Here is a 70,488-nt window from a genome sequence, read left to right as displayed (position 1 = left end):
GGAGGTTCCATCTCAGTGGCTTAAGCACAAACACAAACTTCCTCTTAGACAGGAAGGCAGTCAGACAGACAGAACAACAGTTGGACAGACAAGCAGGCAGACAACTAAAAGCCAAACCCACAAAAAAAATAATATATATATATATATATATATATATATAGATCTAATTTATTAATTAAAAAAACATGTTGCCGAGAACTGTTGGAAATTAACCAGCTGTTAACGGTGGACACAGTGGAGTTTCAAGACACACACAAACACACCTGAGCGAGTTGAACAAGATCGGCGAGGTGTGCATCTGTGTGTGCGTAAATACAGTGTGTGTGTGTGTGTGTGTGTGTGTGTGTGTGTGTGTGTGTGTGTGTGTGTGTGTGTGTGTGTGTGTGTGTGTGTGTGTGCACGCGTGTGGGGGGGCTTTCTAAGATGCTAGAGAAAGTCAGTCCAGATGGCCAGAGAAGATTAAATACCATCTGCCAGCGAGTGCTGCGTACCAAGCCAGTACCTATCCCCGTTGCTGTCTCTCACACATGCCTATTGTGTGTTGCAGTCTGTCTGATTGGGCAAAAGAGGGCGCCCAAGGGAATATAATATCTGAACAGATAGCGCACACGCACACACACACAGAACTGAAGGATGAATCATGGGAAGCTAAAAAAAATGTTTAAATGCACAAGCAACAACTAAATATAATTATGTTAATCTATAAATCATCAATTTCATTGATTTGTCTACATATTAACAGGTAGGTCATGAGCTTTGTCTAAAAGTATACGTGTGGGTATTTGCAGTTAAGGCTTCTTTTTGAATGTGTATGTGTTTTGAAATGGGATCGACTGCTTTCTATGGCACCCGTCCAGAGATAAAGAACGCTAAAGACGCAAAACTTGTTATGCGAGTGTGTACGCGCATCGTGTGCACATACACATCTCATTCTAACAGCCAGTAGACTCCAAACAGGAAGCTCGGAAGTGGATAAATGTTGAATGTTTGTGTCTGAATGTGTCAATGATTGTGAGTGTTTGTGAGTGTGTGTCCGTTTGCTCGTTTTCCTGTGTAATTGTCCATTTCTGTAAAGGTGTCTATGAAGTGTGCTTTTTAATTTTTTTGTGTGTGTTTGTATCTAAGTGCATTTATCTGAGCGCGTGCGTCTAAGTGCACCGAGTCAAGGATGAGGAAGAATCTCCAAGTGCCGGTGACCTCATCTCCAATTCAAATCTCACTCTCGACATGTTTGGGTTTAGGTCCGGAGACACACTCCAGATGGACGCAGATGTTGCTCGGTTTCCCTGGAGAGTTGTGATGCTTATAACGCTGTTTGGGAAACCATTTTCTACCCCAACGGAGATCAGTTTTGTGTGCACCAGAAGGTTCAGATTATAGCAGTGTCACTTGAAGCAAGTGCTGCCTAAAGCGCACATCATCATACACAAGCATACAGCTCCGCTCACAAACAGGCATTCAAACATATTTTTGCTCAAATATTAACACATGTGTGCCTGTAGTTTGCACTAGGGATGTGTAACTGTTTTTCTCTTTACATAAAAAAATAAAAATAGAAAATACCCATGTTTTTTTTGCATTATAACCTATGCCTATTTTCAGTTTAAATATAAAATCTGAGCAGTTTGTTTTTAATCATTTCAGCATTAACTATTTTTACATGTTATTTCCCCATGCTGCCAATTTGTCGTTCAGACCAACCACAAAAAAGTCTATTAGACCATTTTCCTTTTACTGATATTACAATTAGACAAATACACAGTTAGTTTAGAGACAGTGGAACAGGCCAACTCATCAATTAAAGCTAATGCGCGCGCACGCACACACACACGATTGCCGTGTCTTTGGGACATCGTCTACCTGACAATTAGGAGTGTGTATTTATATGAGTGGGATGTGTGCGTTATTTTTCTCTGTGCAAAGACATCTGTGTTGTGTGTATGTTTGTTGTTGGTACAGAGAGTGAGAGAGACTCTCCTGGGTAAGTGGTAATGAGTGCTCAGCTCTTCTCAGACAGCCAATCCATAAGCCATCTCCTCTGCATTTAAAAATCAATTCCTGCAGCTGCCAGACACACGTGCGTGCACACACACACACACACACACACACACACACACACACACACACACACACACACACACATCTTGCTAAGACCAAAGTGGTCCTCTATATTTTTATCCTCAAGCTATTTACTCTGCACTAGCCCATTCAATCGGTTGCCAGATAATATTCACATCCATCCTTTTCGGGGTTGCCAGGTTGCAGAGCATCTGACTGCCAGGAAACGTGATTCATGAAGATCATATAATATGGGCGGAGGATTCTTTTGTCTCTGCTGCCACATAGGCACAAAGATAATCCCGCTGAACTAATAAAATAGGGTTAGTAGCAATTTCACAGTGAGATAAGTGCGCTGCAAGGTGACCTATAATGCAAAACTCACTTTTTCAGTGCTTGTACACATACATTTGGGTCTCTGATGGGCCTACTAACACAGAAACTGTGAAAAAACACAATTCAGTCCGTTTTTTTATGAGCTGTCTGTTTCAGAAAACGTGTCCTAAAACAGCTTTGCTGCCCTAATGTACAGTACGTCATCGCAGTAATATGTCTCTTCAGTAGAATTAGAACCGCCCACCTTGTGAGTAACTCCACCCACGCCTGGTCCACGAGCGGACCCGCTAGCGTTGAAGCTAAGAGTTAATCATGGTAATGCTCTGTTGGCTGCAGAGACTATCACAAATATTTTATAGAAAGGGGAATTAATGCCAACTGTCTGTGACACAACTGCAGATGAGGGTTGTGCAAGTATTTAGCAATTAATTTTGCGGTGTTTTTTTCTGTGTGTGTGTGTGTGTGTGTGTGTGTGTGTGTGTGTGTGTCTATGTTAGGTGGACTGTACTGTAGGCTGCGATTCGTTGTTTCTCTTACAAAAAATAATTGAAAAAAAGTAGATGTCTTTTTATATTATTTTCTGACATTTCCGTAATTGAATGAAAGAAAAAAGCCCCAAGCCCCGCTGTAGCCTGCGGTGACACTGCGATGAAAGTTGGAACTAACTTTTAAATTAGGCCCTGTAGATCTAATATGAGTGAAGATGCAGCAACTGGGTTGCCTCAGATTTGTTCAGAAACAGATTTTGGTGGACTGATGAAATCAGTGAAAGGTTACAGAGAAATACAACGGAATCCGGAGCAAAGTTCAAGTGCCATTGACTCATAGAACCCAGAACTTGTGCTCAAACCCCATTGGCTTACAGAAATAGGGGCCCCGGGAGGGTGGCTCCTCCCACTTAAACACCCTGTTTTCAGACAGGGACGCATGTTAGAATGGGTAGAATGCATAAACTGATTGGTATTTTCAGCAAGATACTTTTAAACATATTTTTGGGACTTCCGAGGCCATATATTAAATTGGTGAAAAGGAGCAGAATAGGTAGGTCTGCTTGAAGTTTGAGAGAGTGCGTGTTTGACGTCATCGTTCAGAGCCTTGGATCTGTTCCAAACTCAAGTTTGACAAGAACGCCCAACGACAAGAATGCGTAAATTGCCTGGATTTGTTCCAACACCACACATACAGTGGGGCAAAAAAGTATTTAGTCAGCCACCAATGGTGCAAGTTCTCCCACTTAAAAAGATGAGAGAGGCCTGTAATTTTCATCATAGGTACACCTCAACTATGAGAGACAAAATGAGAAAAAAAATCCAGAAAATCACATTGTCTGATTTTTAAAGAATTTATTTGCAAATTATGGTGGAAAATAAGTATTTGGTCAATAACAAAAGTTAATCTCAATACTTTGTTATATACCCTTGTTTGCAATGACAGAGGTCAAACATTTTCTGTAAGTATTCACAAGGTTTTCACACACTGTTGCTGGTATTTTGGCCCATTCCTCCATGCAGATCTCCTCTGGAGCAGTGATGTTTTGGGGCTGTTGCTGAGCAACAGGGACTTTCAACTCCCTCCAAAGATTTTCTATGGGGTTGAGATCTGGAGACTGGCTAGGCCACTCCAGGACCTTGAAATGCTTCTTACGAACCCACTCCTTCATTGCCCGGGCGGTGTGTTTGGGATCATTGTCATGCTGAAAGACCCAGCCACGTTTCATCTTCAATGCTCTTGCTGATGGAAGGAGGTTTTCACTCAAAATCTCACGATACATGGCCCCATTCATTCTTTCCTTTACACGGATCAGTCGTCCTGGTCCCTTTGCAGAAAAACAGCCCCAAAGCATGATGTTTCCACCCCCATGCTTCACAGTAGGTATGGTGTTTTTTGGATGCAACTCAGCTTTCTTTCTCCTCCAAGCACGACAAGCTGAGTTTTTACCAAAACGTTCTATTTTAGTTTCATCTGACCATATGACATTCTCCCAATCCTCTTCTGGATCATCCAAATGCTCTCTAGCAAACTTCAGATGGGTCTGGACATGTACTGGCTTAAGCAGGGGGACACGTCTGGCACTGCAGGATTTGAGTCCCTGGCGGCGTAGTGTGTTACTGATGGTAGCCTTTGTTACTTTGCTCCCAGCTCTCTGCAGGTCATTCACTAGGTCCCCCCGTGTGGTTCTGGGATGTTTGCTCACCCTTCTTGTGATCATTTTGACCCCACGCGGTGAGATCTTGCGTGGAGCCCCAGGTCGAGGGAGATTATCAGTGGTCTTGTATGTCTTCCATTTTCTAATAATTGCTCCCACAGTTGATTTCTTCACAACAAGCTGCTTAGCTATTGCAGATTTAGTCTTCCCAGCCTGGTGCAGGTCTACAATTTTGTTTCTGGTGTCCTTTGACAGCTATTTGGTCTTGGCCATAGTGGAGTTTGGAGTGTGACTGTTTGAGGTTGTGGACAGGTGTCTTTTATACTGATAACGAGTTCAAACAGGTGCCATTAATACAGGTAACGAGTGGAGGACAGAGGAAAGAAAAAGTTACCAAGAAATTTACCAATTAATTCATTAAAAATCCTACAATGTGATTTCCTGGATTATTTCCCCCCATTCTGTCTCTCATAGTCGAAGTGTACCTATGATGAAAATTACAGGCCACTCTCATCTTTTTAAGTGGGCGAACTTGCACAATTGGTGGCTGACTAAATACTTTTTTGCCCCACTGTAATATCGAGGATGCTCGTGCTGCTTGTGACTTGACCAACTGGATTCACCCAGATGTCCCAGCATTAAATGAGTGAACAGGTAGGTAAGGTTAGTGAACAGGTAAAAAGTCTATTAAAATATTTTCCTTTTACTGATATTACAATTAGACAAATATACAGACACACACACACACTTCTGGCTAAACATTTACTGTCTACTTGCCTGTGAGCAAGGCATCAATGATTGTACTGGGACGCTTCCATGTACAAATGGTGGGACCTGAATCATTGCAAACCGGGTTTTTGACAGTTAGCGCAGTTGTTTTTTTTAACATTGTGTTCAAAAAAAAACGATTTTGTTGTTTTGCTCACAGAAGTAAGATAATTGGTCTCATACTAGATGAGTTATATTCTGTTAAAGAAATGAACACGGGAGAAATACAAATGGAATACATGAAACAGGACCACTACAATGGCTACCACTGCACACAGCTCCAAAGGACGACTGATGTAGGATAAATACCAAACCTAGCTGTGATGTTATTGACATTAGTAGGAATCTTTCATGTATTTCACACACTCTGCGCATTTTCTTGTTACGCTCATAGCATTTTTTACATTCTAAAACAAGTTGCTACCTGTAATCTACACTCAGGAAGACAGACAGTTTGATCGGATAACATTATTTTTGAAGAGGAACTGTGGAACTCCAGATGACTCAGAACATTTAATAGCTACCCTGAATGCCATTTACCAACACAACCCCTGTCAATTTATTCAAGCGTAGGCACCGTTTTTTTTCCAGCCCGTGGAGCTGGTCAACTTGTATGCATACACGAGGGAAACACCAGAGAGAAAAGTACGGCCCAAACGCATGCCCGGGCTGCATCCGCACGGACACACGTGCCTACACACATCAACGCCCTGGGGGCTTCGCTCGTCAATAACATCTGATCAAACTCGTGTTTGCATCTCAGACTCTCTCACACCGCAAACAGCAAAAGAAACATGTGCAAATACTGTCTGTTCCACATGCAGGCACGGGTGCCACCTGCTGAGAGAGGAGATTTAAAATGTTACTCCGTCTCCGGCACAAACAGGGGGCCATGTTTACAACTGAGCTCACTAAATGTCAGACAAGATTAATATAGTTTAGAATACGGCATAAAAGTGCTGAGACAGAGAGAGAATGGGAGAGAACGACAAACAGAGAGTGAGACGAAAAGAGGAAAGAGAGCAAAGGAGAAGGGTAGTGAAATACTTATCTGGACTTACCGCACAGGAAGACATAGAATCCTCATCACCCACGGAATCTTCCAGAATGTGATGGGCGTCCTGCACACACACACACACACACACACACACACACACACACACACACACACACACACACACACACACACACACACACACACACACACACACACACACACACACACACACACACAGTCATGAACATGCACTTAAAACAGACAACCAGGAACACCCTTATGGGTCTCAGTGGCCTGTGTGTTCTTGCTCAGGAGCTCATGCAGTCATCCGTCAGGTTGGTACATGCTATTTATTCATGCCATGGCTTATAAACAAGAAATGTACTTCCAACTACATTTTGAAAACACTTTGTGCAAATATACATAGATGCAATATTCGAAAAAAATGTAATAAAAGAAGGAAATATACATTTATGGTGAAATTCCCATTGACCTTGACCCACTACTCGAAACAGCCAACCAACTTCAAGGGGCACTGTTCTGAATTTGACTTTGACCTCTGACCTCAGAGTTATGGAGGGTAAACAGAAGGGGAAGGTTCCCCACAATGATTAATCCAGAGTAGATGTCATATGAAAGGAAAAATAAAAATTGCATAATTCTGTGCACTTTGCTACACACCCACGCCTCTCCGCCCAAGTTGTGACCTCTTCCACCCGACTAAATGGAAACCCACACTCGAGATGAATTAGCATTGCATAATGTACGATTAGCGACCTGCCTTCCTGGTTGTCGGGACAACAGCTGTTGTTTAGCCACCGATAGCCCCAGGACTCGCAGGAGAATGATAATCCTAATCACAGCGATTAGGATGATTATTTGTTCTGCAAGGTAGTGCAGAAGCCATAGGCCTGAATCTGCACGGTGGGACAGCCAGAGACCGGGCAGTCGACAGGAGCCGAGAGAGAGAGAGAGAGAGAGAGAGGTAGTAAAGGTGAACGGTGAAAGTGGATGAGAGGATAGTGCCGGCGATGACAGGGAAGGAGGGGGCACCCCTTTCCCCATCGCTCTCTCCACATCCGTCCGTCCTCCCTTTCACCCGAATAGCAGGATCGGAGCCCGTCCATCAGGGCGAGTGAGCCTCTCTATCCTTCATCCGCACAGATGAACATTTGGCTCAGGGCTCCTATAGAGCACTTCAACGCTGCCTCCCATCTAGACTGCCGGCTCGCTTTGTTCGCCGCGTTTCTCTTTCATACTTCCCTGGCCTAGAAAAAAAAAAAAACAACAACAACAAAAAACACGTTCTCGCAGCAACCCCAACTCCATCCCTCCCGCCGTCTCCAACAGAGCCTGGGGTGTGTACAAATCAAGGCGCGCAGCACCACACCGGTTTGATTTGGGTATATTTTAGTCAGTGCTTCCAGAATCATTTGTCAAGGCGGGGAGGATATATCGAGAGTGGGCAAGTTCCAAGAAGTTTATAAAGTTGTTTCGCTGTGTGTGTGTGTGTGTGTGTGTGTGTGTGTGTGTGAGACAGCGAGAGTGAGACTCACTGTATAATTTACTGGCTGCTTATCTGAACCAGATCGGATTCAGAAGTTGCTGAAACACACACACACAACTGGTCTATTGAGCTCGACTGACAGCACATACAGGAAGTACACGCACGTTAACGAACGTGGGAGGCGCGCACACACACACACACACACGCACACGCGCACACACACACACACACACACGCACGCACACGCACACACACGCACACACTCTTCCGGCGTTGTGCGGTCACTGGCCCTGCCCACTCTTTCTGTATCACAGTTCCGAAAACTTGTGGGAAGGAAGAGGTTACACGGAAAGCCAAGACGCCGACTTTCAAGCCGAGGAACCGCCAAAGTTTAGGGCCGCGCGTTGTCCTCGCACCCACGGGACACTTTCAGACATCACACCGACACGTTATCCCCCGGGTTACGGGGACCGCGGCTGACGTTTGGCTCTCCCCACCACCCCACCCCTCCCGAGCCCTTACCTCTCTCTCCGCCCTCCCCAGTGCCATCTTCTGCCAGGGGTCCGCCAGCTGTGCCAGAGGCATCTTGGCCGCTCCCGGTCGTCACCGCGTCGCTGGTTCGCACGTCCCCGGCTTTCCCGCTCCCGCTCTCGGGTCGCTTCACCGCAGCGACGAGCGCCACACAATTCCGGATCCCTCGGGGGGAAACAGACGTGAGAATGCGCCGCGAACTGCCTTTTTCGGAAACTGACACCCTGCGCTCTCTCTCTCTCTCTCTCTCCCCCTCTCGCTCTCTCTCCGTCTCTCGCCCTCCCCCTTCTCGAGCTTCCGCTATTTCCCAATATGGCGTCCGGTGTCGGTTTACCTGTCTGTCAGACCGCAGCGTCACCGTGACGTCACCCCGAGGAGGAGGCGGGGCCACGTCCGCGCAGACAGGTGAGGGCGAAGAGCCGCGCCGAGGGTCCGCGTGTCGGCGGTCACTTAGCCCACGCGAATTAAAAAAAAAAAAAAAAACAACAAAAAAAACAAGACACACCGTGATTTCAAGGACACGGGCCCAAAAAACATTATGTACATCCTATATATTTCGTTTTTATGTACTTAAGCTTTTTTTTTTTTTTTTTTTTTAAATACCGATTTGTCTGTACAATAATGCAGCGGCCCTCACCCAGACACATTCCCTGTGTGACCGAATGTTAATTATTCAGATTAGTTTTTCCTCTCTTTTTTTGGTTTCCCATTTTCCCTGTTCACAGAAGCTCCCCCCCCCCCCTCAAAGTGATTAGATCCATGAACAAGTGGCACCCGGCCCCCCCGTGAATACACAGCTTATCAGACTGTCATATCAGTGACGACATGGACCAACTGGATTCAGGTCAAGTGTCCTCGGTGACTTCTAGTTTGGTGGTTTTGTGTTTTACGTTTTACGACTTGTATGATGAGGAAACGTTTTCCTGCTTTTCTCCCATAGGCCATTTACTGTAATGCGATTCATTTGATTCCATGTATTAAACCACATTTTATCTGAAAATATTGGTTTTGTCCATTTCTTCACCATATCGACTGCCCAGTAACGAACGAGCGATATTTTCAAAACATGCATTCATAATTCACATAGTTGGAGAAACTTTTAGTTGAGCCTGATAAAATTCGGTCAAATTTGACGCTCAAAGCAAATGTAGGCACAAACTTCCCTTATTTGATCTGAAACACTGATCAGAGTTGAGCACAGACACTCAACCAGAATTTACACATTCATACAAATATTAACACATTACGATGGCTTCATTTCAACGTGCGTCTATAATACCTCAATGCAGCAGATAAATGCATTTGTTGTACAATTCTGAGGTCACGGTCGCTTGTTTATTCTGTCGTTCAGGAGTCAGATAATGCCCCCTAGTGGTAACGAGACGAACTGAACACTTTTCTTGACGCCATTATTCGATCGTTAATTGATCTTCTGCTGTAGAATGTTTTCAGGCTAAACATCGTTCTTGCCTACTCCCCATATTTTAATACGCTATGAAAGTGATTCGTTTACATCCTCATGTTAAACTCTAGGCAGCATCTGTCAAAAGTAAATTACCATTCAGCAGCCAATTCTCTCACCCAAAACCAATTTTATTTTCACTCCCACTTAAATTATACATAAATAGTTCCATAAAACTTTAAATCTGTACATTGACAATAATGGTGACAGAAACCCAGGACAAAGAGGTTAGAGAAACACCCCATTGCTGCTACAACTTGTTCCTCACTGCAACAAAGTGCCTTACAGTGTCAAATGACTGGCTTGCAATTCACAATCCTAGAAAATAAAGTCTCTCAAAACAACCTGAAGTGCTGGATCTACAGATGGGCTAGTCCAATAGGAATTGTTTATACTGTAAAGTGGTTTGCCTATAATGTGGGAGAGTTGTCACAAAAACATAATTTGGAATAAATGCTGAAAATTCTATATCGCCGCATGATTCCAAAGCGTAATACCAGCTTTAAACTGAATTACTACTACTGAATTAACATCTGGCTCACATTAAGCAAACCTGAAGAGTAAACTGTAAAAATCAGGAGTCATTAATTTCAGCTAGCATGGGCAGATTAGATTTAAGGGAAAAATAAACTAAAATTTACTGGGCCGACTCGGCCGGTATTTTTAATCCTGCAAAAGCGTACACATTTGTAGAGGTTACATTTCTGCATATTCTTATACATTGAGGTAAGATACTACCAAGGGAATATGATATTCAAACTGCACTACAAGCACATGTTGACTCCAGAAATAAATGTTGCAAATTTTAACAATTGCAGTTTTGTTATTGCAAACACCGCCCTTCAGAAGGCTTCCGAAAAGTAATTGGGCACAGTTTGAAATTCGTTTTACATATAAAATTTCCTGCAAAATAGAAGCACAGACAAAGCAACGTGTACTGTCATGCTCCAATGACTAAACTTAGTACAGAGCAGAATGGTGCAACTTCCTGCATCCAGCAATCACATTGTTTGACAAGCTCTCCAAATATCTGCCCTAACCATGGCAACTTAAACAACGCACAAATACAGTTAACATTCAAAGTGTAGATTGACTTTAGAGACCTGGTAAACTGCTTTCAACATCTCAAGAACTGCCCTTGTAAATCATCAGGAGAAAGTCTAACACAGTGCAATACATTAAGTTATAAATATTCAACACATCTATACATATTGTAAATAAATAATACTGGCAGCTCTGGGTCAGGGCTAGGAACGACAAGGTGCGGAATGATGCAGAGACCCATGTTTGATTGGATGGACGTGAAGAGTTTCATTTACAAAACGTGACACGAGACTCCAACCCAGCGACTGCAATAAAAAGAGTATATACTGGTTCCCCTTCACATCAGTTAGAGACCCGACTACACCGTGCACCCTTTGAGGAAGTGGTCGGGTGAAGATGTCAGAAGTCACAGCGTTGCCCTCCTACTGGTGAATATCTGTAATATGTAGTCATTGAAGTGCCAAAATAACCACCAAGCCCTGCCCGGAATTATTCCAGCCATTCACCTGGCAGCAACTACAAGTAGCCACCTCCCTCCAGAGAAGCAAGTGTCACGACTTGGAGCGAAACTCTTCCGCTTGACCTTTGAGGACAGCGTCTAACTGATTGACTTCAGCTTGCTCCAGGGGTTGGTTCCGCGGACCTCCAGGGGAGGCTCGTTGTGGAAGATGTGGTTGCAGAGCTCGTCTAGGGGGGGCTCTGGATCCAAGGTCGCAAACTGTGCAGCTTCTTCAATCTCCTTTCGGATTGCCACGTCTATTTCCTGAACGGACAAAAATTGATACGTAGCACTAGGATTCAAGATTCAAGATTTTTATTTGTCACATACATATACATACTTCCATACATATATGCAGTGAAATGTAATGCAACGCACCCGGTGATAGCACACAAGAAGTCCTAGGAAAAAGTACTAAAATAAAATAAAAAGTAGAAAATTACTTTCTAATAGACCGACTAACTGACTCCTAAAACGTAATACAGTAAGTGGAATACTTATAGAATAAGATAAAAAATATATAGAATAAAATACAATAAAAAATAAATTGAAATAAAATGGAATAGGTTGAAGGAATATGGCTATGTATATAGGAATATGGCTATGTATATAGAACCGGAGCGCCGGCGCAGGCGACCGCTAGGGGTGGCGCCACTATCGCCTATCACTATCGGTTGGTAGTACAAAAGGCTAAAGGACAATACATAATCCAAATTACAGCTGCAAGGATACGTGCCAATGACACAACCGCGCCGACTTTGGGTTTTAAAAAAAAAACCCTCATTATCCAACCAGGAAAGGTGACATTTAAAATAACCTTTCCACCAGACCAGACTGAGGGAGGAGTCAGAGTTTCACTTATTCCATTCTCTCCCCGTCTCAGCTATGCTTGATATATTGGTGATATTTAGAACTTCCAGCTTTCCATGCTGTATTCCTGAGCCAGACAACGTTTTGAAGCCATCGACTCGACTGTCTCTACCAATGGTTTCCCTCCTGATTAGGACATAACTGATTTACAGCCGTCTCCCAGAGAACTACCCAAACCAAATCATACTGACGAACCGTTTAAAGCCACTCTAATCGATTCAGCACTATGTGGCTCTGTGCGTTTAAAGACTGTAGACGTACCTTAAATTCCTCAGCGGCAGCCATGTTGTTGCTGAGCATGCGATCCTTCAGCATGGCGATGGGGTCGCTCTTGGTACGAACCTCCTGAATCTCATCACGCGTGCGATAGCTACAAGAAGTGACGGTTATACACTCGCAAACACTCCCAGCTTAACAAGCAAAAGTAGCTTGTTTACTCAAGGAGTGTGACAGCAAGTTTCAAATGAAAACTGGTACAGTCAATACACACCATGACTATGCACACTACTATTTCAACTAATGGCGGAAGTAATTAGTCGGTTGTGTTCATTATATCGCAAAGTAAATTACCAAATTTATAGGAGACAAGTGTGACTTTCATGAGAAAGCAATTTAAGGTAATCAATTTGCAAACTGATTTTAGCTTTTGACGGTTGGCAGACACCCTGAAGCCTTGATAGTCTGGTTGTAAATGACCAGGCTAGTCTCCTAGACCGAACAAGAAGGCAACAAAGACGCGATGGTTGAACGTTGGAAAATATTCAGCGAGAGGGGACTGCAGCAGTAAAACAGAAGAGTGGAAAAGACAAGTTTAACATTGAAGGTGTGGAAGTTTTAATAAGGTCAATGACTGCAGCTGCACTCACCTGACCCCAGGGTCACTCATGCTGTGTCCATGGTAACGGTATGTCTGCAGCTCCATGAGAATGGGGCCCTGAAGCACAAGACCACCACAAAATAAATGTCCTTTCCAGAGAATACCCAAGTGTTTGGGCAGCACCATGGGAGAGTGGGGGATAAAGGCCACCTCCAGCATCTGACATTTGAAGGGTTTCTGTGGAATTCCCTGCAGCAATACATTGATTCCATGGTCACCACCTTACTTTAGACAACCAACTGACTTGAACAATAAGAGTTTAAAAGGTCTTGAAGATTTTACGTCACAAAATGTGACATTATACAAGACTGCACACCCACTCACCATGGAATCAAACCATTTCACTCTTTAGCCAACTTATGGAAAAATAGTCAACTTTTGTTTGCGTGGCCTGCTTTGTTCACTTTCGTGCTCCCTTGTTGACAGCAACATTAAGCTCGTAGTGTTAAAGTGTCAGGAGTAGTATTGCTCAAACATGACTGAACTAGGGATGCACTAGTCTTTATCAATAGTTGTTAACCCTAAACAATTGTCAATTGATAACATCAAAGCTAATGACGTCACCAGGGGTCGTGCTATGTGAGTGGGGACAGACATCACGCATCTCTGGGTTTCCACATTTCAAAATGGAGAACTTCGAGGCAAGACTCGCTCGGGTTAAAAATGTACACTTTGCCTTCCTGCGCAGTGGAAGGAGCCGGATGTTACATAGCGGATCAAGTCTGGCACAGATATGGAAAATGAGATGCTAATTAAAGTATTCATTACTAAAAATGAAATTATATATAAAGAGACAAGTGTAGTTTAATATATTTTATTGGAGTCAACTCATCTCTCCCTCACGCCGGGTCTTCCGTGCTGTTATGCCGTTCCCATGTTCCATCTGAACACAGCATTAGTTGTTGAGGAACAATAAACAGTTTCCTCCTCAGGCACAGCCAATGTTTGTTGTTCTTCCAGAAGCCTCCATCTACTTCTAGCTGCTCCACTGGGCATCTCTCCCCCCCCCCCTCCCCTCGACTGCCCCTTGTCGTTCCAGTGACTACTTCCTGGCTGCATATTTTTATTCTCGAAAAGGCCATGTGCCGCAGAGACTCCCGTTGATACAACAACAAGACTGCAAATTGTTCAGTTCTTGACAAATCTATTAATTCTTATTAGCAATTGAGTGTGAACATCCCTAGACTACACCAATGTTCAATTGGGAAAGAAATTGAGGACCGCAGCACATGGATTTGGCCTTTAAGTGTCTTTCTCAAAAGGAACAAGAGGACATTAAAAATTGATTGTTTTGAGTGAAAGATGATCCTGGAAAGTTCCTCAACTACAGATTAAAGGAGCACTGTGGGCTTGGACAGAGTTTGCAGTAAATAGATGCTTGTAATGGGGGGGAGGTGCTCTTGGCATTGGGAATATCCTGCGATGCTTACCTATTTCAGCCTTTGGCCCGTTCTGTAGAGAGGTGGTGGAATTTCCCTTTAAAGTCACTACATACCATTTTGTCAATGTCAAAGCACAGACAAGTCCCGACAGAAGAACTTACCTTGCCGGCTCTGCAGTGGTCGGCTGCGAACTTGGTCGCTTCCCTTACACACAGGACATCCATACCGTCGACCTAGATGATCAGGACAGAGTGCAGACAAATGTTAACTACAGCCGAACTACAGCCGAACAGACAGTCATGTATGCATCAAAAAAAAGCCATTTCTCTGAACACTTAATGAACCACTTTACAATCAGATAAAAAACACATTTCAGAGGCAAAGACCTTCATTGCCAATGAGCGCAGTTCCCCAGCAATTAGATTGTCTGCAGTATTATACATGAGCATCAGAAGGCTGGGTGCATGCTCACACCTGAAACTGCCAGGACAGACTGTGTCTTCTCCTGTTGTAGTCTAGGTCTTAACAGGCCAGCTGCAGCATACAGTGACACTGCAGCTACCGCCCGAGACCAGAACATGGTGCCACAATATTCAGCCTTCAGTTTAGGTGAAGAGATAAAAACACACCAAAAATATTTTAATTGGATGAGTGTTGTAAATGCATGCGCGTCTCACTCTGAGTCCCGGTATGTAATCTCCCCTCCGATAGTAGTCTGTGCTGGCAGAGGCTCTCTCCACGGATGTGCCCATGCCATATTTGTTGTTCTCGCAGATGAAGATGCACGGCAACTTCCAAAGGGCCGCCATGTTGAACGACTCAAATATCTGGCCCTGATTGGACCAGCAAGGAGAGGAAAATAAACTGTCATTTGAAATAAATGACAATCTAAAGGCAAGGAAATGTGTTATTCAAGTAACTGCAGCAAACATCAAAATCTTATGACATCTTTGTTGCTGCACACTACCTCCTTGAGCTGGAAAAAAGTTTACTAAATAAATATTTATGACATTGCCAAACATAAAGGTAAAATTCTCCATAGATTTCTACAGAACTTCAATAAACACTGATATTGGAAGTTTGTCAGAAACAATGAAAATCACTTCACAAGTCTGGTTTAAATCAGAATTACAGTGGAGAAGACTTACAAGTACAGGGTGAAATGAGTTTCCTGATGTTGGGGGAATCTTACCTGATTGGCCGCACCATCTCCATAGAGACTGACACACACCTGATTGTTGCCTTTGTACTGGCATGCCAGGGCAATACCCGCACCTAGCGGCACCTGGAACATTTTCACAGCAAATCAAAGCATTCAAGACAAAATGCCAAAAATAAATACAGTGCTGAATGCTCTACAAAACGGCATGTATGAAATTTATACAAGACCTATTTTGTATGCGGTAATTACCTGTGCTCCCACAATGCCATTGCCTCCATAGAATTGTGGGGCATACATGTGCATAGAACCACCCTTTCCTTTGGCCACACCTCCTTTACGACCTGCGATGAGAGCGAACAATGGCGGAAGTAAGAATGGGGAAGGGGTGGGCAATAACAAGTGTAAATCATCACTGGTAAAGAGAAAGTTATCATTCTCACCTGTGAGTTCGGCCAGAATATGTTTGACAGAAACTCCCCGTGTGTAAGTGTAGCCATGGGCTCTGTACGCTGTAATGAGGTGGTCCGTGGAATTGATGGCCGCCTCAATGCCCATTGCACACGCTTCCTGTGGGGACGCAAACGTCAAAGTCAAGACCGCGAGGCTGTCTAGAATAGAGGCAACACCAGACACTTTTAGAGTGTACTGAAATTTGAAAATGTCTAACACTTCTCATGGGCCAAAAAGGCAACTTGAGACTGTCCTATTTTTTTTACTAGTTGCCTTTAGTTTGTTGGTCACACAAACAAGAAACCACAGATAAGTGTATATTGGAATTTACAATACACTTTTAAACCTGAGAATAACTAGAGTAAAATTCAATATCTTCATGTGAAAAGAAACGGCACCATACATTTTAGGCCACATGGCCAAGCTATGCCATGTGTATTGGCATAAGTCATTTCACCTGGCCGTCGTAGAGATGACAGAATCCTCGGATGATCTTCTGCTTGTAGAGCTGGTCAGCCTTCAGCTCCATGCGCCTGACTGTCTGCATGGTGCGGTAGTACTGCAGGCCCTGTTCCCGGGTCAGCTCTGCTGTGACTGGAGGGCCCTCCTCCAGGCGGTGCACCTCACATTTCTATTGGTCAGGAAACAGCAAGGGGAGGGGCACAGGCAGATTTTAGAAACCAATGCAAAGCTTAGTAGCATCAACACCACGCACTCTTGCAAAAAGTGATTCACCAACATAAAATAGAGTTGGTGATGAGGATTTTCACAATAGAATTTACACAATATCAATCACCATGAGAGAGTGAGAAACCCCATGTTTAAGAGTCCAAAGGATCACAGTTTGATATGACACCAACGGTTTTAACACTTCAGATTAGGGTTTGAAACAAATGAGCATGTTTATAGTTGACTGAACTGTCATAGGCCATGAGACAACTTTGGTACAAAATGACGGCAAGTGCTCCCATTGTGTCTGAACTTGACTGATATTGCTAAAAAGGCTTATCCAACAGTCTGAAAGAATAGTTTTTCATGAAACACAGGTTTACATCTTTGTGAATTTGTAAAAAGCATTGATTTGTTGTGTAGTAAAATTTTCAGTCTACCTTGATGTCAAAGGTTGCCTGGGGGGTGAAGTCAGCAAAGGAACGGGAGGAAACCACAATGCGGGCCCCCTGAAGACAATTACACACAAGTTACAGTTTAACAGCTGAACGGTGGTGGCATTCTGTGCTTCCAAAGACCCCTTCTTCCACCAAGTCTCCAGGGTTGCCCGTCTCTTCATACCAGGGGTGGGGTTAGTAGGGTGATGTTAGGGGTGCACCAGGTGTGACTAGGGTTTGGATGTGGGGTTACACCAGGGTCCCAGTTTACACTGGAGTTTTCTGAGATTACACACGTTCCCTGTTACAGGTTAGTCAAAACCAGGATGGAAGTAGTCAACTGCATTCATAACGTGAATAACCGTCCTCATAGAACATTTTAAGTTAAGTGTTCTCTGCAAATCAGATTTCCCACTGACTCATTTCAAAGCGTTCAGTTATGAGCCAATTAACTTGCAGCATTAGCATTGTTAATACTAATGATGTATAAAACCTTGCATGTAGAAGTCACATGACACAAAAGCTGAAGGTTATTCTGCCTATGTAGACAAGTTAGTATCCCCATCCTGGTTAAATATGAGCAAGCACATGAAGGATGCTATACATGCTCTTACTGGGCTGTCTAGTCCTGTGCCTTGGCCTCTAACTAATCCTGTGTCAGATGCTCTAGTACTGACTGGTGGTGGTTTAGGTGGTTGTCGCTGGGTGGTTGCCATGGAAGGCACTGCAGGTGAGGTTATATTGACATACTCTGACAGGTCAATCAGCAACTGGGGAACACAGGCGCCAATCAGACCAATGTACCAGTATTGTCAGAAATGCGGTACATTGGCCACAGTGACAGATCTGCATTTGACAAAAGGGGAAGCAGCAAAGTTGAAAATTTACAGAAATGTCACTGCACCCTAAAAGAGCCAGACAGAGAATAGCAGGACTACTTGCAGCCAAACAGTGTCTTTTTGGTGGCAACTCACAATTGGTACAACATTTCACCCCAAATACTATAAAAGTAAAACATCTATCAAGTTTGAGTTGTCCAGTCAGGTTTTCCAGTTAAATTGTGTGATCAGAGTTACATGTTATAGTCCCAGTCTTACAAGCCCTCCAATGTGATCAGGTTTAGACCAAAACGCTCTGCAACTCTAGATGACTTCATGAAACCAATTGGACAAAAGTAACATCCCTGAAGCTAATGATTAAAAACTGCTCTTTAAAGCAGTAACTCTATTCTACTTTGAAGTGATTTTTTTTTTGATGATATCTCTAGACAATGGCTAGAGTACAAGCAGATTATCTGGTTCTGGGTACATATTGTTGCAGTATCACATTGGCCTGGAACCGCGGTATGGATGTCAGACTATATTCATAGGTTAAACTCAAGAGGCTGTTTGAGTATATTTATAATAGTTGTAAAGATAAATTAATGAACCAAACAAGGTTCTTGAATAGTAAAATCAAAATACTGTAGCAATGTGAGTCATCAGTTATAGTAACATCAACATTTTAAACATGGAAATTTGCATGGAAACCTAAAAATGATATGTTAAACAGTAAAGCTAGATATTTAATGGCCAAATATTCAAGACATGCCATTCTTCTGGGCGATGCTTGCCAGTCACGTTTTCGCTTACCTCCGACACTGTTTGAACTCCCTAAGGTTCAGCCATGGGAAGGGATGGAGGAGGGAAGGAGGAATGTAAAAAAAACAAAAATGTGTGTATTCATTAGTGACATGACAGTTTGAGTGGGTGCAGAGGGAAGGAGAAAGCTAAAGATTACCTTCTTCTGTAAGATAATCGCAAGATAAAACCAATAGCACGAAACAACTCAATGAATGTCTAATGGGAGAACTTGTCACGTAACCACGTGCTGCACACTGTAAACACACGTTACAGTACATATTTTTTCCACTACATACACATTTTTGATTTAGAAATAGCCCTTTCATAAACGTCACTGCGCCATGCTTGTATGATGCACGTTGACTCTTTTTAAACAACTTTACCAGAGCTGGCTCCACAGCCAAAGCGATGATAGCTTGCGGACAAGGTCAGCAGCCATCAAGCTAGCAAACTGAACATAGCCGCCGCTGGTTCGAAAAAAAAAAAAAAAACGGCAACCATTGCGAGGGGGGGTGAAATACACAAAATAACGACCCTCCCGATTCAACTCACCGCATTCTTGCCGGTGATTCTACACAGCGCGTTAGAAATAATCGTCAACATATTTTTCATGCTACTGAAGACCGACGGCCTGGAGTGGACACGATTAACGCCGCTGACTGCTAGACTGTGGGTGTCCGCTGGAAAAGGGCGTCATCGGAAACAACAAACATAACTTTGGTTCCGGGTTTAATTGTGGTTCGGTGTCAGATCCCTCAGACAGATACAAAAATATTACTTTATCTAATAACTTTTTTACTTAAAAAAAAAATATATATATATAAAAAGTTTACGATGGTTGGAAGGTGAGGACGAGTGCTCAGTGGCGCACTGCACACAATACCTCTTCAACTAGCTTTATCACGCTCAAGAAATGTCACAAGACAGAAACCGTTAGGAAAGCAATAGAGTTTCATTATAATCGAGTCCAGGTTTGACAGCTTTAAGTGTCGAAGTTTTTGGTTTTGTTTAATATACCTGGTTTTATGTGGCTAGTAAAAAAATAAAATCCACATTGTTCCTGTATTCAAATATCAAAGAACATTACTTTCACAAGTTAGAAATGTAATATGGGCTTATTATAATCTAGTCGAGATAAGTACAGATATAGACATGGTTTTAGGTCGTTTGCGTTAACTAAAACTTTACAAAAATTCCGAGGAATTTGAACGCACCATGGAACTAGACGCCGTGAATCGGCTGCTCATCTCAGTGTCAAGTTTAACCGGACGCTGGTCAGAAAGGGAGCGATCGGAGCAATAAAGAATAATGAGGCAACTGTCTCCGTGACTCTTTGTCTCCGCCTAATTAAGCCGATTGTTTTCAACCGAACCTACGCGCTGCGCCCCCGGTGAGACCCGGTGCTCCGTCCCGGACAGCAGGGCGCGGCACTGCTGCCAGAGCCCGGACGGAGCCTTTTCCAAAACACGGCATTTGTTTCGTTTTTAATTGAATGAGCATAAAACAGTCCCTGAGCACGCGGAGCGGAGCTCGGACTACATACATACGCTACTCACAAAAAGTTAGGGATATTCGACTCTCAGGTGAAATTTCAGGATCAACCTAAAATGGACTATTACCTTTACAGGTGAACTTAATTTGACCTTCTCTAAACTTTTGAATGTGTACACATGTCCAACTGTTCAATGTTTCAGTACTTTTTGCACAACTTGTTCTCTAACAAGGAGCAGAACGGCAAAATTCACAACAGGTGTTTGATCCATGAATCGACCAAGACATTTCCTGGTTCAATTAGAATTGGTATTTAAACAGTCCTCTTCATCATGCTGTTCACATTTTGACATCATGAGACCAAGACGACACCTAACAATTGATCAACAGTACCTCGCCTTGCGAGGCTTCAAACAGGATGTTCTCAGAGGGAAGTGACCACTGAGGTTAGAGTGTCACCAGCAGGTTGCAACAGAGATACTGGAAGAGTCACAGAAAGGCAGAAGTGGACGCCCTTTGGCCACATCCCAAACTGATGAGCGCTTCATTGTGAACAGTGCCCTGCGGAACCGGATGATGAATGCCACCCAACTCCAGGCACATTTAAGGGAGGTGAGAGGCACCCAAGTGTCACGTCAGACCATTCAAAACGGTCAGGTACCCTTGCAGGTCGTGTAGCACGCAGAGACGACCTGCAAGGGTACCTGACCGCACGACCAGGCACAGGCATCATAGTCTTGCATGGGCCAGGGAGCATTGACGCTGGATGAGGGACCAGTGGGCCTCAGTGCTGTTCTCTGATGAAAGTCGATTCACGTTGAGCAGAAATGATGGTCGCCAATGATGTTGGAGACGTCAAGGAGAGCTGTATGCATCAGCCACTGTTGTCGCCAGACGAGCCGGTGGTGGTGGTGTTATAGTGTGTCTAGTCAATACAGAACTGCCCTACACTTTGTGAATGGTACAGTGACAAGCCCGTACTACCTGAATAACATCATTAATCCAGTCATTGTGCCCCTGCATGAACAACACAGGCCTAATTTCATCTTCATGGACGACAATGCTCCAGCTCATCGAGGTTGCATCCTTAGGGAACGGCTGCTGGAGACTGGGGTACCTCAAATGGAGTGGCCTGCACTGTCTCCAGACCTGAATCCCATAGAAAACCTATGGGATCAGCTGAGTCGCTGTGTAGAGGCTCGTAACTCTGTACCCCAGAACCTCAATGACGTGAGGGCCGCCCTTCAAGAAGAGTGGGGTGCCAGGCCTCAGCAGACAATAAGTCGACTTGTGAACAGCATGAGACGTGGTTGTCAAGCTGTAATTGATGCTCAAGGGCACATGACAAGTTATTGAGACTGACTTTTTGTTGTGGTATACCCACAACTGTTGCCTTTTGTTTCAATAAATTGAGATTAAATCATCATTGCATGCTTCTACTTAAATGCCCTACATTCATGATATATCACTGTAGCGTGAACTTTACATTTTCCCTAAATTTCACCCAAAAGCCAAATATCCCTAACTTTTTGTGAGTAGTGTACATACAGATTCCAACAATTACAAGGTTTGAAGTTAAATCAACATTCTGATTGAATTTCTTTTTACAAGTCAATTGTTAAATAAAGAGGCTATTCATATCAATATCATAACATAGGCATGGCCAACAGGAGTAGTTTGTGTGTTGACTGTATCAAGTGTTGTGTTGTCATAATATGATTTATTGCTTGTATTTAGCAAATAATAGATAAAGGAGCTTTAAAAAAAAAGCATACTAGATTGCAATATAATAAATCACAATTTGATTATTTTCCCCCAAATTCTTGAGCCCTACCGGGAAGGCCTACACACACAAGACAACACACAGTACTCATACACCGTCACAGCAACACACACTATTGGTGGGAGACACCAACTGAACCCACACAGTTAAGTCACTGCGAACCCACACTTTAAGGTAGGACAGTTTACCTGGCCCTAAAGCAAGTTGCTAGTACCTGGTACCTCTGCCACCCACCATTGACCTCTTAAAATACACAAACATTGACATACAGATACATACAGTAATAGAGATGAGCAGCAACAGGCTGCTTGCCAGTTCCAAATGTGCTGAAGAGCGGTGGCAGCTGCCCTCCCATAGCCCAGCCCTAACTATCTGGGGGAGCTAACAGACCTCCCTCCCTTGCCGTGGAACATATAATCCCCTGCGCTTACTGCCTTCGTTGCCGGCATCCCTAAACAGCTGCCAGCAGCAGCAGCCCCTCCCAATGAGTGTAAGCCGCAGCAACGTAAACGCACCCCCAGAGCAACCCAGCAGGCTCGTCCACAGTGTCTATATGTTTGTGAGGCACAGCATGAACACAGCTGTAATCAATCGGTTTTTCATCGCAGGCAATCACACTGTCAATCTGTATGTTCATCACAATATAGATACACACCGATCATTAAAACCACTGACAGCATTAGTGGTTTTATCTGCATCCGGCTCAACCACAATTATCACGTTATCCTGATAATACTGATATGCGAGATGTATAAATGAGCATCCTATCTATGTCAGGATTGTAAATATTGCTCACTCTCTCATCATCTCACCTGCCTAATTCCCTCTCTCCCTACTTCTCTCATCACTCTCACCCTCTATCCATTATCTCACTAATGGATTGAGCATGACTCAATTATTATACTGGGAGGGGACTTTAACACAATACTTGATCCAAGTTTGGACCATTCACAAATCATAAATAATCACAAGCCCTGGCGCTCGTCGGACACAATAAAACAATATATGAGTGATCTTGCTTTTGGTGATTGTTTGCGATCAAATAATCCACTTAATAGAGAATACACATCTTATTCACCACCCAACTTAAAGCTTCTCTAGAATTGACTTTTTTTTGACAACTAACTCCCATAATGTCCAAAATCACTAATCCTGAAATCCACCCTATTGTCATCTCAGATCACGGGCGATTAGTTTCAACCTCATAAATGAAACCAACCGGAACCCTCTCGGCAGGTGGCGGTTTAATGTCTCACTTTTGACAGATACAGAATTTAATCTTTTATTTCCCAGAGAATGGACATCCTTCACTGAACTGAATGACTCTCCAGAAATATTGCCATCCTTACTCTGGGAAACGGCAAAGGCAGCTCTGAGAGGTAGTATTATTTATTATTAGCGTTCAGTATATTTCATTCTCCACTCACAAGAAAAAGAAAAGACAAGAATGGCAAAATAAACTAGATCAGCGATTAAAAGACTTGCACTCCCCTACCCACCGAGCAAACTTGATAATATCATCCATCAAAAAACACAATTCCTCGTGCAACGAACAAGAGTGACAAAATAACAAAATTGAAACACGATAGAGAAAAAACACTTATTAACATACACCCGGCAAGACATCCATAACATATTCAGACACTTTTATAATAAGCGATATCACTCAGATAATGAATCAAATGTATCAAACATTTACTCATTCTTCGATGATATCAACCTCCCTAAACGACCCACAGAGCAGGCAGGCTACCAGATTAGATCAGCCACTTACTCTAGAAGAACTCAGGGAAGCTCTCTTCTCTATGCCCAACAATAAATCCCATGGATCAGATGGCTACCCAGCAGAATTCTATAAACACTTCTGGCCACTTATATCCCCATTATTCATCAGAATAAGTCAACCTCCGCCATGCCTCTGCCCATGAATACTGCTCTTTTTTCGGTTTTGCTCAAACCCAATAAGGACCCAACCCTCACCTCCAGTTATAGACCCATAAGCCTAATTAATTTCAATTTTAAAATTATTAGTAAAACACTAACTAACAGAATTGAAAAAGTAATTCCATTTATCATTCACCCGGACCAAACAAGCTTTGTCAAGGTCAGACACTCACCCAGCAATATGCGCCATTTATTCAGACTGATCAGTTTATCTCAAAGGAACAACTAAAATACTGTTATTGCTTCTATAGATGCCGAAAAAGCTTTTGACAGAGTGAATTGGACACATCTTTTTCCACCCTCAACAAATTTGGCTTTGGAAAGTCACTCATTCAATGGATCAGAATTCTGTACAACTCACCATCTGCTTCTGTCTTCACAGTGTTTCACTCTGCCTGGCACAAGACAAGGATGTCCAATCTCCCCTTTACTATTCGCCATCTTTATTGAACCCCTCGCAGTGGCCATCCGTCAGAACAGTAATATCGTTGGCATACAAACAGGAAACTGTTTACAAATTCAGTTTGTATGCAGACAATATTTTGTTGTTTACGAAACCCAATAACCCAATAAGCACAAACCCTACCGGAAGTGTTTAATCTTATATCTAAATTCTCAGACTATTCCGTAAACTGGACTAAAGCCACGGTCTTACCACTCAGTGGGGAGGACTGGAATGCTGCAACCCAGAAACTTCCCTCAACCATCACAATGGGCAATATTTGATACCTTGGTATTGATATCTCCACCAATCTGTCAGATTTGTTTCCCCTTAACTTTGTTCCATTGCTCAAATCCATTGAAGAAGACCTAATTCGGCGGAACAACCTACCCATCTCACTAATTGGTGCGATAGCAGCGGTGAAAATGAACAGGATGTCAGGATTTATCAATATCTGATCTCTTTCTTACTGAATCAATAAGGAAAAAGAATTGCTTTAAAACACCATTCATTGAAACGACTGTCAGCGTGGTGGAGATTCCTCAAACTCAGCGGTCACACTCGGTCTCCAAACAAATTCACTCCAATCTGGCACAACCCAGATTTTTAATCCGTGTAAACGAACACGAAGACCAATTTACGCTGCTGAGGTCGTGTGATTTCCTGTGACCCTGCGGAGGCGCCTCTTGCGCCATTTTGTCTGCATCCGGGTCCCTCGCACAAGACGGGAACCACAAGTGAGAAAGTTGGTTGGACCCCCACGACCCCAGGACGAGCATGTTCCTGCCCTAGAGGAGGCTGCAGTTTCAGGGCCACATGTTTTGGACCCTGGTTTTTCGTGACAGCCAAGGATAACCTACTCTGATCAACTGCTGGCAGCGGGGTGCGAGTTTGTGATGGTCCAATACCCAGTTGTGTTGCCAATATACAGTATCTAATCAACACATCTGCCAAATTTGGTGCTTTTGTCACAAAATTGACAATTGTTATATGTTGAGCTATGCAGCCCCACTACACATAAACTTAAACATATCTAAGCTTATACCTAAAATCTAAAAGTAGCTCAATAGAAAGTAGTATTTGGGTGGAATAAACGCTTAAAACTAACTCGCTAGGTGGTGCTGTTGTGAAAAACTAGGGTCCTACGACTGCAGGCCTGAAACTGAAGCCTCTTCTAGTGCAGGAACATATTGTACTATTGGAGTGCAGCGTCCAAGCAAAAAGAAACAGCTTTTAATAATTACATCTAATGATGAAGCCACCGAATGATGATATAGATGACATTGCATCATATAACCACTGGACCGTGTTTCAGTTCTGAATATTATTTATACAAGTTTTGTGGACGTGACAGACAGACAGACAGACAGACAGACAGTTAACAGACAGCTAGATTTCTTATCTCATTCTAATTTCTAGACTGCAGTGTTTTTTGCTGCTGCAACATGTGAATTTCCCTCCAGGGTTAACATTTTTTATCTTATAAGATAGCAACATTTTGCCAGAACAGAGCATAAACCATGCAGAAAATCAAACCAGAAAAAAATAAAAACCTAAGAGCTAAGGACAAAAACATTTCAAGGGGAACATTTGCTAAAAACATGTCAACAAAGCACAGAGTTGATTATAAGTCAAGATAATTCATTTATTGCTTGTCAGGAACTGAATAGATAAAGCCCATATATTTTGCACCTTTTTTTCCTTTTCTCAGCAACCAATAAAATAAACACATACACAACAACGAAAAAAGCGGTAAAAAAAATGACAAGCATGGATATCATAATTTCCTGGTGACTGTTAACGTGTCCCCAACAAGACAGTGAAAATAGTCTAATTGAAAGTAACTGCCTCTAATTTTCGCTCTGGTCCTCTGACACGGACTTGAATGGAAACTGCAGGAATGAGGTATTGGCCAGTGTGGCGTAACACCATATATTGTCATCCTTTAGTTATGCATCATGACAAAACATATTAAGGTTTCTTTAATGAGTGCTCTCTGTTGTACACAAACAAGCCTAATCATGGCACACACGTTTACACGCTAAATAACACACACACACACACACACACACACACACACACACACACACACACACACACACACACACACACACACACACACACACACACACACACACACACACACACACACACCTAATTTATCTGTGCACACCCTTTCACATAAACACCCCTTTGGCATTTTGGGGTGTGTCCAGTGCACTGGTGGAATTCTTGAAGGCTTGGCAGACAGGTGATGTGTGATGTAAAGAGACATGCCGACTCTTAGCACCCCACTGTCTGGTTGAAGTGTCTCTTCCCGTCCAGATACAGCATAGATTCTGAAAAATGGAAAATGTCACATAATTCCTCAAACCGCAATCGCAATTTAACACAACGCAATTTTCAAATCGATAGGCTTGCGATTCATTATTTATTTATTTTATGTTAGACAATCTAACCAGGGCCGGCTCTTCCTATAGGCAAGATACGCGGTCGCCTAGCGTGCCATCCCAGGGGGGAGAGGGAGGGGCGGAGAGGGAGCGATCCAGGCACATTTTATGCACCCGTCTGCCTCTCCGTCGATGCACGCGCCAGCAACGGAGTGCCCAGGATCAGTGCGCCAGAACAGTGTGCTTTTATTTTATGTCTCCTAATGGAACGAAACTGTGTGTGACGGGGACACTTTCTCCCTGACTACCCTCCCTCCCAGTGTGTGGCGTGTGCTGCTGGCAGAGCTCAAAAGACCTGTAGAGTCTGGACGGAGCCTCCTCCAGAAAAATACGTCCGGTTGTTTTTTTGATTTGTTTTCTATTTAATGAGCATAAAGCTGTCCCTGAGCGCACAGAGCAGTGCTCCATGTATAAGGACGCATGCGCAAAATATTTTTATAAAAAACAATGAATTTCTGCTGAAACACTGCATATATTTCAAATGTTTTTTTCAAAAGCAAACTATTACAAGACTTGAAGTTAAATCAATTAGTCAATATTTTAGTGAGATTATAGGTTTTTCTTTTTACAATTCAATAGTTAAATAAAGATATGTTTTTAATCTCAATTCATGCATCAATTCATCTCATTTCATCATAACATGTAGGCCTGGCCTACATGAAAGAGCAGTTTTATGTTGACTGTATCCAATGTTGTGTTGGTCATACTATAGAATGATGTATTGCTTGTGTTAGTGAATAATAAAGAAAATAAAGAACTTTAAAATAAATTGCATACTAAATCGCAATTTGATTATTTTCCCAAATCGATCAGCCCTACCGCATATAAATCTTTTGTTTTACTCACCTCCGTAGGTCTTTGGAACAATGTTGGGGACATCGCTGTCGGTGACAAAGGTGAAGTGGAAGACATTGGTGGTGTTGTGCTGCCGTGTCAGAGGGTCCAGCACCTCAGTGTGAACTCTGACCTGGATGTGCTTGCCCTCAGTGTAACACACCTGACGGGGCAGAGGAGGCTGTTGATGCCACATCTGATAGTGCAGTTCAATAACATCATAAAAATCCATCATACTGTAGTATGATAGTCAAAATTAATCCTCAATATTTTGGGTATTAAGAGAACACAGCTGGACGTTTTCGGCCTTGCTCGCTTTTTGAAAGCCTAAACTTGGGCCATGGAAGATGCCTTTGAGATACTGCTAAATGGTCACACTGATCCAAGCACAGAGCCCTACCTGTGAAGAGAGCATCAGCAAGGAGCCAATCTCAACTGGCTTCTGGAACAGGATGTCGTCTACAGCCACCAGGCTGGGCCGGCAGCCTCTGCAGCACATGAGGACAACAACAATCTAATTAAGTTAGAAAACAAACAGCAAGCTCATTCATCGATCCAACAGTGAATTTGAGATAAAATTTTGTGTCATGTGAATACCTTAAATTTTACTTTAAGTTTTAACCCAAGGTTATGATTAACTTGCTTTTTTTTGGTGAAATGGTAAAGGGGGTTGTGTGCCAGTCAAGGTGTCCTAAACAAAACACCTTCTATTGTTTCTATTCTAACTAGGGCCAGGTTTTGAAATAAAACTATTATGGTATTTACTAAATTACATTAATATATTAAGTGTAAATCATTTGGCATTCAATGTTGATTTTTGATACGTAAATAATGAATGTCTTCAACGCCAATCACAAAAAATAACTAACTTTTGAATAGTAATATTAAATAACCCTGCAACTCTATTTTTTTTATAAAAGGCTTTTTTTTTATTTTTATTTTAAAGCAGCATGACCTCTAACCCAGTATTTATTGCATGGAAAAAAAAGATAATATGGGAACTGGCATTGTAGTCAAGTTATGTTTTAGAATTGAAAAACTCCAAGCCTTAAACTTACATACCTACCTACATTTACAGTAACATCTCTACCTCTCTCATAAACGCTCACCCGTAGGAGCAAGCATTGGCCCAGCCAAGCTCATAAGCCTTCCTCATCAGAAAACCTCCGAAGATCCTGTTGAAGATGTTCCTCTCCTGCACGACACAGACCAGACGCAGACTGGACATTACACCACAAAACACACAGATGTTGGACACTTAAATATGCGTGGAGGAGCTTTGGATGACCCTTCTAGCAAGCAGGAATTAACAAGTACTTTTAACTTGTATTTAGTGAGTTAAGTCATGAAGCAATGGCATGTTAACCACCATTTGCAAGTCCCAGTTGCATTGAATTACAAGTTAGGGGCTCTAGGCTCTCTCTTGTACGTGCCCCTGTTTGGGGACATTATGGAATTACATCTCAGACTGTAGCAAAAATAAGACTTCACTGATCTTGTAATTTTGGCCCAACTGACCTTCGACCTCTGAGCCCTTCACCTTACCTGAGGGTGGCAGATCTCTAGACCCTTGACTTTAGCATTCTCCATCCACACAGAGTTTGGGGGCAGGACTCTGCTGCTGAAACTAACTGTCCTGGACGGAAAACAAAAACACCCTCACACACAAAAAACGCACAGTGGTGTACTGTAAAAAAAGGCTGGCTTAAAACTGCACTTCATTTTGTTTTTCTATCGCAATATCTATTCAACGCGTGAAGCGCACTTGGAGTCAAGAGTGTTGAGGAAGAGGCTGTGGACTATCTTCCTCTCCTCGGCTGTGGGAGCCACCTTCAGGAGAGACGCAGTGCTCAGCTCCACTCGACGCATCTTATTGGCTACAGACACATACACATGCAGGGAAAGCACAAAAGGATCAATAAACGAAGAGAGCCAGATATACACACACAAAATGCAAAACTACAGGTTTGGTTCCATACTATTCATAATGTTTGTAATTATTTTTTAATTCCTTACTCTCCCCCTGCTGCAGCAGCTTCTCGTCTTCTGACCCTTCTGGTTTCAGTGGATTCACAAATGCTGCTCTGCAAGGGCAGAGAGAGAGCAGGAGAGAGAGAGAGAGACATTTGAAGCCACTATAAAGGCGAGATTCATCAGAAAACTTAAGAGTGAACATCACAAACTATGACTGACTGACTGACTGACTGACTGACTACCACGTAAGATATTTCACCTCTTGTTTTCTGGATCTCTGGCCACCATGACAAACGTAGCATCCAAGACTGGACTGTAGGCTCCGTCGTGGAACTGGTAAACAAGACAACAAGAATGTCCGATCAGTAAAGTTTTTCTCCCGTCAGCAAAATAATTTGGGAGCTAAACGGAGATTGTTTATTGAGCAAAGGATGTATTTTTTGGGGTGTATTTGTGTAGGTTAGACTGCCAACCTGAGACATATGCATCGTGGCTTCAATGGAGGTCTTCCCCACCCACGTCACATGACCAGTGAACTTGATGTCGCAGTCAGGGTAGATAATGTGCTTTCTCATGTCTGTGTTGTCAAAAGAAGGCATAATAGATTAATGCTAGAATCATTTTTGCATCAACCCTTTCACAAAGTTGTTGCCAAATTTCACAAATGTCATGGCTTAATCTAGAAATTCACTTTCTTTTCCATTTAACATACCTATTTTGTCCACTAGAGCGGTGACAATGGATAGAGGAGACTTTGGTAGAGCCGGATTATGGGTGTGAGAGTAAGAGATGAGCACTGACAGAGAAAAATGACACACAAAGGGTGAGGTGAGTTGTTGAATTAAGGGTGTGGCTTGTGTTAAATACCAAATCCATTTTACAATCATATAATGCACGATACCTGCTAAACTATCCAGGTCTTCCAGGATTCTCCCGAACCTGAAAAGAGATAAACATAATGTATGAGTTATGCGGTGTGAAGACATCCACTGGGGAACTCCTCCACAGTCTGCATAAATCAAAGACGACTTTCTGTGACTGTGCCTGCCCTGGGTGGAGCATTAACCCCACCTGACACTGTTGTGGAAGGTGAGGTACTTCTCTCTGAGCTGGGGCTGGGAGCCCAGGGGCAGGTGGACTTCCAGGTGGCTGTCCTTCATAGACCGTGGGGGCAGGTCGCTCTGAGACTTGGCGAGCATAGACGACAACGACACACGCTCAGCCATAGCCTGCTGGTGGTCACTGTTTGTCCGGGGAGAGCCGAGTGTGTGTCAGAGAAAGAGAAATAGGAAATAGTTGCTCACAACCCTGTCCTGGGTGCCTCACTCGGTTCAGATGCGTGCAACAATTTTGGAAACAGATTTTTTTCTGAGCGGGTACAAACGTGGCCAATTGGCTTTTTTTGAACCACTGTGACTAAAGCACACCATCCTTTCACCTATTTAGTATCTAATCGTAAGATATGACTGATGCTTTATTACCTCCAGTTGGTGGAAGCTCCTACTATCTTCCTCAACCTATTGCGTACTGAAAAATAAAACAACGACAAAGAAAAAAAATTCAAAGTATTTCAAGTCACTTTGTTAGTCTGTATGGTAAGCTATAGCTCCGATAAGCCAAAATATCTACGCATGCATGTTTTGTATCATCTCAAGCAACCCTAGCCTCCTATTGAATATGCATGCATGATTTCTCAAAGGTTACGCAAGGAGAGCATCTTGTGGGGCAGCTATAAGATGAAAAGAAACTGTATTGAGACCGTTGGTGACTCCAGATCCAGAGGGCAAATATTACATCATGTTAGTAAAGATCAGGTGACCAGAACTTGTAGCTGCCAAACGGAGCAAGGAGGTTCATGGACTAACATAAAAACCAAGTCCATCAAGCACAGTAGATATACAGTATGAAATAGTTTGTTTTATATGGAAAAGGACAATGTGCAAATGAGAAGCCCAGAATATATGGTAAATGAGAAGAAAGGTGTGCAGGAGAAATGTCAGTGAATTGGGAGTAAATTAGAGAGAATTAGGTTTGAATTCAGTTTTAAAGATCAATAGAATATCTTTGGGTTTACCATTAGACACATGTAAGTGTCCACTTCCTGTGGAGAAAGCAAAACACAAAAGTAATGGGGGAGGTGTCAGACAAATGAACTGCATAAAGGCCAGAACGGACAAATAGTTTGGATGGGGTTTTTTGTTGCATACTGTTAGCCAAAATAATTATGGAGGCTGAATGGCATAACGTTTAAGTCTTTTGGCTAAAATCTGTTAGGGTAACAAATCAACAACAACATATCATAGCTTGAAACCCCATGTATCAGAATTGGTTCCTACTGTCTGACTTATTAATAATCCATCTTGACCGTCGCAGTTTCCCAGACAGAAAGTCCTTTCGTGGGGGGGATGGTAGCTCAGGAGGTAGAGCTGGTCGTCTAGTAATCTAAAGGTTGCTGGTTGGATCCCAGGCTCCTCCTGCTAGCATGCTGTAGTGTCCTTGAGCAAGACACTTCACCCCTAATTGCTCCTGATGGCTGCGTCCGTCGGTGTTTGAATAATTGTAAGTCGCTTTGGATAAAAGCGTCTGCTAAATGCAATGCAATCAAAATCCTCTCAACGCCACAGGAACACACTTTGGAAGAGGGTTTGTTACTCGCTAAATTTTTAAGGTGCGGTCCAGTATATGAAGAGGTTTACAAAAGTCGGGGGGGGGGGGGGGGGGGCAGTCAAGCAGTCAAGCAACCAGACCCGCCTTCACCTTCCATCATGTCTGGAGCCATGCCCGATGGAGACGCCACCCCTGCAGAGAACTTCCTCATTGTCAACGAAACGGCCGACCTTAACAGCAGCAACCTGTCAAACAGGGAACAGGCAAGGACTCATCACACACACCCACAGATGTTGTCCTCTTGGTTAAGTATATACGTATTAGGCCATCCCAGAAGGTTGCAGTCTCGTACCGTAGCCCTCAACTCAGACGCAAGTGCCAAGCAAAGAAACGGGGCATGGGGGGGGGGCAAATTGCATTTGATCTCCTGACATATTCTGACAGCTGTGTGTGAAGCCAAATAACTGTAAGAGTAAAGGACAAACTTTATTTTACCATGGAAATGTCACGTCTGTGAAGTGGCTAAATTGTGTTCTCGGCTATTCTTCGCGTAATTCAAACACGTCCGTCGAGCCAGATGCTGCTCATGGAAGACTGCTTTCACTGATCCGTGTCACCCAGGTATGCAATGTTCAGGCTGGGTACACGCCCATTGTGTGCCCAGTCCACACCCATGTCGGGCCTATTGTGGTTCCATGCGGGAATCACTGTAGTTTACACGTATAGTCATGGAAATCGAACGAATGGAAGAGAATTAGAAAGTCAACAGTAGGAATGCGGTCGATCGGAGAGCATAGAAAGCTACAACTGAGCTAAAGAAAGCACAGTAGTTCACGTATCGCTCGAGCAAACGTTACTCCACAAATACAAAAACACTAAACCGTAACTGATTGAATTGATATCACTGACCTTGGTGAGGACATGGTGTTTCTTTTTTTATTAACTTTTAAATCGGGACTTTTATGTCCTGAAGAAGCTGGACGGGTGAGGATGCAGCCGTGGATACCCGCAACAGACGCGCACGCAGGGAGGGGGCGCGACGCACTTCTTCCGGGTTGCGCGCCCGCCGTCGCCCCGCCTACGTGACGACGCACCGTTTAGCCTGGTCCGACGCGACAACAAACCCGAAGAAGACGAAAGCAATTTAAATGCGAATTCACTCACAGAAAAAACAACAGCACACAAATTCATCGTTTTTATTTTTACTTTTGCTTGATTTTTTTCTGGTTGCAGCATTTCACATCCACGACTTATACATCTCTCAACCAAAAAAAACCAGTAGAAACGTTAACTAGTTTTCCAAACATACAGCTTATTCGCAGATACAGTAAACGTTTGTTCCCTAAAGATATACGTTGAAAATGTTGTCATCTTTCCTTCCCTTTTACACTTCCGAGCCTTTTTTATTTATTTATTTTTTTACACTTTTTATTTAATGACGTTGTGATCCATAGCATAAACTGCAAGGAACAAAGTCGCCTGTCATTTCAAATAACAGTACAACGCAACACCAAGCTGCTTGTGAACAACAGAAAACAAAACATGAATGGGGTTAACACAGTAAATTTATGGAAGACGGAGAGAAACGAGAGAAAAATAAACATCTATATTCACGTCGACGTTTGAACGTTTGACACTAGTTCTCTTATTCAGGCTTTCAATCGAAATGAACTGTGACTCGCGTCCCAGCGCACGGGTTCCAATGGAAGCAGCGCCCGCGGCGACTGGTTCGGTATCACATCGCCACGGGTGTCGCGTGTTACATCATTAATATGAGGCGATCGAACGAAGGAACCACGTTTTTTTTTTTTTACTTTTTTTTATATATATATTGTCGACACACCCGGCGACCCCAGCCAAAGTGTCCCTGGTTTGTTTCAATCCCTGGGGAAAGCACACAGAGAGTGATTTAGCTGCAGCTGACCTACATTGGTCCACCAGAGGTCAGCCCTGGAAAAGCCTGGAGATCTGCCACGTGTGTGTGTGTGTGTGTGTGTGTGTGTGTGTGTGTGTGTGTGACTTATAGTTCAGATTTTGTTGCAATTTGTTTTATTTTATTAATATTATCGAGGATGCACATAGGGAAGCATTTCCATATACAGGGGATTAGTATTTTTTTAAGGATTGTTGTATTGGGGTACAGCAGCAAAAAATATAATGTAGTGAAAGAAAATACAATATACTGTATTCAAAATGTGATCGTTGCACCACACGAATTACAAAAAAATGCTGTGGCAGGGGCAAAGTGGCCATAAGGATGCAAGTGGCTGGTTATAAATATACTAGGGATACGACATTGTTGTTAGGTTATTATAATGCTGTTTTGGTGCTCCTTGTTTTGCAGTGCATGCATTGATTTACCAGGCAGAAGAGCTATCAACAGCTAATGGAATCTCTCTATTCTATTTCGTTATTTGCCGGTTGAAGCAAGGGTGGTGTTGTGCAGCTTTTTGCATGCTGCAACAAGAACAAATTACAGATGTTGGTTGGCAATTAAACAAAAGATGATTCTGGCATGGTTTTACTCAAATTCTAAGCCCCCACTTATTTAGCATACCACCTAGAATTTTCCATTCGATAATTTCGCTGCAACCTTGTATGACTACATATGACAAATGGGTCTTGTCGAAACTTGAAACTTAACAAATTGCACAGACAACACACCCCGGTCGAGCCCTGCCCCCAACTATCCACATCAAACGAAATCCCTGGTTAACTTTTTGCTTTTGTTTAACCTGACGATCCTTGCAGAGAACGACTCAAACTTCAATCGCACCATTTAAAAAAAAAAAAAAGGAGAATCGTCATTGTCATTATCTGCATTTCGTCGAATTGGAAGCAAAAAAAAAAAACCCCAAAAAAACAAAGCTAAAAAGTGTCAACAAAACAGACGGGGGGAGGGGAGGAGCAAAGAAAAAAAAAAAAGTTGTGACGCGTCACTTTCCTCGACTCCTATTGGTCGGAAACCAGAGAGTTCCGGTAAGAGTGCCGGCCCCCCCGCGAGGACATATAAATAGCGCGACATAAACAAAGGCGCAGGCAGTCCAGCTGACGGCCACCCTACAGGGCTCATCTGCTGCATGCACTGCTCCCCCGACTCCCGCGTCAGGATCCCCGGCTGTTGTGGAGGGTAAGCCCCCCTCGAAGCGAATGAAGAAATACCTCCTGCTTCGCTTCACATACCGAGGACTTGTGAGAAAAGGAAAAAGGAGTAAAAGAAGGAAATGGACAAGTTTAAGTTACGGAAAGCTGAACCCAAGGACGTGTCCGACATACTACGGCTCATAAAGGTAGGTAGGCCCCCGTCGCCGTATCCCGGGCTTGTTTTGTCGGCGCTTTAGCGACTCTCTTCCGCGATAGGGTCGGTGGATACCAAATATGGCCGGGCGCGTCACGGGGTCAGCGGGTCCCTTTCCCGACAACAACAACGACAACATTGTTGTATAGTTCTAAAAATGGACCTGTTTATTCGAACGAGTACATTTTAATATAGAAGTGTAAATAATAATAATGTGTAGTGTGTCTTATTAAAGATTGTCGTTTAAACACTTGAGAAACGCGGTATGAGCAGATAACATTGGTCAAATAATCAACAAAAAAAAATGTCCATGTTCTAGGAACTTGCAAAATACGAAGAAATGGAAGACAAAGTATTGCTGACCGAGAAAGGTGAGTTCAGCCAAATGTTTTGGTGCGTGGGTGCGGAGGAGCCTCAGGCACACTGCATCGTAATAATACTTCGTCTTCCCCCTGCAGAGCTCCTGGAGGACGGCTTTGGGGAGCACCCATTTTACCACTGCATTGTGGCAGAAAGGGAAGAGGAGACCAGCATTGAAGGTATGACGACCCGCTTCGGTTCTGATGTCTGACTGACTGGGATTCAACACCCCGGCACACAACAGAGATCCCTGTGGAGGAAGAAGTGTCCTCATATCCATTTTGTTTACCCTAATCTAGCAACTATGATCAAATGATAAATGCTTAATGGTAACTGTAGTGGTATTTTCTGCGGAGACTGCCTATGTATGTATGTATGTATGTATGTATGTATGTATGTATGTATGTAGCTGCTGAAAAGTCCTTTTTTTTTTTTTTTTTAAACGCACAAGCAAACAACATGTATCTCTTCCTTCAGGTCCAGCGGTGATTGGGTTTGCCATGTACTACTTCACCTATGACCCCTGGATCGGCAAGCTGCTCTACCTCGAAGACTTCTTCGTCATGGAGGAGTATCGAGGTGAGCGATGCATGTCTTCTCTTCCAAACGCCCCGCCCTGCAAATAAATCCAGTCTCCCTGCGGCTTGTTAATCTAATCTTTATCTTTTAATTTATTTTTAGGCAAAGGCATTGGCTCCGAGATCTTGACGCTTCTAAGTCATGTAAGTATTGTTTTGGTTATGATACTATGTCCATTGAGTGTCTGTGGAGGAGCAGACGGCTCAAAAGCTCGAACACATTCGATTGTAAGGGCAGGGGTTTAAATCGACCAAAAGATCATATTCGCATGCTTTTTCTGCATTATCTGTTTCCTTCTCTAGTTGGCGATGAAGACTCGCTGCAGCAGCATGCACTTTGTCGTGGCAGAGAGCAACAGCCCATCCATCGAGTTCTACAAGCGCCGTGGCGCCGATGACCTCTCTCAGGCCGAGGGCTGGAGGCTGTTTCGCTTTGACAAGGCGAGTCTCCTCAAGATGTCCTCTCCTGCAGAGGAGTGAGCTGGCCCAGGTCCTGGTGGAAGGGAGGCATCGTGGTGGGAGTCGTGCCAGAGACATGGACGAAGAGTCAAGGCTGATATATTTCCAAACTATCAACATACCTGCGCCTTATAATTGCCAGGGACACTTAAGGAAATCTGATTGGATTTCTGCAGTTCACCGTGCGTCGCAGCACAATGGTGGTGGTAACTAGCTCAGGATTCGCCCTAACTCTTTGTTTTTTTGACTCTCGTCGACTTAACTAGGCTTGCCTCTCTGCGCAAGTTGGAAGTCAACATCCATTTACAGCGGTGTAGCTTGAGGGCATTAACCCAATATGCATAGTTTAGAATTTAGGTATTGATTTCATTTATAGATATATTTATATACAATGTTTATCAACTATTCCTTATGATTCTTTTTTATTTTTTTTTCATAATATCTACAATGAACACGTGTCTGTGGGCCGGTGTGTAATTATCTTGTAATGTTTAGTGTGCTAATAAAGTTTATATTGATCAAATTACAGCTTCCATTTCATGTTTTCTTGTCACGGTTTGCATGGCCTTGTGGTTCCACAATACTATTGAGGCTTCCTCCAGGAGTGTGTATTACTGAAGTAAAGGTACTATTAATTTGCGGTGAAATATGAACTGAAAGATATAACCAAAAGTAGCTCTCCGTATGACTGTGAGAAAGTAGTCAAATTGTCACCTCAGTTTAATCTCACTATGCGAACAATAGGCAATATTGTTGTACCACACTTCGTTTTTACTGGTTTATTGTTTCATATTTATAACTACACTTTGGTTAGTTAAATGGAGAAACAAAACCCACAACAGGGAGCAAGAATGAGGGATGTGACCATTAAAGAATAAAAACCATATTGGCTACTTAACAAAAGAGTAAAGTACAGCTACTTTAGTACATGTAATAATTTCATGTTATTTTTCCAAGCTCAGACACTTAAAGGGGACCTTTTATGCTTTTGTTTATTTTATGTCATATAAAAATATATGATTAGAATGTGGGATGTTCAAATTAAACATGGCCAAGTGCAAATAATGAGGTAAACTAATGACAAAGTAATCTCTGAACAAAACGCACAGGCTTCACACCACTCTGAACGCTCCGTTTCCAAAGGTTTTTTTCTACTATGCACGAGCTGCCGTCAGTTTGTCACAGATTTCTTTATATGGTCATCTGCTCCACCCCATCCGCTGTGGTTTCTCCAAACAAAATCAAGAAGGGTGTGTAAGTAGGCCCAGTGCGATGTCCCCCACAAGATCGAAACTCAGAAACTTGTCTTAAACCTTTTAAATTAGATGTAGTTTTTTTTTGATGATTCTGTAATTTAATGAAACACAAAAGCCCCAAGCCCCGCCATATCCTGCACTGCTCAGGACACCGCGGTGAAAGTTGGAACAAACTTTTATATCAGGCCTTGTAGATCTAATATGAGTGAAGATTCAACACCTGGATTGCTTATTTTTTCACCTCAAATTTGTTCAGAAACAGATTTTAGTGGAGTGATGAAATCAGTGAAAGTTAACAGACTAAATCCAACGAAACACGGAAGCCATGCTCATACCCCATTGGCTCACAGAACCTGGGACTGGTGCTCAAACCCCATTAGCTCACAGACCTCGGGGCCTCCAGAGGGGGGCTCCTCCCACTAAAACTCAGTGTCAGAAACACAATGGATTTAGAGGTATGCTAGAATGGCCCTCACGCATAATCCGAGTAGTATTTTCAGCAAAATAAAATGTAGGAACATGTTTTGGGGACCTCAGAGACCTATATTAACTTGTGTTAAAAGCAGCATATTAGGTCCCGTTTATCATTCAAATCACATGTAACTAGCAATCTTACACACGTAAGTAACTACATATCTCCCTAAGGTATATGCATACGAGGTTGTCCAGCTGGAGGAATCACCTTGACACAACCACGATCTGTGCTGTTTGGGAAGCAAACCTTTGTATTGTATAACCATGACTGTGGGCGTGTCAACACACAATGTGTTTGAGGATTGGATTTGAGGAAGACAAAAACAAAACAAAAGCTTTTAATTATTTAATTTGCCTCAAATCCATTGATAAAATATGTCAACTTAACTTCTTACTTTTATTTTACATTTTAATCATTCACGGTTTCCTGTTTTGTTTTTCCATCTCATTTAGTTTTCCTGTTTTCTCTGTCAAATAATCTCATATGGAAGAAGAAAGAAGAAACAGTCTTTATTTGTCACACAACACACCACACTACAACACATGCTTGCACACACACACACATGCACATGCTTTGGATGGTGGCCGGTGAAATGGTTCCTCTGCATTTGACCCATCCTGGCTTCGCCTTCCTTCGGGGGCACAGCCAGGAGCAGTGGGCAGCATACGTGGACGCGCCCGGGGACCAGGTGATAAGTGTCCATCGCTGGTCAGACGTTGACGGGTGCATGTTTTTGAGGGGGGTCCTTACTGACGTGAGGTGGAGGAAACCCCATGTGAGCACGGGGAGAACATGCAAACTCCACACAGAAAGGCTCCTATTTGGGAGATAACCCGCCGGAGCACGGTGCCAACAGCGCCCCAGGCGGGATATAATAATTTGCAGATTAGGATTTTATTTTTCAGGCTGTTTTTTTTCCCACTGGACAACAGACAGACAGGTCCATGCTTACCCTTTGCAAATAGCCCCAAGTAGCCTCTCTGAACTCTTTGCTGTCTATGGGGGTTGGAGTGTTTATTATGAAGTTATTATGAAGTCATGGCACCACCACATTGATCATAGTGGGTTCGTGGTCAGGGGGTTCCATGGTTATTGAAAACATGAACCATTGCACAGCGGGAGGCTTCGGTTGCACCTTTTTTTTGTGTCGGTTTATTGAGGAGGAAGCTTTACGAACGACATACTGCAATACGAATAAAAAAAAACCTGTCCAACGAGGGCCTCGGCGTTGCCTCAGACTCGTCAGCGCATAAACACGCGGAACTAAATAACTAAATGACTAAATGACTAAATGACTAAATGACTAAATTACTAAATGGAACGGACGCGGCAACGACCCACCGCCGCTGGCCACAACGAGCAGGCTCATCGTTCTGCTTCCCGTCCGGGGGTAAACAAAGAGGAGGAGCCGACGCGACTGCGAATGTGCGATGCCGGCTGCCGCCGTGGAGCCGTTAGAAGCGTATTTTCCCTCCGGAGTGTCGCGCTTAAATGGGTTAAATCACTTTTTTTTTTTCAAGAACCGCATCGCTGTTTGGTGCCGACGGAGGAGTTGAACGCGGTGCTCTCGCGTGGCACGGTTGGTCTGGGGATAAAGTTTCGGCTCCAGGTTATTACCTATAATAATAACAGAACGAAACCAAAAATGTATAAGTAAAGAAGGGCTTCTATTGCCAGGTGATCAGCCATTGATCACTCTCAACTTTTTTTCATTGTATAATATTGAATATTTCATTTTCTTTTACATTTTCAAATACGAATTGTGGTCCTAATATGCCGCTTACGTCTACTTGACGTTCGCCAATACCCTTTCCAGGACTGACGTCTTGGTGATTTTTTTGTGCACTGTTGGATGACAATTTTGAGCCCAAACCTGTGCAGAATGAGGCCTACTGTAGTAATTAACCAAAAACACAGTGTTTACGATGTATGTGTATTCGCATGCAGGTGTTTCATTTCCCAATTTATTTTCCCATTGTGCTGACGTGAATGTCCTTAAATTGAGTATACCACATTCAGAGTACCGCCAGTTTGAGGAATTACTGTGAAAATCTTCCATCTAAGAATTACAGGGAATAAAAACCTTTTAAAAGTCTGCATTGTATTTTAGCTTCATATTTTAATTTCACTGGAAGGGGCAGCTGAAGCATGGATATTTACTTTGCCAAGTGTCAGTGTGAAGAACTCAAATGATAGTTAATCCGAGAAGTTCGAATAAAATGATCCTGCCTCCGATGTGAAAAGTGGGGCGGCGCGTTCTGCTTCCTCTGACAAGAAGAACCAAAACAAAACTCATCTGACTCTGCTTGTCATGCTGGCGGTGACGTGGGTAGGCGGCTCCACCCTGAGTCAGGTTTCCATTCCTCAAGACATTGCTTTCTGTATGTGACTTAGTATGGTCATGTTGAAACTGAATAAAAAACTGATGTAGGGCCTAAATCGCTGAAGTAAGGACTTCTGCCCGCAAAGGATGCAGAACAGGGAACAAAGGAACAGTGTCAGCTGCCCTACTAGACAGAAAACAACACACTGTCAATTAGGCAAATAGAGCAGACACATTTTCCAGTCCTCTGCCCTATTGGTGCTCCACCCATGATCCAATTAGTGAACTACTGGAATAAAACCAACCAACACCATGTTTGTTTTGGCAGCTGTGTGTATTTCAGTGTGGGACTATACACACCTCCTCTCTTGGCAGATGCACTGAAGCATGTACCGAGTGTACTAAACATACATGAAGAATACATAAAGAAAAATGTACATTCACAAGTCTTAGGCTGCTGTTGTGTCCTGTTATGTTTTTATAGGACACTTCATCAATCCCATTATTTCCATAAACAGGATTCAGGAGAGGATGCTGCACGAAGCTATTGGCTCATCTTTTTTAGATCATATCTGCTCTTTCCTGCTTTCCCTGGTTAGGGTTTCAGGGGACTGGAGCTGTCAGGCATCTTAAATGTCTCGCGTCCGTGCGTGCGTGTGTGTGTTCTAGTGGTGTCTGAGTCAAGGTGGGTACACTGTATGACACCCCGATTGACTCCCTGCAAGCACAAGGAGGTAGAGCGTGCATTCTCAAGACCCAAAACAAAATTCAAACCAAGGCATCCAGAGCTAGGAGGCAAACACCCTGATTACTGTACACCCTGTCCCGCACGCTAATTCATCCAATATGTTTGTATTTGTTTTGGCTGTGGGATCAAGTTCCACTGCCAGCTTCTCAACCAGAAGGCCGCAAAACAAAATGCGGATCTTCTTTGATAAAAGTCATCGTTTTTTCAGTCTTGATGGCAGGACGTATGCAGAGAAGGAAAAAAAAACACCAATCAAGACCGTTAATTCTATAATGAACACAGACATGACCACACACACACACACACACACACACAAAGCTGTTGCCCATGTACAGAGACGGTGAGGGCCATGGCGCACAGAGACACTCCCTGGCACCAGATGAGACGGCCAGCACCACAGACAACACCCACAACAATACCCACACACTAACACACCCCAGCTGGGCAGAGTGTATCCACACATACAGTACATACACACAGACTTCTACAGGCCTGGAGATAATCCAGCGTCAGAAAGCACGCTGTCTGGATCCATTTAAGAGCCATAAAACAAGCCTATTTTTCCACTCCTGCCTCAGAGGAAGCTGTTGTTGTCCTGCGTGCAGTTTCTGAATCTCTTCGCGTGTGAATGAGCTGAAGCCAGCTGTGTTTCAGTGACTTGCAAAAAAACCCCAAAAAACCATAGTGTCCAGGTAATGCAAGCATGAATGCACGCTGAGATCGGCAAAGGTATAATCCCATCGTAATCCCACACATTTGTTGTGGTAATGATGTTATTCTATTCCCACTGTGGACATAACATGGGTTGGTCTTTCCACGTACAGTATCTTTGGCATTTACTGTTGTTTATTTTTAGATTTGTGTCGCTCACAGACAGACAGACAGACAGACAAAGGTATATTAAGCTGTTACAGCAGCAAAGATTGGAAAATAAAAGGCAAATAACAATAAAAATAAAAATAAAAACACTCCAGGCAACAACCTCTGGGAACAGGATCACTAGCAAATAACTCTGACAACAGTCAATAAACCTCTGAGTATATAAACATGATGCAAAAATCTGTTTTTAACATCATGTCCATCTTGTCCTCATGTGCCCTTTCACTATTTGACGTTACTCCCCCCCCCGCTTCCTCCATGTCTTAACATGGACAAAGTCACACGATACAACTGCAATAAATTACAGCGTCGTCATTTAGAAACGGTTCAGCTGTACACAATGGTTCAGCATATCAATTATCATCATTCCGCGGTGCAGTGGTTCATCCGAAGCTCTGCATTCACAGCCCGGCCCCCGATCCATTTGCTTGGCCATTATGCAACCTGAGAACCCGTTCCTTCGGATCCGTTAAATGTTTGATGTGTGCATATGTGTGTGTGCGAGGGGGGCATTCGTGGCCGAGCGTTTCAGGACACTTAGTACAGCTCTGGCTGTGGGAATCTGACGATAATAATGCCCCAAACCCAGAGAGAGGCAGCAGCGCGACTTCCATATAAAGCACAAAAAAAAGTACAGCCCAACAAGCCAAGTATTTCAACCTCGTTATTCCGCTGACAACTGTCTGGGATGGCACCGGGCCGTTTCATCGTCGCACACATGCACTTCCACACCGCTCACACCAGTGTGACATTGTTCGCCTGTATTGAATAGGCTTGAGAAAAGCAAATTGTGTTGTCTTAATTTGTTCATAAACTTGCATCATTATTATTATCATTATTCTATTTATTCTTATTATTATATAACATAATTTCACCGATGGCTGTTGAGCTATAAATATAATCCGGACAGCAAAGAATGTAAATTACAGATTGAAAGTGTTGGCTGCGAGTAGGGTGATCATTGAAACAACAGAGTTCAAACACGGCCTCGAAGTTCACGATTCCATCATCGAATAAACAACTTCCTAAGAACGAAATTAAATGACAAAGTTTAAATAAAGGCTGAAAAAGTCTCGCAGCCAGTTGAAACCCTCAGTATTTTCTTCCGAGGAGTGCCCTCGCGTAGCTTTTCCTCATACACTGGCGTCAACAGAAAGCCAGCTGAGTCATTTCCCAGCTTGCATCTCTCCTCCCACAATTTTGAAGCCAACGTGGATAAACACGCTCCAGAGTCATACCACAGTCTCCTCGCACATATGACTGCAAACCCTATTAATCACGATCAATGCAACGTTCATGACAAGACAATGGTGAATTCCTTTGTGACGAAACAAAAGTGCGTGTCCGTGGTGTTACTTGTCTCTGTTCACAGAGGGTTTCGGTGTCGGTGCTGGAATTTTCCAAAAAGGAGAAGAGGCCATCTCGAACAGACATCTTCACGTGAGCAGACTGAATTGGAGGACAATGAGCACACACATATGGAATGGCTGAAAATAACAGGGTTAATATGATAACTGGGTAAAAGATCAAAGCAGCGTACGTTTCCAAGTGAAGGGCTGGCATGTAACAACAGGAAGTACCTAAATCCTGCACTTACTGAAGTCGAAATACCCAAAGGAAACAGTCGATATTAAACAAATCATGACTTTGTGTGACCTGGCGTGAAAACACCTTTCACCCTATTCGTTAAGCTTAATGTGTCGGTGGCCCAGGCTTGGTTCCGCAAAGGCTTTTACCGTCCCTTTTGGGAGGCTAAAACAAAAAAGTAAACCCTGATTACAAGCGGATAGTATTTATTGTGTGAAAACTGTCACGTAATGGTGTGAAAACCCCGAAATTGGAATGGAATTACTCAAGCCCTGAACATTGCTCAAGACATTACTTGAGTAAAAGTATTCACTTCCTTTCCACTTTGCATTCTATCCCCAATGCTGAAGGCCACTGGATACTGAGAGAAAACAACAGCGCGTGTGTTTGTGGGGAGTAAACACCAAGTGCTGGTTGAACACATTGTACTTGGGCAGATGTAATGATGTCTCACGCACAAACACCAATGAAGCTGCAGTCTTCCGGTTTAGTAGTTTGGAAACTACATGCATTTCTCTGGGTTATATGTGCGTGTTGGGGCATGGAAATTAACTGAGATACAGTGTTGACCCATTTATGGTTACTTTGTCTGCCTTGCATGTAGAGCTTTCAGGTGATTTGGTTGGAAGTGGTTTGCAGTGCAAGACGTAGCACCTGAAAGTGGCCTGAAATGCTCTGCATCCCCGATACAACATTTTACAGGGTCTGCAGCTCTGAAAAGCACGCGACAACTCCAGCCAATGTGACCCCAAAAGGCCGCTGGGAAGTCATCAATCTGATGTGGCCGGATTAGGATGATTCCACGTCAAAACCAAGACCCGACAGAGTCGACTTTGGACGCTGCTGCCACTATATGGCAGCCTACTGCTCCTACTATATGGCAGCCTACTGCTCCTAGGTACATCAGTTACTAGGATGGTGAAATGCATTTCATTGCCTCCGTACTTGTGCAATGACAATTTGTTTAATCAAATATTTACATAGAATAAATATTTGAGAAACAATCAGCAATGTAGATATTACAATAGTAACCAAGCAGATTGATTTTTAATAGAAAGAACATGAAGTTCTAGCCATCTATGAAGTCTGTAAGGTTAAGAAAATTGCATGACTTTAATTGAATGCAGCCCTTAAGACCACAAAATGACAACATTTTACTGCATTAAGACAACCAAAATCCCAGACGACATCGAGTCTCATCACTATATCAATATTATACACTTCGCCCAGCCCTATGAGACAGCCACGTACATTGTAGGTCGTGTCCTGAACCAAGGCCCCATAACAAATACCTACAGTGTGGAGCAGGGAAAACAGCGCCCTGAGATAATTATCAGAAAATGATGGAAGGAAGGATGAGCACTAGAGTTTCAGACTGCCTTTTTCTCTGGTTTTCCGAAGCGCAGGATCAGACACGTCTAGTATGCATTCCCTCGGGGGAACCAAAAGCGGGTGAACGCTGAGAAGGGAGACCTGGAAACAGCGTCTAGCATTATCAAAGATCTAGTGGAGGGCCCATTGTTAGTTTATGGAAGACAAATACATTTAGTCGCTGTGCAAATTTACAGTTCAAGCAATTGATAGATAAATATTCATATTCATAGATATTTATTCATCAGTTTGCCTTAAAAAAAGCTTTTTCCTTCCCGGATGGTGAGTGTCTCCTTCGGAAAGATGACTGGTTTTATGAGAACTGGCTAAATTTAGCCAATCTGGGAGAATTCTTTCCATTGGCCACATCCCTCTGGAAAACCAAAACAGGTCCTCTCCACCGTATATTGCAGTCAAACTTTCCTGCTACTGGAACACACTGAGAAAACAGCCTTCAGTAATACCCTCAAACCAAATCTACTGAGTTGAGGGTAGGACCAGTTAAACCACTACTTAAATGCCACCTGCAGCCAGTTTCACACCCTGCTTCCCCTTGAATGTTGCTGTAGTTACTTAACTGGATGTTGCGCAACAGTCTGCCAAACAGCGTGAAACTAAGTCAATCCTCGCCAGAAATACTGCCATACATAGAATCAATAATGAAGAGTAAAGGTAAACAGAGACTGTAAAGGTGTGTTCTCAGTGCCAGGGAATGAGGACGAGGAGGCAGGCGGAGGCAAAACAGCGCCAGTTGGCGTGTTTACTAACAAGTCCTTTTAAATGTATGTGGCTCGTGGGCCGAAAAGGAAACTCAGGGCTCGCAGGCCAATATATATAAATAGTCTAGGTTGATCTGTGGATCCCCGCTTCCTTGATCACCCGCTGTCCGTCTCGGATCGTTGCCTGTCAGGCTGACTTGCCTGCACGCTGATCCCTACTGTGGCGACACACACATACAATTATAACTTCCTGTTTTGGGGATCAGGCGAATCAGCGGAAGGACTCCGCTGATTCGCCTGATCCCCAGTAACTGAGCGGCCCTGGGATGGGAGACTGCACCGCCTGTCTGCAGCAGCGGCTTCGCCCCGCCCCCCTGGTCCCGGGGCCCCCCCCGCCCCCCACCACAGAGACATATTTGAGTTTTTGGGGCCAGGATTGTTTTCTACACCGCACCAGAAAAATGATAAATATCCGATTCCATCGACACTCGTTGTCAAAACGCTCACGTCCCTCGCTCGCAAATGGCCGTGACAGCTTGGATGATCATGTCTAGCTTTTGCCTAGAACTGTTTTACCAACAGCTTGAGAGTTTCAACCTGATGAAGGTCTATGTTGGTATAAACATGTCAAGACTGGTAAAACGTTTCCGGAGATCTAGACATTTTAAATCAATAATATCAAACGCTTGATTTGTGACTTTCGGTTATGGAGGCATAGAGAACGGACACGTGGTGCCAACCTCAGCTCAATGGCTCGCTAAAATTTGCCTGATTTAGAAGCGGAAACTTTCGAAGTGGAAAGGGGCGCACAGGTCGCTGCAGCGACGCCCGGCGCTCGGCGCCAGGCCCCGTGCCGTTGTGATCCGGCTCCTCCGTTACTCCGACACCGTCAAGATTTTCGATGCAGCCCGGAAGAAAAAAGCTTACTTCAATATGGCAATTCGACAATCGTGATTTTTCAGAGACATGTCTACGGCCCTGTAGAAAAAGAGGAAAGCCTTTGCTCCACCGAAAAGGAAACTCAAAAAAAAGGACATTACTCTCAGATTGCCGCATCCGACCGCCTTTACTATGGATCTAGAGGGAGGAAGGCGCACCTTTACAATGCCGCAAGCTGCCGAAAACTACTTGAAGAAATATCACTCAGACGTGCTGCAAAACGAACAAGCTAATTATCCAGCTCAGGAGCTAGAACATACATATGGACTCCTACCATATGCCGCAAAATAATCTTTCTGTGGTAGAACAAAATGGTTACCGTGCGCAGGCACCGCTTTACTCTTAGTTGGTTTTTATTTTACTTTCTCTTGTTATGATGTTCAAGGTTTCTCACACCGGGAGAGTAGCCGCAATAGCCTCCCTAGGTGTTATTAAAGGGAATTGTCCTACTTCATAAAATGTTTGAATTGTGTTTTCACTTCAACTGAGTGTACATTTTTGTTATAAACTTGGCTAAATGACAAATGGCCATTAACATTAATAATGTTGCAGGTTGGGTTACAGCTGCATTAAAAAAGCATCAATAAGACTAAGGTTTTGGCACTTCCTCAGTTGGGGAGGAAGTAGGGTAAAAGGGGGGCATGTAGGGTTTGGTTTGACCTTTTTTTTTTTTTGTTTTGTTTTTTGTTTTTTTGTTTGTTTCTTATTTATTTTCTTTCTTCTTTTATATTTGCCTTCAACAACGATACAGGACATACAAATGAATGGCTTAGATAAACAGTGGCCTGAGCGAGATATCCTGACTGGTGTAATTGGATCTTATGTTACCTAATTGGAAAAATAGATATGGGAAATGACAACTGTAGCGTTTAGGTATTTGACATGGAACACTAATGGCATCAATAAACTGTCCAAACGTAAAAACGTACTTAACTTTCTGAAAAATCATAAAATAGACATAGCTTCATAGCAACTTCTACAGGAGACACATCTAACAGATGCTGAACATGCCAAACTGATACGTCAATAGCAGGGACAGATCTTCTATTCATCGTTTACATCCCAATCTCGGGGAGTTGCCACATTAATAAGTAAAAATGTCCCTTTGCATGTGGATAACGTTGAGAAAGACAAACAGGGCAGATACCTGATCCTTAAAGGCACCATAGCAGGTGAATCTACTTCTTATTTTTCTTTCGCCTGCTCCCGTTAGGGGTCACCACAGCGGATCATCTGCCTCCAATACCTTCTGTTCTGCGCATCTTCCTCCCTTACACCAACCGCCTGCATGTCCTCCCTCACCACATCCATAAACCTTCTCTTTGGCCTTCCTCTTTTCCTCTTGCCTGGCAGCTCCATCCTCAGCATCCTTCTCCCAATGTAACTCTCATCTCTCCTACACGCGTGTCCAAACCATCTCAATCTGGCCTCTTTCACTTTTCCACCAAACTGTCCAACCTGAGCTGTCCCTCTAATGTACTCATTCTTAATCCTGTCCATCCTTGTCACTCCCATTGAAAATCTTAACATCCTCAACTCACCTCCAGTTCAGCCGCCTGCCTTTTTGTCAGTGCCTCCACTAAAACGTACAACGTAGCTGGTCTAACTACTGTCCTGTAGACCTTCCCCTTCACTCTTGCTGGAACCCGTCTGTCACACATCACTCCGGACACTCTTCTCCACCCACTCCACCCTGCCTGTGCTCTCTTCTTCACCTCTCTCCCGCACTCTCCTCTGCTTTGGATGGTCGACCCCAAGTACTTGTACTCATCCGCTTTCTCCATCTCCACTCCTTGCATTCTCAGCTTTTCGCCGCCCTCCCTCCCTCCCATTCAGGCACATGTATTCTGTCTTACTCCTGCTGACTTTCATTCCTCTTCCCTCTAATGCATGCCTCCACTTCTCCAGGCTCTCCCCAACCTGCTCCCTACTCTCGCTACAGATCACAATGTCATCCACGAACATCATAGTCCACGTAGACTCCTGCCTGATTTAATCTGTTAACCTGTCCATCACCATTGCAAACAAGAAAGGGCTCAGAGCTGATCTTTGATGCAATCCCACCTCCACTTTGAATGCCTTCGTCACGCCTATTGCACACCTTACTACTGTCTGACTGTCCTCATACATATCCTGTACCACTCTTACGTACTTCTCTGCCACCCACGACTTCCTCATGCAATATCACACTTCCTCTCTCAGCACCCTGTCATACACTTTCTCTAAATCCACAAAGACACAGTGAAACTTCCTCTGGCCTTCCCTGTACTTTTCCATCAGCATTCTTAAAGCAAACATTGCATCTGTAGTACTCTTTCCTGGCATGAAACCATACTGCTGCTCACTGATCCCCACCTCTCCTCTTAACCTAGCCTCCACTACCCTTTCCCATAGCTTCATGCTGTGGCTGATCAACTTTATTCCACTGTAGTTACTACAGCTCTGTACGTCTCCCTTAATCTTGAAGTTGTGTACCAGTACACTTCTTCGCCACTCCTCCGGCTTCCTCTCCCTTTCCAGGATGGTGTTAAACAGTCTTGTTAGGAACGCCACTGCCATCTCACCTAAACATTTCCGTGCTTCCACAGATAGGTCATCTGGGCCAACTGACTTTCTACTCTTCATCTTCTTTAATGCTGTTCTCACCTCATCCTTGCTAATTTGCTGCACGTCTTGATCCACTATCCCCCCATCATCCACTCTTCTCTCCCTCTCATTTTCTTCATTCGTCAACTCCTCAAAGTACTCCTTTCACCTTCTCAACACACTCTCCTCAGTAGTCAGCACATTCCCATCATTATCCTTCATCACCTTAACCTGCAGTACATCCTTCCCAACTTGGTCCCTTTGTCTTGCCAATCAGTACAAGTCCCTTTCCCCTTCCTTACTGTCCAACCTCTCGTACAACTCGTCGCATGCCTTTTCCTTTGCCACTTCTCTCTTCGCCTTGCGCCGCATCAGCTTGTACTCCTGTCTACTTTCTTCATCTCTCTGAATATCCCATTTCTTCTTCGCCAACCTCTTCTGCTCTATGCGCTCCTGTACTTCCTCATTCCACCACCAAGAGTCCTTGTCTTCCTTCCTCTTCCCGCATGATACACCGAGTACCTTCTTGACCTTCTCCCTCACCACTTCTGCAGTTGTTTCCCAGTCATCTGGTAACCGTTCATTCCCACCTACTGCCTGCCTTACCTCTTCCCTAAATTACATGCGACACTCCTCCTTTTTCAACTTCCACCATTTTATCTTTGGCTCTTCTTTCAATTTCTTCCTCTTCTGGGCCTCCAGAGTCATCCTACAGACCACCATCCGATGCTGCCTAGCAACACTAATATTTATGGCCTGAATTATGACTGCCCTCAATTTTTCCAAAGTCTGTTTTTCAAACTTGCGTGTCCTTCTAATGAGCTTGTTATAGATGGAGATATGAATCTAGTTTTGGATCCATCCTTAGATCAGTCATCTTCTAATTCCAAAATCCTAACCCAAGCAGCTAAGGCACTCCAAAAAGAAATGTTAGATTTCAAACTTATAGATGCCTGGAGGGAAAGATGTAAATTGTTGCGCGAACACTCTTTTTACTCACATGCTCATAAAAGCTAATCCAGAATTGATATATTTCTTGCTCACGCCGAAAGAATCCACCTCATATCCTCATGTGAATATCTACCTATAACTCATTCAGACCATTCTCCTCTTATGCTCCTGATGGCTCAGAAGAACATTGCTAGTAGTCATAGACTATGGCGATTCCCCATGCACCTGCTCAATGACACAGATTATGTTAAAGTTATCAAAAACAACATTGACAGTTTTCTTACCATTAACAGAGCGACCGCCTCACCAACTGCTGTGTGGGAGTCCTTAAAGGCTTATTTAAGAGGTGAGACCAGAAGTTATGTGTCATGGAAAAAAACAATATTTGTTAAAGGCCAAAACACATGAATCAGAGATTAAGAATCTTGTAAAGGAGCATTTTCAAACGCAAAATGAGACGACTTTCGACTTGCTAAACAACAAAAGGATTGAGTATGACGTACTAACCACTCAAGTGATTGAAAACGCGGTGGCCAGAACTAAACAAAAGTATTATTAGTAACAAGGGGATCAGAGTGGTAAATGACTAGCCTGGCAGATCTAAAAAAAAGGACAGCTCAAGATGTATCCCCTCAGTTAAGATCAATGATGGTGTCACTGTAGTTCATAATCTAAAACTTATGAATGAAACCTTCGAGGACTTCTACCTGAACCTGTACTCCTGTCAGGGTGTAGATACTAATATAAAATGAATAACTTCTTAGCGGGACTCACCACACCGGGGTTGACTGCGGAGATACGGGACAGTCTAGAAGCTGACATCACTAAACAGGAAGTTCTAGGTGCAATAGGAAAGCTTTCGGGAGGAAAATCGCCAGGGCCAGATGGGTTTCCTGTGGACTTCTACAAAGAATTTGCATCTAATCTGATTACACCACTGATGGATATGTTCAAGCATGCACTTGAGATCCACCAGCTACCCAAAACTTTAGAACAGGCTCCGATTACAGTTCTGTTAAAGCAGGCAAAGATCCAGAACTCTGTGGATCCTATAGGCCCATTGCCCAACTCTCATCAGAATATAAAGTGTTTATCAAGGTTATAGCCACCAGACTGCAGCATGTGATACCTAGCTTTATGACTAAAGATCAGACAGGCTTCATTCAAAATCGCCTTTCCTCTGATAATAATCAAAGGTTCCTCAACATAATTCACTGTGCCGAAAAAAATCAATACCCCTGAAATGGCCCTTTCTCTGGATGCTGAAAAGGCATTTGATCGTTTAAAATGGTCCTTTCTTTTTTCAGTTTTACAAAAAATTAATTTTGGTCCAAATTTAATACGAATGATTCAGATGCTCTATCTCAATCCAACAGCGATGATTCGAACAAATGACAATATTTCTTCGCTTTTCCCCTTGTCACGTGGTACACGCCGGGGTTGTCCCTTGTCTCCGCTACTCTTCTCGTTGGCAACTGAACCCCTCGCCATCGCGAGAGCACACCCTGTTATAGAGGGTGTTATCGTGGATCAGGAAACGCACGTCATCTTGCTATATGCTGATATTATGTTGTACTTGACCAATGTAAGGTCATCTCTCCCTGCCCTGTGCTCCCTATTGGATGAATATAGCTGCTTGGTTTGCAAATACCCAACCAATTAGACCAAATCTTCTTCCTCCACTATGACAACCTGTTTAAAAAAGTGGAAGTAGATTTGGAAAGGTGGAAGTCTTTACCTTTATCCCTAATTGGACGAACAAACTGTATAAAAATTAATATACCCTACCCAAATTTCTTTAACTTTTTCAAGCACTCCCAACACCAACCCCGAAAGCCTTCTTTGAGAATTTGGATACAGATTTCTAGATTCCTGTGGAATGGTAAATTTCCTAAAGTCAAGCTTAAAACCCTATGCTGTCCCACTGAACAAGGAGGGCTAAACCTACCTGACTTTCATTTATACTATCTGGCTGCTCAATCCAGAGCTATTTGGACATGGATTAAAGACTTGGAACTCCCTCCACCGTGGAAACCAACTGAACAGTCTCATGCAGCAGCAGTAGTGTTGTCGAGTATTACATTTATTCACTGTTATCAGTCAGAAAAATGTAACCCCAAATCCTTTGATAAAACATACATCTAAAGTATGGCATCAAAGTCTACTGTTAGAATACTGTTATTACAACTCTTGTTATAATTATGATTCATTTATTTATTTTATTTCACTTCCTTTATTTACTTTATTATTATTTTTAAACTTATTTGTGTTTTTCTTTGTCCATTATGGACATTCTGAAGGGGGGGGTTAATGTCTGATGCTGTTATTACTGATTATATTGTTGTATTGTATATTTTGTTGTGTGTGGTGGGGGGGACTCAATAAACATTAAAAATAAATAAATAAATGCTTGATTTGTTATCACTGTATTGGGATATAGACATCACAACACAGAATATTTTGCTTCATACCCAACTTAGGCTTCCATTTCCTGTCTCACAATATACTGAATACAATACATCTGCAAAAAACGTAAATAAATGTCAATATTAAACATTGAGTGGGTGAAACACACATAGCTGGGGAAGAAAGGTTTGTCAAGTATTGTTTTCAAACTGAGATGATGGGAAAAAAGTTTGGTCGATAGAAGGTTATTACATTGAATTAAAATTTTAACAAAAAAAAAAAATTAAGTAGCCATTGAAAAATTACCTGATGAACTTCCATGTCTTTGTTTCATTCTCTATAAATGTTTAAATTGTGGAAAAAATGTCATTGTCCAACAGCAAGTGATTGAATCCACTAGACGGGACAATAAGCTATAAGCATTTCCCCCCACCCCATTTACAGAGAAGGAAACAAATTCACATAAACATTACTGTAAATTATTATAGACAACTATTAAAGGACAAGGATTAAAAATATATTTTTCTAATATGAGATAAAACCAAAGTTAAGAGATTTCTAAAATAAAAACAAATTGAAATGAGTACAAATAAAACAAAAACAAATGGTTCAAGCTCATAACATTTTACCAAAATGAAAACAAAAAAAAAAAGTCATTTCTAGATAGTTAAATAAATTAGAAAAGTGTATCGCCTGCAAAGACATCATTCAGTTTCACCATAATGTACAATTAATGACAAATGAAACCAGACAAAGTGGTGCGGTGCGGGACACCTCAGAGGACATTGTTTTCCTGCCCTTTGTCAGAACTTCAGAGAGCTTCAACTCAGAACAGGAAGCATCGAGATGGAATTTCCCAATTTCACACAAGAGCTACGGGGAGCAGGATACACGTAGACGGCATTACAGATTTGTGCATAATGACGACAATTTTCAAACCTAGACTGTAAATATCTGTTGCTTGACCCAAAAATGGGCAACAGCTGTTGAAGCAATAGGGAATTAGTTGCATAATTAACAGTGTGAGTGTGTGTGTGTGTTAGTGTGGTTGCAAGATGAAGACCAAGTTTCGTTACGTATTATATAGAGGCGTGGTGAAGTGGTTCACTGTCAGATCAGGAAGAGAGTGTGTACATATTTAAATGTGTGTTGACGCATGACTGCAGGCGTGTGTGTGTGTCTCGGTGTCTCAGCTGGCGGCGTTGTTGTTGGTCTCAGTCTTCTCGGTGTTCTCCATCTTGTCAGCCTTCCAGAAAAAAAGACCAAATAGAAAACACCGCGTGAGCTACAACATCGAGAGAGATGCAACTAAGACTACTTATAGTGGTCTGGTGATGGTTTATGGGGGTACCATTGCGAATGAGAGCTTTGCTTTCAACTGATCTTCCCCTGATTAAATAACGTTTATCCATCTATCTATTTACTGGATAAGTTCAATTATTTTTCCCAGTGACAATTCTCATTAAAGTGAGCGGTTGGTCACCAACCATGAGAACCAAAGCTTCCTTTTGGGACTCATTCAGGATGTGCCTGATCTGTGCTCACCGCCTTGATGGATGATGCACTGGCTGAATGGAGACTTACCTTCTTTCTGAGGAAGGGCGGCTCTTTCCAAATCGTCTCCACAGCCGAGCGACCCTGCTGACCCCACTGGCGAATCGAGCCGCTGCTTTCCTGTTAACCCAACATATAAATACTGAATAAAGACATACAAACCATACCTCTTGGACCAATGCACTTTTGGATTTGTCTGGGCTACATCTTGCACATAGACACAGCCACATCGACTGGTTTTAGTATGAACACTACTATTATCATTATTTTATTACTATGAACACCGATCAGCCACAACATTAAAACCACTGACAGGAGAAGTGAATAACATTGCTCATCTGGTTTCAATGGCATCTGTCAAGGGGTGGGATATATTAGGCAGCAAGTGAACAGTCAGTTCTTGAAGTTGATGTGTGGGAAGCAGGAAAAATGGACAAGTGTAAGGATCTGAGCCACTTTGACAAGAGACAAATTGTGATGGCTAGACGACTGGGTCAGAGCATCTCCAAAACGGCAGGTCTTGTGTGGTGTTCCTGGTATGTAGTGGTTAGTACCTACCCAAAGTGGTCCAAGGAAGGACAACGGATGAATAGGTAACAGGGTCATAAGCACCCAAGGCTCATTGATGCGCTGTATGTATATGTATGTGACAAATAATCTCTTGAACTTGAACTTGAACTTGCAGAGCGAAGTCTAGCCCGTCTGGTCCGATCCCACAGAAGAACTACTGTAGCACATATTGCTGAAAAAGTTAATGCTGCTGTGATAGAAAGGTGTCAGAGTGCCCGTGCTGACCCCTGTCCACCGCCGAACGCACCTCCAATGGACATGTGAGCGTCAGAACTGGACCATGGAGCAATGGAAGAAGGCGGCCTGGTCTGATGAATCACGTTTTCTTTAACATCACGAGGATGGCCGGGTACGTGTGCGTCATTTACCTGACGAAGAGATAGCACCAGGATGCATTATGGGAAGAAGGTAAGCCGGCGGAGGCAGTGTGATGCTCTGGGCAATGTTCTTCTGGGAAACCTTGGGTCCTTGGCATTCATGTGGATGTTACTTTGACCCGTACCACCTACCTAAACCTTGTTGCAGATCAAGTACACTCCTTCATGGCAACGGTATTCCCTGATGGCAGTGGCCCCTTTCAGCAGGATAATGCCCCACGCCAAACTGCAAAAGTTCAGGAATGATTTGAGGAACATGACAAAGAGATCAAGGTGTTGACTTGGCCTCCAAATTCCTCAGATGTCAATCCAATGAAGAATCTGTGGGATGTGCTGGAACAACAAGCCTGATTCTTGGGAGCCCCACCTCACAACTTCCAGGACTTAAAGGATCTGCTGCTAACGTCTTAGTGCCAGATACCACAGGACACCTTCAGAGGTCTTGTGGAGTCCATGCCTCCACGGGTAGAGCTGTTTTGGTGGCACGAGGGAGGGGGCTACACAATATTGGGCATATTTTAATGTTGTGGCTGATTGGTGTACATCCATACATATTTTTCTATATGGAGGTAGGAGGGGACGGGGCCTGAAAGGTTAATCTTAGTCTGGCAATTGATGGGCCAGTACAGGGAAATAGCCTGCTCCATTCCTCTGCTCCCCTCCAGAACTTTAAAGTCTCTTTAGGATCACCTCCAGCCAAAATAAATTACGTTTTACGACTGCCTTGAGAACGGATGACAGATTCGGGAATGTAGTGACCACTGTGGACTCTGCAATTACAATATATGGTATTAGCACTACTATTCTTATAATTATAATTATTATTTTTACTACTACAACTATTTTTATTATTATTATCATTATAATGCAATTACTATGAACAGTAATTATCACTGCTATTCTACCATACTGTATGTTTTTATGATTTTTTTTTTATGGCACACACACCTTGAACAAGGAGGCAGCCTGTTGAGGATAAAACATGGAAGCAGTAAGAGCCATCAGACCAACAGGAAATACCAACCGCTTTACCCTGGAACCTGGCGAGAGACAGAGAGAGCGAGGCAGAGGGAGGGAGGTAAGGGGAAATGACAGAAAAAGTAAACAATAGGAAGTGATGGTAAAGAGAAAGAAATGCAATCAGACAGAGGGAAAAACAATGTAACCCCATCGTCCATCATGCACCGTTCTCTGTGGCGCTGCTCTAAGGCTTCTGCCATTACTGTTAGACGAAGCAAGAACTCATGTAAAGAGGTAGACCCTTCATTAAGCAATACCGGGCAAAACAAGATTATTTGGTTTTTAAATAAAAACCTAAAATAAAATGTTTTGAAATAAAGACCTAAAATAAAATGCATCCCCCAAGGGCAGTTTAGAACATTTTTATTTCACTATTGAAAAATAACTGCCAATTGGAATGCATGGTCAAAGAAGTGGTCACTAATGGGGAAAATTCCCATAAAGTGAACCAAGTTGCATAAAATAATTGTACTATTACTGTCTGGATTTTCCTGGTGGGCTTATGGCTTTGAATCTCTGAGCCTAAAGCTCCCATCTCCCTATTATCAGTTTGTCTGTCTGGTGGCTCCGCGATGATAAGGCGCCGTCACTGTGTTAGTGTGCTGCAGTGGAACGGGGACACAGTCACGTCACCTTTGGCCAGGTAGAGTCCCAGGAACCCGGAGAATCCAACCACACCCACACTGGGGTACAGCTCAGGGGGCGGGTCGCTCAGATACTGGTACACATCTTGTGGGTGGGGGGTAAGCGAGATAGTGAGAGAGAGAGAGAGAGAGAGAGAACCTGTCACTCGGGTAAAACCTTCACAAATCGGACTCAAAACTTTAAGGTTTTCCTGCTGTGTCCTCCGACACAAATACACACACACTCTCAACCGTCCCAAAACGGTGGAAAGGGCTTTATGTGTCACTGCACTTCTATATAGCACAAAGGCTGTGACCTTTTCCCTTAATATGTTGTTCATACCAGGGCTTCCCACACCCCCTATAGGTCCTTGAAGCAATTGCAAGGGGTCTGCGACAAAATGTATGTGTTATGGCTTTTTTTTCTTCTTTCTTATACTCCTATGAAAAAGTTTGGGAATAAATACCTGGTTCAGACTCATCGTGTAATCTTGCATTCAAAAGCATATTATTTCCATTGAGACAAAACCTGGCGGTAACTGTCTCTGTATGACAGTCACTGACTTACTGTATATGTTGTAGTTCGCACAAAATAAACATCAGGCAAATTTACAGAAGGAGATGATGGCCTGGTATCCCTGTAGAGCCATACCTATCATTCTTGTAAAAGTATTTCAGAGCCAAACCATCCACCCCCACCCCCTCCCTCCAACACGTATATGCAGTGAAATGTCATGACACCCGGTAATTACGCACAATAAGCTCTATAAGCTCTAAAAATACTAAAATGTGCGTAATCGACACGAAGAGGATTTCTCCCTAGAGTGTTTAACAAAACAAATCCACTCAACAGAAAAGTTATTGTGACAACTGACAACGCACTGTTTGTCTGTGTGTGTGTGTATGTATGTATGTATGTATGTATGTGTGTGTCTTACCTGTGACTGTTCTGACTGTGGAGTTCAAGGTGGGCTCCACCGTTTTGTAAACCTCCTGTTTCCAGTGAAGCAAACAAGGTACAGAGCACATCTCATTTATCTCATGACGACACAGGCTTAATGTGGCTTTAGGAACCACAAAAAACAGCTTCCTCTCACTCACTCTGAAGTGCTGCTGGATTGGTTGTGCTAAATAATAATAATAATGCATTTTACAACTGAAGAACACATGCACAGATTCCAACACACTTGGCAGCGCATTAAATGATTTTAACCCCTAAAAGTAATAAAGTACGAAAATTAAAATTCTAACCTTTACCTATATGAAGTCATCCAAAAGGCTGACATAAGACAGACAGGTGAAAGTGAACGCAATCGGTGAACAGCGGTGAGACACTTACTTCCACTTTCCCAATGGCAGAGTCACTGGTTTGCTGCAGAAACAAAACAGAAACGTTTATGACACTCAACATAACCAATTTGGAAACTCAACACGCCCTGAATTCTAAATGTATATTTTAGTCTTATCAACATATTAAAGAATTACATTTCCCAATAGAGAAAAATAATGGAACACAGTAGTAGAGAAATATAGAGAAAGGGAATAAAGTGGTACGGGTAAGAACATGTCTGCTACACCCAAACGGTGGTGTGTCTGCTGATATGGCAACATTTTACTGTTTCAATGCTTTTATTTACACAGTTTGGGGATGCATCAGCCTACTGACCCACTCAAAGCAAACTCTAGAGCTTTTAATCTCCTTGAAATCTCCATTGTTAGAATACTGTGGTCATGAACTCTCCCTGACTCATGGAGGTGATCATGCTTTTTTTCTTTTACATCCCGTGACGGTTGCCAATTCTAACTCCTGCAATGTGATGCAGACCGTGAAACGGAACCTAGCTGAGAAATTAAATCTTCCCTTTGTGAGATTTAAAAAAAAAATGGACAAAACAAAACACAGAGTACAAGAATTATGTGTTTTGTTTACTCTTTCAGTCAGACTGTAAGAGGCCTTACAGTCAGAATGTGTCACACAGCCTCTGGGCTTCTGCTCTGTGTTGCAAAAATACGAGAAAAAAACAAGTGGAATCCTGAGAATAGCCCTAAGGGTTTGGATAGATGCATCAACAATCCCAAAAAATGCAAAGATACAAAATATGTGGGTTGAGGTTTTGCAGACATTTAGAGGGCACATTGAGCCCAGCTACATAGGATGTGATGTCAGCTTAAGTCACGTTGAGCCAAACTCATGTGAATACATGTAATGACAACAGTATTTATGCTGGGGAATGACCGAAAACATCACATCATTTGTCAGGAATGGATGACTGGAGCGTTATGGAACAGCCCAAATTTCCCAGACTTGGAAAGGAACACGAGTGCAGCTGCGCCTCTTTCTTCCTGGGTTTTCTGCCAACAACCTTTAGAAGGCATAAAAATGTCCATGAAAAAAAAAAAAGAGGAATGGCAGATTGTTTTTGAATAAAGGCAAGACTTGACCCAGCTCATGCCACATTTTCAAACAGCATATTAGGAGGACACTTAATGGATGCTGTCGTGCACGTGATTGTCAGAAATTCATGGATTTTTTTTAAGAGATCCCAAGACCTTGTTTGAATAACTGCTGCTATCATAGGTGGTTCATAGCAGTTTTCGGATCTGGCATAGTTGACATGTGCGTCAGATGTGGACACACCTGGTGCTTCCTGACAAAGGCAATTGCTTGGAAACCTGCTAGACGCAGCCGAGCACTCACCGCCGTCATTTCCTGCTTCCTGTACCCTTCATGAGAGCAATAATCTCAATAAAATATGCTGCTGTCATGGCAGCAATCTGCTGCCTCCCAAAAGAAAGAATTCTGCATAGTCACCAGATCACACTATGTGCAATATTTTGGAATGAAGGAAAGAGAAGTCAGCGCTTACGGTGGAGCCCTGACTTTAGGCGTGGGAAAAACAAAGTCAGGTTATTCGTTTTGATGTCTTTGTCCACAGTTTTGCAAACAGTAAAGACCCTTTCATTTCATTTACGCAACGTCTCCTCGGTAATGAATAAGGCGGCATAACTATTACAAAGGGAGCAAATATAATCCGAGCGCAGGAAAATTACAGCTGCTCCCAGTTTAGCGGCTGATTTATTAGGACCCTCTGTTCCAATCAAGCACATGACTGCATTTCCCAACCCCACTGAAAGGCATGGAGTCAGAAGAAGAGAGAAGGAAAACAAATAAAAATTGGAACTTCCATAGCCCTCCCCTCCCCCTAGTCTCTCAACTCCTCCTTGGCCTCAACTGTAGGTGCAGTCGACCAGAGCGGCCCCGGTACCTGGATGTGGTCAGTGTACGGCTCGGCCCATTTCCTCACGGAAGCAACACTCTGCTCCAGCGGCGCGGCCCGGGGCTCGGCGTGCCTGGGCTGCGGCTCCGGGATGGTGTACAGGGAGGGCAGCTGCCGATAAAGAGGGGGCACACACACGCGAGAGGAGCGAATGCAAAACAAGGGAACGGGGCTTCACACCGTAACGTGAAGGCGCGGTGGACCGTGACCCACCTCGCCAATGTTGGCCACCACGGCGGAGGTTTTCTTCTTGCCCTCGCCGGCGGCAAGCGCCGTCCCGGCCATGAGGCCCGCCAGCCCCGAGCCTGCGAGCGACAGCGACACCTGGTGGCAGAGGGCAGCACGTGCGGCCGAGTGACCGCTAGGTTAGCATTGCGTTAGCCGCCGGCAACAATAACAGTCGATGCGAATACTACGATTACAATGCTGGTTACTGTTTTGTCGATACGTTGTCAAAAAACAAACAAACATTGTCGTGTGTTTTCTAGAATAATTCACATTACAGCACTGGTGATCGGGTGGATTTTCATTGAATTTCAACGCGTCATTACCAGCCTGCCTTGAGACATGTCGTCCGGTGACGTCATGGACTTTTCTACGGTAAGCGTCAGGGATCAAAAAGAGGCGAAAGTAAACACCGCATTACATTTTATAATCCAATATTGTTTATGTACCTAACATCATAATGTTATAAGTTTAATGGGCAATCGCTATTATACTGTTGGCATAATGTATATTGTAAACACGGAGACTATTAAGTAAAACAGTTTGTTACCTAGTGTAGATAAAACCTTGTATGTTTCGGTATGTTGTGCACTGATGACTGGAGGTAAGGTCCTTGTGTGTGTACACATACTCCAACCAGACGTGGAAAGGTTACCAATATCAACCTTTATTTCTGGAAAGGATTACAAATTGTTCCAAACAAGTACTACTCAGATTATAATTGCGTTAATCTGGTTTCGTTTAACTTCCGTTTTCGGATACAGTCACTGTAACAGGGTATGTTTTATTCCTCGTTATTCTATACTTCTTTTTTTTAAATCCTACTGGTTTCAGACAGATGACAAAAGGGCTAGAGAAATAAAGAACACTGCGCTATGACATAATGTGCATCAAATAATGACAGTAGTAAAGGTTACACGTCGTCGGCGGCCATTTGAAGACTCGAGTTTGGCATGTTCAGTGTTTAAGAGATCAGCTGGAGTTCAGACATCGCAATACAATGACACATTGGTGACAAAAAGACGTACAGCGGGTGACCATTTCCCATCCCGGCTGCGGGTGGATACACCTTCAAGTACTGACTGTGTGTGTGTGTGTGTGTGTGTGTGTGTGTATACACATGGAGGAAAAACATAGCCATATGCTCCTGCATCAAAACTGCAATGCAGGACTCTCGGCTGAAGAAAGCCATTGCAGATATCCAAGTGTGATGCTGTGATAATGGGATACCTTCACCGAGAGTGGTCATCAGATAACTACACAAATATTTAGTCTTAATGAACACCTCCTGCAGTCTAGCTTGGCCTGTAAAGTCCACCTCTCGGCCATTTGCCTTGACTTTTAGGAAGAGGGAGCTGAAAGGCATGCCTCTGTTGGCGGGGGTTGTTCCGAGAGCACGGGACCGCACACACACACACACACACCACCCCCCCCCCCCCCCCCCACACACACACACACACACACACACACACACACACACACACACACACACACACACACACACACACACACACACACACACACACACACACACACACACCTCCAAGTCTCTCATCTTGGATGGAAAACAACTCAATTTAGAATGCAAATCATAACAAAATAAATACAGTTATGCTTGGTGCATAGCTTGGTGAAAAAAATGCCACGAGAATGGGACGCCTCAACACCTACAACAAATGTTTAAATAGATACTGCATCAGTGTGCGCTGTAGCCCTTATCAGTGTAGGCTCGCAAACAGAAGAAATAAAAAAATGAGATGACTAGGTCCAATACACTGAGCTGGTTATCTCGCAGGGATTGTGAGATCGAGATGCCAGGCAAAGAACCATCGCTCGGATGGAACCTTCTCACAGCAAGTCCTACGTGGTTGTTGCATCTGTTTGCAAAAGGCCTTTTTTCCCCTGCACCCCATTCATAAAGATAACATTTGAATATCCCACTGTGCTGATTGAGGTCCAACCGTACCTGGTCTTGTAAGTGGGATGGTCCCTTGCCACTCGCTCTATAATGTCATCAAAAGAACATACATATATATGTGTTCAGAACAGCGGATGGTAGGGTGGCACAGTCTAAGTACAGAGACTCAATCGCAATCAATTAGCAGGGTGAGAGGTCACTGTCACTCTGTGACTCCCAAGCTCTAATGTTAAAGGGGTAAGACACAGCATGTCCATGTTTTTCGGGCACCATTTCACCAATAGAAAATAACAAACAAAAAAAAAAAAAAAACATATGCAGTTACATGTTTATTGGAGGGTTAGCTGGTAGACCGCGATCCAGCACGGACATAACCCAAGAACATGTAGAAAGGAATTTGGACATCAATAAGTCAAGTGATCAGGAAGGATGCCAAGCGCTAGAAGGGTATGGGGAAACTTCTTGTAGGTTCTTACATATAGCCACCACCTCTTCTCGGTCAAACAAAGAAAAAACAAAACAAAACAAAAAAACCTGAATGAAATCAAATGACTGATTCGTGTGGCACATGACAGAAGTACATCCACATAACTGGGAGACAGACTGGCAGCCACTACAGTAGAGTGCAGTCATGACATCTTATGACATTTCACCTTGCTTATGGCCTTATAAAAAGAAAATATCTTATTGTGTAGTGGTTTTTTACCTTACCCTCCAATATTTTTCTGAATTGTCACAGTGTGTACATGCACCTTTTTACACAACCGATCACATCTGTGTGTATATGTGCGTCTTTGTGCATAAACAAATGTTGGCGCGCACACACCCACCCACCAACTCTACCTTAACTGGACCTCTTCAAAGAGGAGGCACCTACTTAGACAGACTTGATAGAGGAGAGCTAACAGGAGAAATAGGTCTATGAACCAAAACACACAGGAAGCAATGTCTGACGTGTTATTTTGGACTTGTTTCCATGGAGACACCGACCCATGCATTTGACCACTGCAACGGATCATGTTACGAGATCATTATAGTCTGCTTCATATTTTTGGCTACCAACTGGAGGACATAGTGTTTATATTTTGTCCATACTTCTGAACAATAGTGTGCTGTAAACTAAATTACCTACAATATTTGGATATACAGTATGTGTTATAGGGCATTCTGGAAGTTGCAAAATAAATAAATAAATAAAGTAAAAATAAAACTGGCTTCACCACAGTTAAAGGGGACCTATTATGCAAAACTCACTTTTAGAGTGTTTGTGCACATACATTTGGCTCTGTGATGGGCCTACTAACACACAAACTATGAAATAGACAACCCAGTCACTTTTTTTGTGAGCCGCTGTTTCAGAAAACATGTCCTAAAATGAGCCTTTCAGCTTTGCTGCCCTGATCGACGTCACAGAGGGCTTCAGTAGAATTAGAGTTGCCCTCCATCTGAGTAAATCAACAAACAAATCTTTTAAAAGAAAGACGAATAAATCACAAAACTGCAGATGATGTTTTTCTTAAAAAAAGGGAAAAAAAAAAAAAAAAAAAAAAACGAAGTATGCGGTACATAGACTGTAGGCCGTTGTGTGCGATCTGCTCTGTTTCTCCAAACAAAATCAATAAAATGTGTGTATTTATTGAAGATGTATTTTATCCTACTTTCCGAAGTTTACATGAAACAAAAAATCCCTGCGTGCTGGAGTCCCGGTACGGCGCGGTGCAATGTCCGTGTCTCCCACAAGCTTGAAGCACGGCAATGAAAGTCTGAACAAACTTTTAAAGATCTAGATCTAATATGAGTGAAGATTCAGCAACTGGATTGCTTATTTCTCGCCTGGAACTTGTTCACAAACAGATTTTGGTGGCCTGATAAGGTGAAATCAGTGAAAGTTGGGGGGTAAATACATGACACACGGAAGCCATGCTCAAACGCCATTGGCTCACAGAACCCGGAACTTGTGTGCAAACCCCATTGGCTCACAGAATTGGGAGAGTGGCTCCTCCCACAAAAAAAGCCCGCTTTGGAACAGGATGGTTTAGAGGTATGTCAGAATGGCTAGAATGCATAATCTCAGCGGTATTTTAGGCAAATAACTTCAAAAACATATTTTGGGGACTTCAGAAACCTATATTAATTTGTGTAGAAAGGAGCACAATAGGTCTCCTTTCAGACTTAATTATCAAAATATTGTAGATTTCTGGTTTCATGAAATTAGACCCAGAACTAAATGCGTGTCAAAGCATAAAGGTCTCCAAAGTGAGAAAGTGGCCATGGCTCCCTGCAGCCAGCACAGCTGTAAGAAAACTCACATGATGTCCTTTTCTCCCTAGGTAGGTCAGGACTAGTTAAACCCATGGAATAAAAACAGCCTTTTTGTCCTGGTGTTAAAAATTCAAAGAAAGTGCAAAGCAGGGTGCGCCGAGACGCCTTTAAAACCCTCAAGTCTAATGCTTCCAGTGTGTTTCCGCTATAAGAATGTCCAGTTAAATACAGTAAGTGAGTAGTACAATAGGAAACTGACCAAAGTCCAAAATAAGCCAACAGAATGAAAACCCCTTCCCCGACTCCAAATATTTCCCTTATTTTCTTAGAAAGCTATTTCTGAGACTGTTTGAGCTGAGCAACACATTTGACCTCCAGATGTTTTCCTCCTTCCATTGTTGAGGACAGAAGAACTATGGCATCGGCCATCCTTTTTCTCACCCCTCAATAGGCGCTGGTCTCATCTTTACCGTGTAAGTCTCACACCTGTAAACAGCTAATCTCTCAGTGCCGGGGGCCAGTCCGCTGAATTGGGTGGCTTCGTATGGAAAAGGGGGCGTGGTCTAAAGCAGACCTCAGCTGCAGCGTCTGACGTGTTCCAGCACATACTCTGGGAAGTGTAGACTGCACACCTGCAGACCGTCTAGTTTGCAAGGCATCCTGGGATACTCATCCTCCTTCCACTTGTTTTCGTCTGGGTCGAAGGTGAGGATGGAGTCACTGTAGTGGCCGTTGTAACACAAGCCGCCCAAAACCATGATCTGCCTATCCAGCACGGCCACCCCGTGGCCGCTGCGCCCGATGGGCATGGAGGCCAGGATGGTCCACTCGTCCGTCTCCGGGTCGTATACCTCGGTGGATGGGCAGCCCTGCGACTCGAAGGAAGCCCTCAGGATGACGCACACCCCTCCAAAGACGTACAGCTTGCCGTTGTGGGAGATCATCTTGTGGAAGCAGCGTGCGTAGTTCATCTTGGACTTGTTCTCCCAGCAGTTGGCGTGCGTGCCGGGGAGGAGCGGGCTGCGGCCGGCGCGCGTCCTGTGCGCTTCCGCCCCGCCCGACACCCCCCCGCCGCAGCCCCCTCCGCCCCCGCCCCCAGCCCCGCCTCCGGCCTCCCGTCCTGGGTCGAACACGCACACCTGTTTGGAGGTGGAGGAGGAGGTGATGCCGCCGGTGATGTAGAGTTTGCCGTTTAGGACAGTCCCCTCATGGCCGTACTTGTTCACCGGGTAGGGGTCCACGAACTCCCAGCGGTCCTCCGTGATGTCGTAGCGCTCAGTGGAGTAGAAAGTCTCGTCCCGCGTGCGTCCTGCGACTGCGTAAATGAACTTTCCAATCACACCGACGGCGAACTCCGACCTGGAAACAAACAAACAGAAACACCACAGTCAGAAACACAAGCTGACACAGGATATGAATAAGAATATAAATTTTACACTCACCTTCATATCCCTGACCTACCCCTGTCATAAAATGACATTGGACAAAGTAATCAAATTAGCATGAATGCATGTTAAATTTATTAATGGAAAGTTAATCTGTAAATACAGCTGTAACGTATTTTAAAAGTCAGAGGTAGCTTCTCCATAATGTATAACAGCTGAATCTTTAATTGAGATAAATCATTATTAGTCCAGGGGTTCAAAACCTTTTTTGGCCCATGACCCCATTTTCAAAAGGTCCCAAAAGTCTCACTACAAAAGAAATTTACAAAGTATGACAAACTTTCCTTTTATTATTTTGGAGCAGCACCACTAATTTTATTTTATACAATTCACATATAGGCCTCCAAACAACAGATTGAGGATAAATAACAATATTTCTTACTGATTGATAACTTTAGTAGTCCGTTCGAAAATTATTTTTGTTATGTGTTTGCTAGGTTGAGAATGTCTGACCTAATGGAATGCTATAGAAAACATTTTGTCCAAATGTAAAAAAGAAAAGGGTCCAGGTCATATTCTGCTTGTTATGTCAAGTATGTGATATGCAAAGCAATGTTCAACAGCCTCTACACACATACAAACATACAAATATTTGACAGGATATTCACCGACCTTGGCACAGACATGTCCGCCATGCGCAGCCAGGAGTTCTGTCTTGGGTCGTAGCGGTACACCTTGGAGGAGGCGTGAAACTCCCCGTCTGGACCCAGCTCCTCACCGCCCAGCAGGAAGGCAAAGTTGTTGACGATGGCCAGGCAGTCTGGTCGCAGGGGAACCTGAGGTCCTTCCAGTTCCCACCACACCTGCGGGAAGCAGACAAAAGCTGTCAGATCACATTATATCAAAGCTGGGGACTATTTATGGATATGTCCATGAGCACATATAATATCCATATGGGACGCAAAACACAGGCCATGATTAACAGAAAGTCCACAAAACCAAAAATCACTCTGAACATATAACCGGCCAGGTAGAGTATTTCAGGTTAATCTTTTGGAGCTCTCCCTTGTAAGTCGCTTTGGATAAAAGCGTCTGCTAAATGACTAAATGTAAATGTAAATGTAACTCCACAGCTACTGACCTGTCAAAATGGTTGGACGAAACATTGAACTTACTAGTTACCACAAAAACTACTAGTTTCATTGACCTCCCTCACATGGAACATCTCTAAAAACAAGTAGATAAACATTCAATAATGGATGACATTTTACATTGTATTACTTTGTTATCGTGCTAAATTAATAGAGACTTCACCCTTTATGGGTCAACAGATATCGGTTGCTTTTGGAGCAAATCTGTTATTTACCAGGACAGCGATTTGATGTTTGTCAGTGACACCATTGTGGATTCCCTCATCAATGTCCTACATAATCTTCACATCAAAATGTTAATCTGTTGATCCCAACACATGCATCTAAGAAGTAACTCCACTGGCGAGCACAGACCAAAACACACACACACACACACACACGCACGCCCGTCTTTAGAAACAGGGCCTCCAGGCACCTTGGGCCGATGGAGCAGCAGGATCTTGCTGTTGACCATGCTGTGGCCGATCATGCCCCGGAAGACTGCTGTCTGGGGCCGTACGGAGCGGATGCGGTTGGAGCGCATCTCCACCAGGGGCTGCTGGTTGATGTCATGGAAGTAGCTGAGAGCCTGGTCCGTTTCCTGCCTCAGCTGCCGGGAGTAGCGGTAGAACTCGGATGTTTTCACCTGAGAAGAGGGGGTTTCGATGAAAGGTCGGTGACAGATTAGTCAAACAAAAAACAAATCAGTTGTGTTTACAGAGAAGCCTTCATTTGAATTTGTATTGTGTTTTCAATCAATTTACAACATAAAGGCTCCCCGCACACTGAGAATAAAAGGTTAACTTCTGTATCAATTGGATGAATCTCAAGAACAAGAATCTCATGAATACAAGCTAGGACCCGCTAGACATTCTCACAAATAAAGGACAGGCAGAGGTTATTGAAGAGACAATAAAACAGAAGGTACAGTGTTTTAATTTCCCAACACCTCGCTTAGTATGCTACACGTGTCTCTAATACGTGGATTAAACTGACAGAAAATCACTTTCTCCTCGCCACAATTAATAAACACATATCTGACCTCCACTTCCGACTACAGGTCTATGTTTCTCTTGCATCCCCGCTAGTATTTAGCAGAGTGAGCAACGGTTTGCCCCAACGTGTCACCTTCTCAAAGATGTTGGCGGGAGTCATGAGGCAGAAGCGAATCGACTGCACGATGGTGTCCGTGTGTCGCCAGCGACGGCGGTCGTGCCGGAGCCACGCCTGGACGGCCTCGTACAGCTCGATCTCCGGAAAGCGGCTCAAGGCATCGCTGTCTAGGTAGGCCTGGGGAGGGGAGAGAGGGAGAGGGATGAAACAGGGGGGCAGTGGTTATGGCGCCTTGTCTTCATAGTCTGTGCATTCTAATCAGGTTTTCAGGGTTTTATTTGCTCTTCCATTTACTGTCATTTACTGTAACTTTGCATCTGGTCTTTTGTCTTCATCCGCACTAACGCAAGGAGACTAGAAACAGGAAATTGTTTATGCTTTGAGATAAGATAAGGCGGGGCAGGTTCAGGTGTACTTTGGATGTGCTGCAGCAATTGCAAAAGGTTGTTTTAAAAAAAGTAGTTTGAAATAAAATGTGATATTACCGTTATTAACAGTATCCAAAATAAACTATGGAATGTGTGACTATAACCTTTTTGAAAAGGATTCATCATTTTATCGATATTTTCTTACACATCCGTGTGCGCGTGTGTGTGTGTGTGTGTGTGACGCACAAACCTGCAGCCTCTCCAAGCTGAGGTAGGACAGGAAATCGGGGCGACTCATGAGCGGCACAAAGTTGTCAAGGAGGAAGTTGTCGAGCTGCTCCTGGACGCCCTCCACCCCCACGCTGAAGTCCTCCAGCAGACGCATGACCTCCGCGCAGTTCTCCAGGCAGATCTTAGCCAGGAGAAAGGAGCAACAGAACTCCACCGCCTCCGTCAGCTGGACGTACATAGCAGCCTGGTCGTGGGCAGAAAACACAAGGTGGGAGACAAGTCAGGTGGGTGTTTTTTTTTGTTGTTGTTTTCTTTAGTTAAAGTGATTCATCGCTTTTCTAATCAGGAAACGATTGATACTTCAAAGAAAGGAACCAACTAGAAGGCTAGTAAGGAAGAAACATGTGTGCTACCTGCAGGATCTCCTGGACAGTGGGCATGCTCAGTTCCAGCGAGCCGTAGTACATGAATCTCAGCACGTGTCCGAACCCAGCGGCTGTCAGTCCCTTCATGTGGATCTTGTCCTGATCCCGCTCCCTCATGTCCGCTGTGAACATGACCCGAAAGTAGTCGCTCTGCGTGGCCAGCAGCGCCTTGTGGGCCTGGAGGTAAGTGAAAAAAAAACGAGAGTAACTGTAGCTTTGCATCTATCTATCTATATCTATATCTACAGTTCCTCTAAGGGGCTATGCCTCCTTCCTAGAATTTCAGTACTTCCACATATGCGGAAGTACTGTGATGTAATCATCCATTCGCTTCACCCAATCAGGATGCATAGCCAATATAAACCCCGGAAGTGCTCCCTTCGTCCTCTGAAACCAATTCAGCAAGACTGATGGGGGTCCAGTGGGGTATAAAACCCTAAGAGGCTAAGCCTCCATAGAACTTCAGTTACAAAGCTACAGTAACTCTCGTTGTTGTCAAGGAACTACGCTCCTATTGGTATACTAGGGGCGGAGACCCCCGATATTCTACTCCACGCTGGACCCAAACACGGTCCAAGTGCATAAAGGTCCGGGATGAAGCAGCCGAAGCCGGCAGTGAACATGTTCTACGCACACACCGATCCTGGCAATCCATCGTGCCCCACTGAAGGGCCAATGGAAAGCAACGCACACTACACACACTGTATCCACAGAGAGAGTGTTAGTCACTTA

The 70,488-nt window shown here is 43.4% G+C and overlaps 6 protein-coding genes across 10 annotated transcripts in view; 1 reads left to right on the top strand and 5 right to left on the bottom strand.

The window, feature by feature from the left end:
• LOC307244860 (ribosomal protein S6 kinase alpha-3) overlaps nt 1-8,591 on the bottom strand; it is a 44,095-nt gene extending 35,504 nt beyond the window's left edge. The window contains exons 1-2 of the mRNA XM_080020209.1: nt 8,335-8,591; nt 6,370-6,429 (exon numbers count right to left, since the gene is read on the bottom strand). Of these exons, the coding sequence (XP_079876335.1) occupies nt 6,370-6,429; nt 8,335-8,397 (123 nt within the window). The 5' untranslated portion in view covers nt 8,398-8,591. The remainder of the gene's footprint in view (nt 1-6,369; nt 6,430-8,334) is intronic.
• A 1,330-nt stretch (nt 8,592-9,921) lies between these two features.
• On the bottom strand, nt 9,922-20,042 carry LOC307244611 (pyruvate dehydrogenase E1 component subunit alpha, mitochondrial-like). 5 transcript variants are annotated; one of them, XM_080019857.1, is made up of 13 exons: nt 20,032-20,042; nt 18,827-18,847; nt 17,810-17,965; nt 17,199-17,267; nt 16,547-16,720; nt 16,080-16,206; nt 15,889-15,980; nt 15,670-15,762; nt 15,155-15,310; nt 14,639-14,710; nt 13,085-13,152; nt 12,480-12,588; nt 9,922-11,612 (listed from the first exon to the last, which is right to left on the bottom strand). In XM_080019857.1, the coding sequence occupies exons 1-13, from the start codon at nt 20,032-20,034 to the stop codon at nt 11,448-11,450; spliced, it is 1,305 nt and encodes a 434-aa protein (XP_079875983.1). In that variant the 5' UTR covers nt 20,035-20,042; the 3' UTR covers nt 9,922-11,447. The 5 variants fall into 5 exon arrangements, with proteins under 5 accessions (XP_079875983.1, XP_079875982.1, XP_079875984.1 ...); XM_080019856.1 differs by lacking the exon at nt 20,032-20,042 and adding an exon at nt 19,370-19,485; XM_080019858.1 differs by lacking the exon at nt 20,032-20,042 and adding an exon at nt 19,201-19,260.
• A 6,066-nt stretch (nt 20,043-26,108) lies between these two features.
• acot9.1 (acyl-CoA thioesterase 9, tandem duplicate 1) lies at nt 26,109-33,354 on the bottom strand. Its single transcript, XM_080019869.1, has 16 exons — nt 33,252-33,354; nt 32,493-32,587; nt 31,810-31,836; nt 31,217-31,262; nt 30,807-30,977; nt 30,637-30,674; nt 30,448-30,531; nt 30,209-30,312; nt 29,995-30,068; nt 29,778-29,845; nt 29,527-29,638; nt 29,307-29,397; nt 28,871-28,956; nt 28,162-28,249; nt 27,774-27,924; nt 26,109-26,816 (listed from the first exon to the last, which is right to left on the bottom strand). Exons 1-16 carry the CDS (start codon nt 33,263-33,265, stop codon nt 26,761-26,763), a joined length of 1,305 nt encoding a protein of 434 aa, XP_079875995.1. The 5' UTR covers nt 33,266-33,354; the 3' UTR covers nt 26,109-26,760.
• A 2,039-nt stretch (nt 33,355-35,393) lies between these two features.
• Nucleotides 35,394-37,565, top strand: LOC307244594 (diamine acetyltransferase 1-like). The gene is made up of 6 exons (XM_080019836.1): nt 35,394-35,632; nt 35,960-36,011; nt 36,099-36,179; nt 36,478-36,579; nt 36,682-36,722; nt 36,882-37,565. The coding sequence occupies exons 1-6, from the start codon at nt 35,567-35,569 to the stop codon at nt 37,056-37,058; spliced, it is 519 nt and encodes a 172-aa protein (XP_079875962.1). The 5' UTR covers nt 35,394-35,566; the 3' UTR covers nt 37,059-37,565.
• Nucleotides 37,566-53,285: 15,720 nt separating this feature from the next.
• apoob (apolipoprotein O, b) lies at nt 53,286-61,268 on the bottom strand (the record flags this gene model as incomplete). The annotated part of the gene is made up of 9 exons (XM_080020442.1): nt 53,286-54,523; nt 54,862-54,951; nt 56,727-56,818; nt 57,432-57,527; nt 58,360-58,414; nt 58,761-58,793; nt 60,688-60,810; nt 60,913-61,023; nt 61,251-61,268. 9 exons carry the CDS (start codon nt 61,266-61,268, stop codon nt 54,467-54,469), a joined length of 675 nt encoding a protein of 224 aa, XP_079876568.1. The 3' UTR covers nt 53,286-54,466.
• Nucleotides 61,269-65,679: 4,411 nt separating this feature from the next.
• klhl15 (kelch-like family member 15) overlaps nt 65,680-70,488 on the bottom strand; it is a gene marked incomplete at both ends in the record, with an annotated part of 10,324 nt that continues 5,515 nt past the window's right edge. Inside the window, 6 exons of the mRNA XM_080020655.1 lie at nt 65,680-66,463; nt 67,162-67,352; nt 68,056-68,265; nt 68,748-68,909; nt 69,351-69,575; nt 69,745-69,933. Of these exons, the coding sequence (XP_079876781.1) occupies nt 65,680-66,463; nt 67,162-67,352; nt 68,056-68,265; nt 68,748-68,909; nt 69,351-69,575; nt 69,745-69,933 (1,761 nt within the window). The remainder of the gene's footprint in view (nt 66,464-67,161; nt 67,353-68,055; nt 68,266-68,747; nt 68,910-69,350; nt 69,576-69,744; nt 69,934-70,488) is intronic.

The sequence above is a fragment of the Zeus faber genome (genome assembly GCF_960531495.2).
Source record: "Zeus faber genome assembly, chromosome: 19".
In the NCBI taxonomy this organism is placed as follows: Eukaryota; Metazoa; Chordata; class Actinopteri; order Zeiformes; family Zeidae; genus Zeus; species Zeus faber.
The sequence above is the reverse complement of the archived record's forward strand: the minus strand, read 5'-3'. Positions and strand labels throughout refer to the sequence as shown.

Coding starts and splice junctions, on each gene's coding strand:
- acot9.1 (XM_080019869.1), bottom strand. Junction 30,532..30,636: donor AGACCTGGATAGTTTAGCAG/GTATCGTGCATT, acceptor TTTCTCTGTCAG/TGCTCATCTCTTACTCTCAC. Junction 29,398..29,526: donor CTCAACACTCTTGACTCCAA/GTGCGCTTCACG, acceptor TTTTCCGTCCAG/GACAGTTAGTTTCAGCAGCA.
- LOC307244594 (XM_080019836.1), top strand. CDS start 35,567: ATGGACAAGTTTAAGTTACGGAAAGCTGAACCCAAGGACGTGTCCGAC. Junction 36,012..36,098: donor AGTATTGCTGACCGAGAAAG/GTGAGTTCAGCC, acceptor TTCCCCCTGCAG/AGCTCCTGGAGGACGGCTTT. Junction 36,180..36,477: donor AGAGGAGACCAGCATTGAAG/GTATGACGACCC, acceptor CTCTTCCTTCAG/GTCCAGCGGTGATTGGGTTT.
- LOC307244611 (XM_080019856.1), bottom strand. CDS start 19,429: ATGAAAAATATGTTGACGATTATTTCTAACGCGCTGTGTAGAATCACC. Junction 17,268..17,809: donor GCACAGGACTAGACAGCCCA/GTAAGAGCATGT, acceptor AATTGTCTTCAG/GGGGCCCGCATTGTGGTTTC. Junction 13,153..14,638: donor ACCACTGCAGAGCCGGCAAG/GTAAGTTCTTCT, acceptor CTTGTGCTTCAG/GGCCCCATTCTCATGGAGCT.